This window comes from Citrus clementina, unplaced genomic scaffold (assembly GCF_000493195.1).
Source record: "Citrus clementina cultivar Clemenules unplaced genomic scaffold, Citrus_clementina_v1.0 scaffold_4, whole genome shotgun sequence".
Taxonomy (NCBI): domain Eukaryota; kingdom Viridiplantae; phylum Streptophyta; class Magnoliopsida; order Sapindales; family Rutaceae; genus Citrus; species Citrus x clementina.
Window position 1 is genome coordinate 6,652,063 of NW_006262274.1, and position 53,609 is coordinate 6,705,671.

The 53,609-nt window shown below is 33.7% G+C and overlaps 2 protein-coding genes and 2 pseudogenes across 2 annotated transcripts; all 4 read left to right on the forward strand.

Moving 5' to 3' along the window:
- Nucleotides 1–3,127: 3,127 nt before the first annotated feature.
- On the forward strand, nucleotides 3,128–6,517 carry LOC18044977 (annotated as a pseudogene).
- Nucleotides 6,518–13,682: 7,165 nt separating this feature from the next.
- LOC18044978 lies at nucleotides 13,683–34,981 on the forward strand (annotated as a pseudogene).
- Nucleotides 34,982–37,348: 2,367 nt separating this feature from the next.
- LOC112099018 lies at nucleotides 37,349–38,737 on the forward strand. The gene is made up of 2 exons (XM_024186114.1): nucleotides 37,349–38,079; nucleotides 38,149–38,737. The coding sequence occupies exons 1-2, from the start codon at nucleotides 37,349–37,351 to the stop codon at nucleotides 38,735–38,737; spliced, it is 1,320 nt and encodes a 439-aa protein (XP_024041882.1).
- A 3,940-nt stretch (nucleotides 38,738–42,677) lies between these two features.
- On the forward strand, nucleotides 42,678–45,987 carry LOC18044296 (probable LRR receptor-like serine/threonine-protein kinase At3g47570). Its single transcript, XM_024186115.1, has 2 exons — nucleotides 42,678–45,378; nucleotides 45,557–45,987. Exons 1-2 carry the CDS (start codon nucleotides 42,678–42,680, stop codon nucleotides 45,985–45,987), a joined length of 3,132 nt encoding a protein of 1,043 aa, XP_024041883.1.
- The last annotated feature ends 7,622 nt before the right edge of the window (nucleotides 45,988–53,609 follow it).

The window sequence follows — 53,609 nt, forward strand, 5'->3', positions numbered from 1 at the left end:
CCTTTATTTGAGGTAGATGTCGAAACAGAGATTAGTCGTTGTCTCTCTTCTTGCAATAATAATGAATAAATTTTATTCATTTTTTGTAATGGCTCATTTAACAAAATTTGACTCCGAATGGCTAAGTAGCTATAATTGAGATCTTACAAAAATTGCATTCCACGATCTTGTTGTAATAAATGTTTCACTGTCTTAGCAGCTCTACATGAACAACTTGGAATGGTTATATATGATGCCAATTCATCCCATAAAATCTTTAAATGAGTATAATAAGTAGTGATGGAAAGATCTCTTTGTTTACAACATGAAATTGTCTTTTTTTACCTCATATATATTTGTGCTATTGGGTTGGGAAAAATGTTCCTCCAAGTCCATCCAAATTGCTTGTGTTGTGTCTAAATAGATGATGCTTGATGCAAGTTCTAGAACCATTGAACGAATATGCCATGAAGTAACCATGTCATTGGCTCAAACCGACTGTTCATGATTTGAAAAAGTGGAAGGAGGAGCTGGAATTGTCCTAACAACAAAACCCAATTTATTTTTTGCCCTCAATGCCATACATAGTGCCCTATACCAAGTGTTATAATTATCTCCATTGAGTGGAGGTGACATTGAGAAAGGATTAGGAATTGAAGTATCCATATTTGATGTATTACTAGTGGAATCAACCATGAAGAATAAAAAATGAAAGAAGTGAGGAAATACAATTTAGAGCATCTACTTTGATACCATATTAAAAAGCTAAAGGCAAGAAAAATAAGTTTTATTCATCAATTATCGTCTATTTTACAATAATATAAATATACAAGCTATCGTAACAATTATAAGAGAAAGTCAAAGGAAAATAAATGAAGGAATGTAATAGTTGTCTGCTGGGAGGAAAATAAATGAAGGAGGATAGTAGTTGTCTGTTAGGAGGAAAATAAATTAAGGAGGATAGCAGTTGTCTGGTGGGAGAAAAATAAATGAAGTAGGATAGTAGTTGTTTGGTGGGGTTGGTGGTAGTTATCATTATGTCTATTGCATTTCAAAAGTCATCATTGCATGTCATCATTGCATTTTTACATGTACTCCGTAATTATTATGCTTGCATGTCAATACTTGTTACACATACTTTTGAAAGGGTTTTTGGTAAGGTTGGGATTCTTTCATTTTATGATCTTGTACTACAAGTGTGATGATTAATAGTTAATAAATAAAATAGTTAAAAATGGTTATATCTTATCTATTTATTGCTGCCAAAAGACACATGATAAATAATTTTGAAAGTTCAAGAGAGCTCAAATTAGGAGAGAATCTTAATCCTTTTGGTAATACTTGATGATTGTTAAAAAACATGTACATGTTGACAAATTAGAAAATCAACACCCATATTTATGTACTTGTATATTTTAACACATACATGTAATATAAAAAAGAAGAAAAGAACTATTGTGACCATAGTATCATACAACTCACTGTTTTTAATAGGGATGATAATGGGGCGGGTTCAGGGCGCGGATCATGATCCCCGAACTCAAACCAAACTAAAAGCAATCCCCAAACTTGCCCAAATACCCAAAAATTTTATTTGGGAAAAGTTCGGGTATATCTCCGAAAATCTCCGAAGCGAAAATCTCCAAATGGGACGGGAATTAAAACAGGAATTCGATCCCCATTTATTAAACAATTTACACACACACACACACACACTCTTTTGGTTTATTAATTTATTTTAAATATCATAATTAAATTTATAAAGTAAGATCAAGATTCGATATACAGAACTCAAAAAGACGAGGGACGTTCAACATATGCAGGATCATTAAAAAATGTCCATTCAATGGCTTGATTGTTGGGATTAAGTATAAAATTTTATTGCTAAGGTGGTATCTTGATTTGGCCTAAAACTTTTTTAATAAAATTTTAGTTATCTAATTATACTATCACGTTTTGTCAAATTGTATAAAATAATTTGTATAAAGGCATAAATTCTATTGATTGATTCTTAACTTGGAAATCATGACTAAAAGAAATTAATTAAAAACGATGGAAGCATGTTAAAAAATATTTCTATTCATGTATGCCATTCAAATTACATTCACATGTTCCAAGAATCAAAATAAAAGATGAGCGAAATTAGGAATTTATATTTTAGTAATTTTATAAAATTAAATTAATTTGATTATATATTTAATATTTTCACTTTTGAAATAATGAAAAATCTTAAATTAATAATTTTTAATTTTTAAAATTTATTTAGGGTTGAGTTCAGTGACCCATAAAATTTCCGAACCCAAACCCAAAAATTTTTTGGGCGTCGAGCTCATTCCCCAAATAGACCTGATTTCATTTTCAAGCTTTACAGCTTTGAATTAGCAGGAGTCTCTGGGTCCAAGATCCTGCGGATATTGCTGCCACCCCTAAATTTTAAGATTAATCAACACTGAGATAAAAACAGCTTCACGGCGATAAAATTTTGGACCTTGGTGGGCATATCCTTCAAAGGAAAAGTCTGCTTTAAGGGGAACTCGAATAACATTTCATTCTTGGAATATTGGCTAACTTGCATCTTTTCAGTTTTCACGTGTAACCATAACAATAATTAAAAATTGTCCAGATAATTGGGCGCTCGCACTAACATGATTGTTACATTGTTATTTATTCACAATACGAATAACAAATTAAAGTTATATAGTCCCACTCCCACTTTTTTATAACATAAACGTTGGCTAAGTTGCATCTTTTCACATGTAAAATAAGATTAATTGAAAAGACTTCAGATATTTGGGCGCACTAACGTGATTAATTACATTATTATTTATTCACAATAAGAGTGATAAATCAAAGTCAAATAGTCCCACTCCCACTTTTTCTTTTTACACAAGTGTTGGCTGACTTGTATCTATTCACACGTAACCATAGTATTAATTAAAATAGTTCGGATAATCGGGTGCGCTAACGTGATTATAACATTATTATTTATTTGCAATTAGAATAACAAATTAAAGTTAGTCTCACTCCCACATTTTTTGACTCATGCAATATAATAAAATTCATTAACACGCGTGATTATTAAATTATTATTTTAAATTCCTACCGATTGCACTGTTAGAACTTAGAAGCGTAATCAGTGATAATATATATGGCAGTGGCCGGACTGCCTTCGGAGTACAGACCTCAAAACCAACTCCTATTGAGAGATAAAAGGCTTTTACCTATTCAAAACTTTTTTCCACCCAACATGTGCATAAGAGTGTGTTTTTCTTTTCTTCTTTTGCATTCTGTCCTTCTATTCTGCAATGGATTTCATGTCCCTGAATTCCTTGGGAATGAAACAGACCGAGTAGCCTTGCTTGAATTCAAGTCCAAGATCACTCATGACCCTCTTGATGTTTTAGCCTCGTGGAATGAATCCATCCACTTTTGCAAATGGCATGGTGTGACGTGTAGTCGTAGGCACCAACAGAGAGTCATAATCTTGAACTTGAAGTCCCTTAACCTTGCAGGCTCAATATCACCTCACATTGGAAATTTGAGCTTTCTCAAAGTTCTAAAACTCCAAAACAATGGCTTCACCCATGAAATTCCTTCAGAAATTGGTTGTTTGCGAAGATTACAAGTACTAGCTCTTCACAACAACTCAATTGGTGGGGGAATTCCTTCCAATATGTCCCGTTGCTCAAATCTTGTTGAAATCTACCTATCTCATAATCTTTTGGTGGGGAAAATTCCTTCAGAACTTAGCTCCTTGCCAAAGATTGAAGTTCTCCATTTAGATTCAAACAATCTAACAGGAAGTATACCTTCTTCTTTGGGAAACTTATCATGCATTCAGAAACTGTTCCTGGGTGATAATAAATTGGATGGGAGTATTCCAGATTCTGTTGGCTCGTTGAAGAATCTTGAGGAGCTGTCATTGGCTGAAAATAGGTTGTCTGGTACTCTACCTTCCTCAATCTTCAATATCTCCTCACTCGTAGCTTTCGATGTAGGAGTGAACAGAGTTCAAGGGGGTATTCCCTTGGACTTTGGTTTTACTCTCCCAAATCTCCTATTTTTAAGCCTTGGTTTCAACCAAATTACTGGAGTTATTCCATCTTCTATGTTCAATGCCTCGAAGTTGGAAGTATTTCAAGTCACGAGCAATAACCTAACTGGGGAAGTGCCTTCTTTGGAAAAGCTACAAAGGCTTACTGTGTTCAGAATTGCAACCAACAGTCTTGGAAGTGGGGGACACCATGATTTAAACTTCCTCTGTTCTTTGACTAATGCAACTAGTCTAAAGCATTTGGATATAAATAATAACAATTTTGGAGGGTTACTACCTGGATGCATTTGCAACTTATCAATAACTCTTGAAACGTTGATCCTTAACAGCAATAAAATATTTGGAAGCATTCCAGCTGGGATCGGAAAGTTTATCAACTTGCAGACTCTGCACATGTGGGACAACCAATTATCAGGTACCATCTCCCCTGCTATAGGAGAGCTCCAAAATCTAGTGACATTGGCTTTAAATGCAAACAGATTATCAGGAAACATTCCACCCTCTATCGGAAATTTGAAAAAGTTGTTACAATTATATTTGTTTGAGAATTTTCTTCAGGGTAGCATCCCTTCGAGCTTAGGCCAGTGTCAGAGTTTGACAACAATTAATCTTTCTTATAACAATCTTAGTGGCACCATACCTCCCCAATTGATGGATCTCACATCCTTATCAGTTGGTCTTGATTTGTCCAGAAACCAACTGGTTGGTTCCCTTCCTACTGAAGTTGGAAAACTGATAAATTTAGAAATATTATTTATTTCTAGGAATATGTTGGAAGGTGAGATACCTAGTACTCTTGGTAGTTGTATAAAATTGGAACAATTCAAACTGGGAGGCAACTTATTCCAAGGTCCTATTCCTTTATCTTTGAGTTCTTTACGGGGTCTTAGAGTCTTGGAATTGTCTCAAAACAATATTTCAGGTGAAATTCCTAAATTTTTGGTAGAATTACAATTGGTGCAGAATTTGAATCTGTCTTATAATGACCTTGAGGGTGTGATACCAACTGAAGGAGTTTTTAAGAATGCTAGTGCTATTTCAGTTTTTGGAAATAGTAAACTATGTGGTGGCATACCTGAATTTCAATTGCCAATATGTGGTTCAGAGAAATCTAAACATAAAAGATTGACCATTGCAGTGAAATTAGCAGCAGCTATTATTTCTGTGCTTGTAGGAATTCTTTTGTCTGTATCTTTTCTGTTTCTTTGTTGGGTAAGGAAAAGAAAAGATAAAAAAAAGCCAAATAGTTCGATAAATTCACTACGACATTTATCGTACCAAAACCTTTACAATGCTACTGATGGGTTCTCCTCAGCAAATCAGATTGGCATGGGCAGCTTTGGGTCTGTTTATAAAGGAATTCTTGATGAAGGTAAAACAATTATTGCTGTGAAAGTTCTTAATCTTCTTCATCATGGAGCTTCCAAGAGTTTCATAGCTGAATGTAGCGCATTGAGGAACATTAGGCATAGGAATCTTGTCAAGATACTTACTGTATGCTCAGGAGTAGATTATAAAGGTGATGACTTCCAAGGCCCTTGTGTATGAGTTCATGCATAATGGAAGCCTAGAGGAGTGGTTGCATCCTGTTAGTGGAGCAGATAAAACTGTCGAGGCACCAAAGCGTTTAAATTTTCTTCAAAGAATAAACATCGCCATTGATGTAGCTTGTGCATTAAAATATTTGCACCATGATTGTCAACCTGCAACTGCACATTGTGACCTAAAGCCCAGCAACGTTCTTCTTGATCATGAGATGACTGCACATGTAGCTGATTTTGGTTTAGCAAAACTCCTTCCACCCGCTCATTTGCAAACAAGCTCCATCGGTGTCAAAGGAACTATTGGTTATATTGCACCAGGTATTATCTTTTCTATTTATCATTCTATGACCTCTAAAGTAACACAAAAATTGGTTTCCTCCAATGATGCATGTGCTGTAACTTTACAAACAAACTTTTCTAACATTTTTACATTTGCCTTAATTTATTTTGTAAAACCTTATATTCTTTCATGTAATCTTTTCGAATAGCAGAGTATGGCCTAGGAAGTGAAGTGTCAATAAATGGAGATGTTTATAGTTATGGGATACTACTATTAGAATTGATGACAAGAAAAAGGCCATCAGATATCATGTTTGAGGGAAACATGAATCTACATAACTTTGCGAGAACTGTCTTACCTGATCATGTGATGGATATTGTGGATTCAACACTTCTAGCTGATGATGAAGATTTGACTATTACCAGCAATCAGAGGCAGAGGCAAGCAAGAATCAACAACATCATGGAATGTCTCATTTCTGTGGTAAGAATCGGAGTTGCTTGTTCAATGGAATCGCCGCAAGATCGAATGAACATGACCATTGTTGTCCACGAATTACAATCAATCAAGAGCATCCTTCTTGGACCCAAAACTGTGTCCAACAAGCAAAAAGGTAATCAAATGATACAGACCATCCTTCAGGTTTTACCGGTGAGGTAGATTTTTGTGTTATGCTAGTGCTTTATTTTTATGTTTTTACTTTTTTACTAATCTCTGGGCAAGACAGTTAAAAACTTCATCAAGGAGAAGAAATAAAATTTGATCGATCTTGGAGAAAGAAGATGGTCACGTGATCGGAAGAGAGTATTTTCTAGGCATTGCCGGATTTGAGTTTTACGTATTCAACCTGTCTCAAATAAAAGATTTCGGATTTTTATACTGATGTTTGTTGTATTTGATTTGTTTAAGAATGACTATGATCATCCAGCTTGCATGTGTTATCTTTTATAGTATAAAAAAATGGTAAAGCTCAAGGGTAGAAAAAGGATCATGTCTAGTTGGAGCTGTATTGAAATGAATATGGGCTATTATTTAGGAATATTTTGTTATAAGCACCTGGGATTAATGTTGATATAATGACTCGATCAACTTCACTGTCTTTCTAACTGTACTAGCAATACCCATATTGCTTGAGGTTCGATCATACGGTCCAAAATTAAAAGAAGTACGAGCTTGATGGCACTTAGAGTGGCCGATATATATATGAGCTTCCAAGAAGATAGTTAAAGTTTCCGCTAACTTATCTTGGATTTGTCATAACGTGGGCCAGAATTAAAATTGATATATTTGGTGATGAAGGAAGCTCATTTGTTCATGGGAAGAATCAGCATGTATAAACAATTTTACACAAACGATTCGCTCAATTACGAGAAACAATAAATCAGATGAATCAGCAAAAGAAGCAACAAATCAGAGAGCACACTGTATGAAGACTACAAGTACTAAGGGGCGCCCTTCCATCACCAACTCTGAAATATGTTTTAATAGAAATTGAGAAAAACATTTTAAACAAAGGTGTAATCAAAATAATTGGTGGGATCTCTTTTGTCGTAGATAACACTCTGTTACTTTATTTGTTGGGAAAATATGCTCTTTAAAAATATATGTGTTTATTTAATTGTAATAAATAATTTTTCTGATTAATAAAATAAATGAGGTATTTTATTCAAGTATCTTAATTTCATTAATATTTTGAGTAATTCTCATTTAATAATATTATATGTATTTATGTAATTCATGTGGATTCTCAGAAAACATAAATACAAGTTATCTTATGATTAATTAAATTAAGTTTGCGGTTGATAAATAAAGTTGGGTACTTTATTTAGCTATAGACTGTAATAAATTCATTGAATGATTTGTTTTAATCATGAACGAATTTATTTATGTAGTGCGACTACATTGAACATGATCACATATGATATTTAATTAACTTTGTAATAACTGTCAGACTTATTAAATCTCATAGGCATTGATTTTATTGTAATCTTAATCTTGAGTTAGTTATAATTTCATGATTGTAATTATTATTCCATTTGAGTTACCAATGAGCACGACACACTCTTGTAGTCAAGATTACCCGGTATCTTGGTGGGAGCAATTATGAGTATTAGAGTTATAAATTAACAATATAAAATTTGTACAACACATCTCTTGATGGGTTTTCGGCACTTGATCATAGAATTCTCTGGCCAGAGTGTGTCAACATATTTAGTATGTTGAAAATGATCATTAGAGAAAACCAATAAATATCAAGGAACAAGATGTAATTAAATTGATTGGACAATTGAAATATCAATTTAATTAATGATGTGGTACAAAGGATTGTGCAGTAAATAAATCAATGTGGCATGCAACGAATTATTATTTGAGAACACTATCCTGGATAACATACAATTATGGAGGTCAATTACAATATTTTAGTGGAGTAGATTTGAAATTAAATAATTGGACTATTTTAATTATAGCCCTAATTATTGTAGCCACTATTGTATGTACCCATATGATCCCCGAGTTAGATCATTTAATTAACTGCGCCACCACTGGATTAATAAGCAAGATAACTAGCTAGTTGGATTAAAAGCCCAAATATATTATTTAGTGGGAGACTTCATATAATGTGCTTGTGTTTAAGGGGTCCTATATTATTTTACAAGGTGGGCCTCTATGACAAGAAGAAGTATCGTTACTTTTGGTTTTATTATTTTTTAATTTAAATCAAATTTGATTTAATAGAATTAAAAAATATAAAAATATGGAGCCTAGGGTTTCCACTAGATAGAGATATAAAACGGCTTATTTTCTTCCAAAAGAAGCGAGAAGCCACATTATACAAATCAGAGAAAAAAAAATTTTCTCTCTAATTTTGAAAGAAAAAATTTTCTCGTGCTAGTTGCTTTTAGTGGTGATAAAGGTGCCCACACGTCAAGTGCAGATCAAACCTGAGTCATAACCTGAAAGATTATTGGTGACGGATTGTGATCTAACAGGCATGGTGGTGACAGATCATGATTTGGGAGTCTAGATTAACTCAGCGAAAAAGCCATATCGGATTGTCTAAGTATGATTTTTTAGATTACGAATTCCTATATATTATATGAGATCGGTCCTAAAAATTTTTATAAAAATTTAAAAAACTGATTTTTCTCCAACATTCTTCTCCATTTAGTACCAAGCAGAACTATCGAAAGTGCTTAAGGTTTGCTGTGCGTCATTGACAGAGCTGGAAGCTTGTGAGTTTGTGCTTTAATTTGATTTCTGAGTGATGCTATGTTTCTTGCTTGAATATTAGCATAATCATTTCCAGGCGTCTTTTCGGCAGGTTCCATTGTTTTGGAAAGCTGAAAAGTGAAAACTTGCTCAAGTTAAAAACAGAGAGCCATGAAGAATACTAACTAAAGAAGTATGAAACGCTTTTTCACAGCATAATATTTCATTCTTCACTATTAATGTTTATATACAAGGTGTGTCCAATTTTTTCATCAAATAATCTCAGTAAAACTTAAGAGCTGTAACTTTTTCATCAAATAAACTTGCTAAGTCACCTTCACAGGTGGAATGTTGAATGCCGGTGCTGCTGTTGAACTGGTTCTTTGAGTCAATTCATCGAACACTAATTCTAACGTTATCCTTGCGCGAGTTCATTTACATCAATTTTGTACATAAAGCTGTTTCGCAGCTTTGATGTTACTTCAACTGGAAATCAACAATAATCCAACTTTCAGTTTTTGGAATTCTTTTGGTGGAAAAAAATAGCACTAAATAATCTAAATAAATTTCACGAATCTGACAAGAAATTTGTGTATTCTAGTGTTAAAAAGTGTGAAAGGGTTAGCAAAAGGGAGGTGCCTGTGTAGCCAATTAGAATTTATGTCACTGATGTGTTAGATAACTCTTTCCTTGAGGCCCTTCTGAAAGGGATTTTTATTGTTTTTATTTTATTGATGACCGAGGAACTAATTTACGCAATTACCTCTCAAATTGTGTAAACTCTCCCCCACTTCAAAAAAACTAATTATGAAAACCACATATAATTTTTTACTATTTTAAGTAAAGAAGAAATTTGATAATTAACCACTTAAAATCTTCATTAATTGTTTAAATTTATGGCACAGAAGTATATGATTAGACAAATCATTTTATATTATAAGAATAAAGTTGTCAGTTAAATTATATTAAGAATAAAGTTATTTGAAGTCATTAAACTATAACCTCATTCTTATGTTAAAAATGGCCAAAAAAAAAAAATCATGTAAAGAAAAGGATATAATTATTAATTGTTAATTTTTTTTTACTTTAAAAATTAATGTGCAGTTTTTTAAAAATTATTATTATTTTTTGAAGTAGGGAGCATATACACAAATTGTATGGTAGAATTATCCCATCCTTCACACAAAAATGTCACTCATATCTCTCGTTTTGTATTAAAAGACTTATGGAGTTGTTTTTCTATTTATTTTATTTTTTGCTCAATATTTGACTGTTTACATATCATCCAAGCGGAATCGACTTGGCTGTTTTCTATTTAAAAGAAGAAAAAGAAACATAGAAATTTCATAAAGACCCAACTGTGAATAAAATTATTCACGGCCGGCACTTTATTTAAAAATGAAAAAAAAAATAAGTCAATGATCACATGAAAATACCAAATTACTTGGAAAATTTACAACAATAACCACAAAATTTAGGCTTTTTTCAACTTTAACCCCCCAACATTTTTTCTATCAACATTAGCCAAATCCTAAAATTGAGGATGAAATTACCCTCATCATTCTCACGTTTCTCTCAAGCCTAACTCCTCCCCCTCTCACCAAAATCTCATCACCGAAATTCCGTATACATCGTCGGCGGCGTAGATTGGCAGTGGAGGAAGTTGTCGGTGGTTGAAACAAGCTAAATCACCTTGAAAATCTTCGAAAATCTCCTAAATCAAAGACAAAAATTGGAAACCCTAGGTGAGTTATTGAAAACCCAACATTATTGTGTTTTGTTGTTGTTGTTGTTGTTGTTGTTGTGTTGTGTTGGTTGCATTGGTGATGGATTGAGTATTTGGGCTGTTGTTGGTGTTTAATGGTGGGTGAGATGCATGTGGGAAAGGGAAAGGAAGAGAAATGGAAGGGAAGTGAAAGAGAAGGGAAAGGGAAAGGGAAGGGAAGGCTGTGGTGTACGCGAAACGCTCACACGAGGCCTGGCCTGTCGCACGTGAAACGCGTGCGTGAGGCCTCGCCTGTCGCACGCGAAACGCGCGCATCTCACATGCGACAAGCGCGGCCTAGCGAGCGTGGGATGCGCCTGCCGCGCTCGTTTCGCGTGCGACAAGCCCATCCGCACGCATCTGGCTGAACTACCCCTATTCCCTGAAAAGAAAAACTCTACATGTACTGAAAACAGAACTCCTTCCACTCAATCACACTTATCCTGGCCTCCATCTCCTAAGAATAATAGCTTGAGTGCTACTCAACCTGGAATCCATATTACTCATTCATATTCATCTTCATTGGCATCAATGTCTGCACATAGTAAAACCTCTTCTGTAGTTAGTGAAACTGATGCCGAAAACCAAATATCAGATTTGGAAATGGAGTGCAAGAATAGGCGTAGAAAGGATGGAACAAGTACTTTGAAAGATGAGCAGTCTCTAGGCCAAAAGCTAAATTTTCGGAGAGGAAAGGTGGTTGAGCTTCACCCTGTGGATAGTACGCCAACAAGACTGAAATTTAAGAAAAGGGTGCTTGGTGACAAGTAAAGTCACAGCCTTTGGTCCGCTGAAGAGTGATTTTTTTTTCTCTTTTGCTGTTTTTTTTCTTTTTTCTCTTTCCATTTTCTATCTATCGATAATCTATGCCCTTTAGAAGAGGCAAATTTGTATCTGTCTGTACAAAAGAATCTGCAGAACGAGTTCAAATGTTGCAAAGTGATCAAGATTGATCGCTTCTTTACTAATAATATTTGAATAAACTTAATATTGTAGCTTTGTTCATTGAGAAAACTTGTATTATGAGTGTTCCTAAGTTGATTATAAGCCGACTGTATATCAACATCTCAAACTGTGAATTACATGGGGATATTTTAAATAAAGAATGAAGTTTGCTTACTAGAAGAGATTTTGAATAAAGAATGAAATTTACAATCGTGCTTGAAGCCAGTTTCGTTTCATTTCAGCCTGACCTTTGCTTAAGTTTCAATTTTATGTCATGCTGACTCCTCTGTCTCTCAAAGCCAAATTTAAGGCCTAATCCGTAGTCATGTTGATTCCTCTATTTTTTTTTTCAAGCAAATTTTCAAGCTAAATCTGCAGTCAATTTCACGTCAAGTTGATTCGACTATTTTTTTAAGCCTAATTTTCAGCTTAATCCATAGAGCCATGAATTTATAGATATTTCTATTTCTTTGGTCTTTGAATCTGCGTAACAAACACACAGAACTGTTTTATACATGCAATAAGATATGGCAATACTTGATGAATTAATTTATATTGACTTTTTTTCAATTAATTTATATTGACTTTTTTTTTCAAATCTCTAGGGGGTGGAATAACTATATTCATTAGGATTTATCTGTAAAACGTCATACACCCTTGCCAGAAATTGCTCAAATGTACAATCTTTCTATACTAAAAATGCTGTATTTTTTGCATTCACGTACTCCGTATGGCCATCTGCTAACGTCTCCCACCAACCGTCGTAACATAATTGAAGTACAACAGAATCCATTAAACCTAAAAATTACAAAAAAAACAAAAGATATAAGATTACACGCTATAAAACATAGTAAAGTGAATATGTAGTACATTTATATGTATGAAATGAAGTATATGATTTTGGATTTGATTCGTCTCATCGTAAGCTTCGAAACGATATATTATACGCCTAAAACGAACACATGTAGCGCAAGTTATGACTTTCGGAAAATAGCTGAAATTTAGTAAGACATGCAGTGGGACAGATGCCTATCTCATATAAAACCAGTGGGAACAAGTGAGACAGGCAGTGGGATAGGCGCCTGTCTCACATAAAACCAGTGGGTTTATGTGCGACATGCGCCTGTCCCACTGCCTGTCGCACATATTTTGGTGAGACAGGCAAATGGGACAGATGCCTGTCTCACATAAACCCGCTGGTTTTAAGTGAGACAGACGCCTGTCTCACTTGTTCTGGGCTTCTATTTTACTTGATTTTTTAGGAGTTTCAATGATTTATCTTCATTTCTTAACTCAAACTAACTACTTTAATAAGTCACATTGTTTTATTAATGAAAAATAACAACGTTTGCAACAAAAACCCACTTTAATTTCGAATTCAAATGATAAAATCAATAGATTAAAAGTTTAGGTTATGGTAAGAGTATAAACTAACCTTAAGAAGCTCTCCAATTGATAATCATATCTTCAATTATGCAATGCTTGTTTGATGGAATTTATTAATTTATTGAGAGTGATGGAGTTTGTTAAGTTATTGAGCTAAGGTTTAGTAGTGCTGGAATTGAAAAGGGAAAAGTGGCATGCCTTTGTAAATTTGATGAAAGTGATGAGGGTAATGTAGTCCAAAAATAGGGTTTTTGGCTAGTTATGATAGAAAAAATTTTAGGGAGTTAAAATTAAAAAAAAGGCTAAAATTTTATGACCATTTTTGTAAATTTCCCAAATTACCTAAGGATGTGCGAAGGGTCTAATGGCCGGCACTTCATGATAGGAGAGGTACGTGATAATATAAGATGGCAGTCCCTGCTAAGCAAATATATATATATTCTCGATTCTTGAACATCAAATTCTGACAAACACATTCCAGCAAACCAGCTACTGAAAGAGAAAAATTTGCCGTTCAATATGGGCATAAGATGGCCTTGCCTCTGCTCTTTTTCTGCTCTGTATGCTGCTGTCCTCGTATTTAGCTTGCCCATCGTTTCCGATGAATTCCTTTGGGTAAGGGCTTCTCTTGTTGCCGGGACTGGGAATGAGACAGACCGAGTAGCCTTACTTGAATTCAAATCCAAGAGCACTTATGACCCTGTTGGTGTTTTAGGCACATGGAATGAATCCATCCACTTTTGCAAATGGTATGGTGTTACATGTAGTCGTAGGCACCAGAGAGTCACACTCTTGGACTTACGGTCCCTGAAACTTGCAGGCTCCGTATCACATTTCATTGGGAATTTGAGCTTTCTCAAACAACTATATCTCCAGGTGAACAGCTTCACCCATGAAATCCCTTCAGAAATTGGTGGTTTGCGAAGATTGAAAGTACTTGCTCTTAACAATAACTCAATTTGTGGGGAAATTCCTACCAATATATCCCGATGCTCAACTCTTATTCCCATCCATCCACAAAATAATCAGTTGGTGGGGAAAATTCTATCACGATTTAGCTCCTTGTCGAAGACGGAAATTCTCAACTTAGGTTCAAACCATCTGACAGGAAGTATACCTTCTTCGTTGGGAAACTTATCGTCCATTCATACAATTTCTTTGGCCTATAATAATTTGGATGGGACTATTCCTAATTCTTTTGGGTGGTTCGAGAATCTTGTGTTCCTGTCATTGGCAGCCAATAACTTGTCCGGTATTATTCCTTCCTCAATCTTTAATATCTCTTCCATCGTAACTTTTGATGTGGGATTGAACCAAATTCAAGGCATTATTCCCCTAGACTTTGGTTCTACTCTCCCAAATATCTAAAATTTTGGCATTGCTTTTAACCAAATTACTGGAGTTATTCCACCATCAATATCTAATGCCTCGAAATTGGAATCATTTCAAGTCGTCGAAAATAAACTAACTGGGGAAGTTCCTTCTTTGGAAAAGCTACAAAGGCTTCAGCATTTCACAATTACATCCAACAGTCTTGGGAGTGGGGGAAACGATGATTTAAGCTTCCTTTGCTCATTGACCAATGCAACGAGGCTAACATGGATGCATATAAACAGTAACAATTTCGGAGGGTTACTACCTGGATGCATTAGTAACTTGTCAAAAACTATTAAAACGTTGTTCCTCAACAACAACAAAATATATGGAAGCATTCCAGCTGGGATTGGAAATTTTGTCAACTTGCAGAGACTGGATATGTGGAACAACCAATTATCAGGTACCATTCCCCCTGCTATAGGAGAGCTCCAAAATTTAAAGATATTGGGTTTAAATAGAAACAAATTATCAGGAAATATTCCACCTTCCATTGGAAATTTGAAAATGTTACTGAACCTATTTTTGAATGATAATTTTCTTGAGGTTAGCATCCCTTCAAGCCTAGGGCAATGTGAGAGCTTGATAGAAATTAACCTTTCTAATAACAATCTTAGTGGCACCATACCTCCCCAATTCTTCAGTCTCTCATCCTTATCAATTTCTCTTGATTGGTCCAGAAACAAACTCACTGGTTCCCTACCCATTGAAGTTGGAAAATTGAAAATTTTGGAATTTTTATATGTTTATGAGAATAGGTTAGAAGGTGAGATTCCTAGTACTTTTGGTAACTGCATAAGACTGGAACAATTAGGGATGGGAGGCAACTTATTCCAAGGTCCTATTTCTTCATCTTTAGGATCTTTAAGAGGTCTTAGAGTTTTGGATTTGTCTCAAAACAATCTTTCAGGTGAAATTCCTAAATTTTTGGCTGGATTATCCTTGAATAATTTAAATCTATCTTACAATGACCTTGAGGGGATGGTAACAACAGAAGGAGTCTTTAAGAATGCAAGTGCTACTCGGATTTTAGGGAACAGTAAGCTCTGTGGTGGCATATCTGAATTTAAACTGCCGACTTGTGTTTCAAAGAAATCTAAAAGAAGGAGATTGACCTTTGTCCCGACATTAGTCATTGCCATTGTTTTTAGGCTTTTAGGACTTGCATTAGCTCTATTTGGTTTGGTTCTTTGTTTGGTAAGGAAGATAAAAGAGAAAGAAAATCCTAGCAGTTCGATCTATTCACTTCTATACTTGTCGTACCAAGATCTTTACAATGCTACCAGTGGATTCTCCTCAGCAAACCTTGTTGGTGTAGGTAGCTTTGGGTCTGTTTATAAAGGAATTATTGATGAGGGTAGAACAACTATTGCAGTGAAGGTCTTCAATCTTCAACATCATGGAGCTTCCAGGAGTTTCATAGCTGAGTGCAAGGCGTTGAAGAGCATTAGACATCGAAATCTTGTAAAGGTTCTCACTGCATGTTTAGGAGCAGATTATAGAGGCAATGACTTCAAGGCTTCCGTGTATGAGTTCATGCATTATGGAAGTTTAGAGGAGTGGTTGCATCCCTTCACTGGAGAAGATGAAATAGACGAGGCACCGAGGAATTTAAATTTGCTTCAGAGACTGAACATCGCCATTGATATAGCATATGCATTGAACTATTTACACCACGATTGTCAACCTGTGACTGCTCATTGTGACCTCAAACCCAGCAATGTTCTTCTTGATGATTACATGACTGCACGTGTAGGTGACTTTGGATTAGCAAGAATCCTTTCACCTGATCATACGCAAACAAGCTCCTTCAGTGTCAAAGGATCTCTTGGCTATATTGCTCCAGGTATTATCTTTTACATTTAACATAGCATCTGGCCTCTAAATAATAATAATTATAAAAAAAGTGCTCTCATCCAGTGAAGATTTTACTGTAACTTTCAAAAAAAAATTTCAATATTTTTGCATTTGCAAATACTCTTAATTTCTACTATAAAATCTTGTACTATTTCTTGTAACCCTTTTTTAATTGCAGAATATGGCGTAGGATGTGAGGTGTCAACAAATGGAGATGTTTATAGTTATGGGATATTGCTATTAGAATTGGTGATAGGGAAAAAACCTATAGACATAATGTTTGAAGGTGATATTAATCTACATAACTTTGGGAGAAAAGCATTGCCTGATGATGTAATGGATATTGTGGATTCGTCACTTCTACCTGATGATGAAGATTTGATTCTTACCGGTAATCAAAGGCAGAAGCAAGCAAGAATCAACAGCATCATAGAATGTCTCATTTCCATGGTAAGAATCGGAGTTGCTTGTTCAATGGAGTTGCCTCAAGATCGAACGAACATGACCAATGTTGTCCACGAATTACAATCAATCAAGAACATTCTTCTCGGCGTAGAACTATGTCCACCGTGCAAAGTGGTAATTGAATGATACCAGTTATCCTTTATTTCTTTTACCAAGTGATGTAAAATTATCTTGTATATTATTACTTTCCTTTTTTATGATTAAACACTTTTATTTATCACAGGGAAAGAGAGTTAAAACGTGATAGGAAGACTATGTTTTCTAGGGGCTGCCGGAGGCAACGACATTTTACCAATTAGTGTTTAATTTTGTATATTCGAGCTGTTTGTATTGAATCCATTTCAAAGAAAAAAATTTAGAATTTTTGTAATGTAGTTTGCGGTATTTGAGTTGTAAGAATGACAACGATTATCTAGCTTCCTTAAGTTATCTTTTGAAGTGCTAATGGTTAAAGCCAAATGGGTGGAAAAAGGATCATGTTGCAAACTCCAACTAGTTTGGAGTCAAATTGAAATGAATACGGCCTATTATTTAGGGGTAAATTTTAAATTATCCTTTTAGAAAATGGCAATCTTCAAAATATCTCCTGAATTATTGTAAATTTCAACTTACTCTATTTTTATTCAAACTATAAGGTAAAAATAGGACTAGGTTAATGAAAACTTTTTCCTTTCTATATAAAAATGGGGGATAAGTTGGTTTTTACAGTAGTTTGGAGAATATTTTGAAGATTTTCATTTCAAGAGAGGTAAACAAAATTAAACTTATTTAAAAATATTCTGTTCTTTGTGCCAAGATATGGTTAAATTTTCTTCACTGTATTAATTTCTAGCAGTATCCAAATTGCTTGAGGTACGATATTGGTCAAAATACAAAAGACATATTGCTAATGCCAAAAATCTAGCTTAAGTATTAGCAGCACGGCACTTAAAAGGTGGCCGATACAAATCAAATGCTCTACATTCCTACTTTCCTATAAACAAGAACAAATAACATAGTTTAAGTAGGATCCCAGACTTTTTACTAAAATGAAAATGGTTTACTTGTGTATAGAGGTTGACAGCCCCTGCGACATGTCAAATGATGGACAGCTGGGAACCAATCTTGTTGAAATGAGACAAGATATTAGTACTAGCAGAGTATCCATATAACTTAAAATGCATGTTTTGAGCTGGTGGGTCTTCCTAATGATGTAAAGTTCGATAGGAACCGAGAAGTTTAAAATGTTTAAGGTATGATGTGTTTTGGAAAGCTAAAAAACTTGCTCTGGTACTATTCGAATTTGTTATGAGAGTGTTTGGCAAACAAGAAAGTAATAGAAAGCAAGAGAGAAAATTAAAGAGAATATTCTGGAAATTCTTTAGCTGAATATTCTTTGTATGTTAATTGTGAATGGGTACAAATTTTTTTATATAGTAGTCTTTGATTTACAATAGACTGATCATGGAGGCTCCTAGAATCAATTTGCTAATAACAAACTAATCATTGAAGCTGCTGGAATCAGCTAACTAACTTAATAGTAGCTAATGCAAACTAACTTAAGAGTAGCAAATGCAGATAATAACCGAAATCTCCAAGTCACCAGCTGAGAGTGTATCTGCTACTTGAGTGCACAGCAAGTACACCATGGTCTGCTATCTACTTTTTTGTTTCTTTACATATGCTGACAGGTACCAAGTTGAAAACAGAGAGATATAAAGTTGCTAACTAAAGAAATATGAAATGCTTCTTCACAGCATGCTATTTCATTCATCATTATTAATGTTTAAATACAAGTTATCTAACTTTTTGGCCAAGAAATCTCATTACAACTACACAGCTGTAACAAATTAAGATCTGATGTCTATGCTTGAATTTATCAAATGGCCCTAAATGATTGTATTATATAAGTGACAGAAATACATTTGACTTGTTGTTCCTTTGAGGTCATCATGTAAATCTGAACCATGTGCCAAGTAAGGTCTTCTTCACATGAGGGCTGTTGGATTCTGGTGTTACTGTTGAACTTGTTGTTTTACACAATTAATCAAACACTGATTTTAACGTTCTCCCTGATCGATTTCATCTGCATTAAATTTGCGCTTAGAGCTCCTTCAAAGGCTTTCCAAGCTTTAGTTCCTGGAATTCTTTTGGCGCTGCATTGGAAAAAATCGCACTAATGAATGTATCTAAATTTCAGGAAACTGTTAAGAAATTTGTGTATTCTAGTGTTATATACTTCACTGTCTCAAATGGACTTGTCTAATCTATATATGTACAGAAAAAAATTATGCAAGATGATGAGATTAATAGGAGAATTTCAGATATTAAAAATGTGGAAGGGTCAGTAGAAAGTAGGTATTTTATGTAGCCAATTACCAGTGTCATGTTTATGTTGTGCCGTAACATCAACCAGCGTCAGATAATTCTTATTCTATAACTAAAAGAAATCAATAGTATCTGTTCATCAATCTCGTTACAAAATCAACATTCTCTAATAAGAAATGCACGGTGGTTACAAGATCGAGTTAATTATAAAACTCAAGTCTCCAGTTTCATCCTCCAGTCTAATACTGTGCAAACATATATGGAAGAAAATTTTACATGTAATAATCCTGCCTAATCAATATAATAATTTAATCCTAATAATTAGTGCAATTCAAAATTATGAACCTAATGTAGCCTGGAACTTATTTAAGGCTGAGGCTATTTACACTCCAAATAATATTTTTGCACGTTCATTTACTCAGTACACTCTTAAATTTGAAGAATAAACTTTTTACTCAGCATACTCATCAAAATTCCAGATTACACTGAAATTAGCTTCTTTGGTTAAAGCTCTCTTTCTTCAGAAGTCAACACCGTACAGCACCGATAAATAATAACATTTGTGATTACATTCATAGTCATGGCTTAAACTTTGTTTGCGCTAAATTATTCAAAAGTGTTTAAGTCGCTGAATTTGCTTTAGGACATGGAGTCCCAATTCTTGTTATTTGTTTTTTAAGACAAACAGCCACCTAATTATTTATTTATTTGTCTCTTTTTTTTAAAGAATAACAGCCACCACGTTTATTAGAATAAATATTCACCTTTGAAATCGAGGATGAGAAGAGGTTAGAAAAGAAAAAAAAAAAAAAAAAAGAGAGATAGAATCAGGTTTTCTTCTTTGAGCAAATTAAAAGTCCAATTGCCTGCAATGATAAATTACATAAAGAGTAATTTAATAATATAAAATAGATGAGGCTATTTGAACCCATGAAGCATGTTCAAGTGCTCGACTTCGCGCCTGGCAAGCTCTCATTGGGGAGCTCAGTTGTGGTGCCTATAGCCCCCAATGGGAGCTCACCAGGTGTGAAGTAAGGTGCATGACCTTGCGCACTAGAATAGCTCCTTTGAACCCATAATTTTACTTGTTAAACTCATTTTTCTTAATAAACCAAATTCACATATTAGTTTTTCACTATGCACCCTATAAAATCTCCCAAAAAAAACTACTAAAATATTGTTCTTTTTTATATTTTTTTATTACACCCATTATCAGCTTTTGCTTCTCTATTCTACTCTCTAAAACGTCAATCTGTTCCAAAAGTAATTCCTTGTCTAACTTATTACAAATAGGGGTGGCAAAATGAATAAACGAATTGAATTCAAATTGAATCGTAAACGAATGGGTTAAGATTAAACGAATTGAAATCTCAGCATTAGGATTTGATTCGTTTATTAAACGAATATTCAATTTGATTCGTTTATTAAACGAATATTCAATTTGATTCGTTTAGTAAAATTAATAAACGAATCAAAACGAATATGAATTCGTTTATTATTCGTTTAACCTATAACGAGTCCATAACGAATTTAGATTCGTTTACATTCATTTATTATTACAAAAATATAATTAATAAATAAAAATGAAGTAAAATAAAATATAAAAATACCACATATTTAACATCTTACAAAACACAAATAATCAAACCATATGCTAACCCTAAAATACACGGTCGTCCAAATACTAAATTACAAATTCTTAATAATACAAATAACAATAATTAGAATTGCAATTACAAAAGCAAAGTGATTTCTTTAATTCTCTTCATTTTGTTCAACAAGAATCCTGCACATAAAAAGCAAATAAAATTAATACAATGTCAAGTTGGTTTATTCATATTAATTAGTTGTATGCAAAGATTAAAGGTTTCATTAGTGCTTTCATCTTTATTTAATTTTTAGTTATTATTTTTATCTTAATTTTTAATCTAAATCCGTCTATTCAATTGTTCAAATAAATTAAGGTTAGAATAATTTCGGCAGCTAATAAGACATATAATCTTTACGGCACGATACTCTAATCTTTATTATACTACTTGTGTCGACTAATACACTTACTAATTTACGCAACAACATCCTTATCAAGCCACTAAAGCAAAAAGATTTCTTTAGATTGAGAACTTTATTGGGTGTTATGAAACAAGTTTAAGGGGGGTGTAGGATTGTAAACTTGTTTTCGATCCATGTCCTAAAAAAACACATAACCTAGCCCATCTCATAGAACTTTCTAATTTAAGAGAAATTAGGTGTTAGGTAAGGTTGGTGTGGTTAGTGAAAGAGGTGAAGTGAAATGAGTTTGGTTGATAATTATTGTGGTGATTGAGAATAAAAAAGTGATTGTCATTAAATTTTTTTAGTTTATGTGTCTGGTTATAATTAAGTTTTAGGTATTATAAAAGTACCTTTATCATTTGTGTTGTATGCATCAAGTCTAAGAAGAAGAACACATAAGAAGCAAAACAAAACTTCTAAGAGTCATTCGTGAGAGCGTGTGAATTGATCTTGTAATGCTCTTGAGCTTTCTTTAATAAAATTTGTATTTTATCCTTTAAATTCTCCAATAATAGTATTAATTGATTTTTTTAATTGTATGTATAAACTCAATTAATAAATGACAGATAAAATATTATATCAATTGAAATATAAATTAAATATTCCAACTAAGTAAACATATATTACTCAAGTTAAAAAATGCAAGAACCATGATAATTACAATATACAAATATGGAAATGATTCAATTTATAGTAGTTGATGTTTTTCTTTAATTAATTATTTGTTGTCTTGTATAAATAGAGCTGTCTAGCTATTGTCAAAGGTATAAAAGTTTTCAGAATATTGTTATTTATTTTCCACATAAAGTACTTAACTTATTGGTTAAGTTGTGGGTCCCACAAAAACTTCGAATGAAGTCACTCCTGTCAATATCAAAGTTCAAACCAAGACAACATAATCAAAAATTATAGCTGTATGCATGTTTACATTTTTTTAGTCACGTCATGAAACATTTGTATGTGGAAATGATTTAAGTCAGTACGTGCTCTTTACGCCCATTTCGTATAACGTTAATTTGAATAATCTTCACTCTGTCTATTATTGTGGAATTTGGTGATGCCGGCCAAAGGGAAACTCACTTTCTTCACTGTAACTTATAGGGAAAATGATGATCCAATTCAATTATTGTTTCAGTAAATTAATCATTTTTCCACTTATGTTTCAAAACCCTCTACAATTAAAATGATTCTGCTAATTAACCTTGACTTTGTTTTGTGTCGACCACTGTTTTCCGCACATGATATGATAAAACTGAGCATTGACTAACAAAATATCTAGAGGTAAAATAGTAGAAGATATAAAAGATCACAGATTAACAATTTTTTTTTCAACAGCACGGGATTTTGACTTTGATAATTTTATTACAAATTTCAAGATATACTACAAGTGTTTAACCATATTGATATTTAATTTTAATTAATAGTATGGGTTATGACTTATAAGATGAGGGTTACAAGAGAGTCAAATAATTATACTATTCATTTCTAACATTTTATGAGTTCCATTAATTTATTGACAACTTTATTCTCTAATTTAGTTATGTTTACTAATATTAAATAAAACTTATGCCATATATATAAAACTAATTAAACACATGATTAGTTATTATTTAAAAAGCTGTAAAATTATGCAATTAGGGGACCCCTTTTCTTTTAAATACACCCAAGTCTCTTATGAAAGGATTAAATAAAAATATTTTGGACACATTTTTATGTAATAAAATATTTGTAATTTAATGGTAAGAGTGTTTTTTCAAGTAGTTTTGGAGATTTTGGCTCAAATTCTAATGGCCATATAATTTTGTTTCTTTAGATATTTGGTTCTCAAAAACTCAAATTCTATTATTTTCTCTTAAATTTTAAAAAATAATAATAACAAATTTTTTATTTTAAATGTTGGACCTCATTGTGAATATTAAAAAAATAAACACTCCTAATTAAATTAAATTTTTTTGAACTAAACTTCTCCTAATTTGATTGTATGGGTCTGCCACTATTACATGCTTATTGATTGAAAATGTTAAGCGATGAAAATCTAACACTTTTACATAAATAACAATGAAGTGGTGCGCACAATTGGTATGTGTAAGTGATAGTAGATCTGTGGCTAAATCAGATGAGATGATATGCGATCATTATGTGATTGGCATGATCACATTAGGAGAAGTTTAGTAAAGTCACAAGGTGGATCAAGAGAACATTAAATGAGTGGCTTTAGCCCCTTCTGAACCATTATTATTATTTTTAAATACAGCTCAAATCCTTTCTTAAAAAGACAATAAAAAGAATTTGATTATTTTTAAATTCAACAGGATGTTTATAGTTTAGTGGTAGGAGTTTTATTTTATGATTTTTGAGACCATGATTTAAATCTCGACAACCACATAATTTTTTAAATATATTTATGCATATTTTCTTGATTCGTTATTATAATTTTTAATATTAAAAAAATCTAAATATTTATGTAGATTTATTTTAATTTATTACTACTACTTTTTAATTAAAAAAGAAGAGAGAGAATAAACTTGAGTTAAGTGAACCCAAAAAAAAAAAATCAAGTTTCCCGAAAGAGTAATGATATAGCCACAAACTCTTGTACAAACTTATTTTGTACAAACTGATGTGGCATGATAAGATTGGTTGAATTAAATATCACTTGGCCCACATAATTTTTATTTATTTTATATTTTCATTCGATCAATAAATTAATGCCACGTCAGTTTGTACAAAATAAATTTGTATAAGAATTTGTGGCTGTATCATTACTCTTCCCGAAATTGAATTAATTTTTTTCAACTAAGCACCACTAATTGAATTGACTAGGTCCACCACTGTAAATGGCCATACTATTTTACGAGAGATATGGAATATTTTAAATAATTATTTTAATTAATAAAATATTAGGATTCTCCCTGTAGATTGTAACATTATAATAAATAACGCATGCGCATAGAAAACTGATTTAGAACAAGCCCTTCCATTCCTGAAAATTTTTTGAACATGAATTTTTATCCATGTTAATTTTAATTTGCTTAGATTTTCTTGCTATAATAAATTAACTGGTAATAATTGGATCTCCGTTAAGCAGCCTGTGTAATATTTTTTACTCACTCTTGATCTGTCACAATTCCAAAAACAAAACAGAAGAAAAAAGGGGACGTCGGTATTTTAGGCGCTGATTAACATTTTAATGGAACAAAGGTATATATGATTGCAACATGGAATATGCTCTGAGTATATTATGAAAAGAAAAAAAATAAAGAAAGCATGTGATATTTATTTATGTTACGCAAGAATCAAAATTATTATGTAACAGACATATATTTAGTAAGAACTAAGAATCGTGAGCAATACATATTTACATACATACAAATATATAAAAAAAATAACCTCAAGTTATGATAGTTGATATTTTCCCATAAGTAATTATTTGTTCTCTCAGCATTATTGTAGCTGTTTTGAAAGATATAAAAGATTTCACAGTAATGTTTATTTTTCACAGACCGTGACCCACTCGTTAAGCTAGTAGGAAACATTTGGTCAGGCTGAGGGTTTTGTGGAATAGACTTGCACGTTGCTTACATATAAAGTAGAAGAAGAAACAACATGGAAGGTTCACAAATGCAAGTACTTTAAATAAAGTCGCTACTTAATTATCAGCCAAGAGTCAATCAAATACCAAACTTATAAGTCGGTGTTCACATTTCTTTAGTCACGTCATGACTTGTATATATGTGGAAATGGGTTTAGTCTTCCACTACCACCAGTACATTTTCTCATCGCCCATTTTGTTTGGTCATGAGACATTATATGAGAACGTTTGCTTTCTTCACTATAATTTTTAGGGAAATTGATCAAATGCCATTAATGTTCGGTAAAATTATCATTTTTTTACTTTTCTGTTATAATTTTTTTTTTTAAAGATATAGGAGTAGGTAAAGTTTAAACTAATTCTTGATCTTTTCTTATTTTTCCAATTCAGATGACCAACTAAATAAAACTACTTATAAGCCACTTGGTTCATAATAAGAGACACCAAAACTTTTTTTTGACCATAATGTCTTTTGACTCTATAAATCTCGAAAAAATAATTCCAAAATTTTAAAATAAATGGAAATATGGCATTAAAATATAATAATATATACATTTCAAAATAATTTTAATATTTAAAAATATTTTAATATTTTTAAATCTATTAGACCTATTTTATTATATTAAAATAATTTTTAATAATAGATAGAAACATAATATTAAAATAAATAAATAAAAATAAAAATTATTTTGAATATTATGTAAAAGTTAATTTTAATATTGTTGATAGGGAGATTTTTTTAATGGTAAAATCTATTTAACCCAAAGATTTATTTAAAATCTTTATAATATTACAAATATATTATTAAAATAAATATAATAATTTAAAATTTAATATTATTTAAAATGTCAAAAATAATTTAATATTATTAGTCTACTATGTGGATTATATTATTTATATTAAATTTGTGTTAATTAAAAATCTTTAACGTCAATTTTTTAATTATTATAGTCAAAGTGTATTATGAGAAAAAAACCCCTTTTTTTAAAGTTGGGGCTTTTTGTAACCATTTCCCCAAACCTTAGGGTATAGTTGTCCTTTTCTCAAAAAATAATAACGAATTTTAGTGGAGTCCACCAAAATATTATTATAATATCAATATATTCTTAGAATTAAAAAACTGAATTAATATTTTAATGGTTATGGCATGTAAGTCAATAAAATCAAGTGATATTTTCTGATTTTCAATTTGAATATTTTAATTTAAAACATATCAACTTATTTAAGATAATTTCAAATTGTTGAAATCCAGGGCTCAAAATAAGTGTTAAAAGTAAAGTTAAAATGACTCCACCCATCTATTTATAATAATAACTATGTATGATGAGATCAATTTTTTTTTAGAGTAAGATTATTTGCACTCTAAGAATTATTTTAAACACTCAATTACTTTAGACCCTTTATTATTAAATTAAAAAAATTTAATATTTACTCTATACACTCTTTCAAATACCAAAAAAATTAAACCATGTAAATCAATTGTCTCCGCTTACCCTGCAAGACCGACAAAATACTCAACTCACCTAAAATGATAAAAAAAACAAAAGAACATGAAAAAGTAGACGTTTTCAATTGTTCATTGAATTTCGGAAGCTTCAATGACTTTGCATTGATTCACATTACTTATTTGTAGATTGTAAATAATTTTCAATACAATCAAATTAATACATAACAAGAGCACACTTAGATGCCCCCAATCCACTTGTAAACGCATTCTTGGAAAAACAAAGCAAATAAATCACCATTGATAAAACTCTTGGCTCAATAAAAGTTGGAGATTTCTAGGAGAACTTTGATTGATGAATCAACAAACACCGCTACTGCATGATAAAGAATCTCTCTTCAACATCAATTATATTTTAACAGGACTGCTACTTTATTCTCTGATTTCTTAGAAAAGAAAGTAAATAAATTTGTAAAGAATCTATCTGTTATTGAAACTTTGAGGTATATATTCATGACATGAGTGAATGAGCTGCTTGAAATATTAATAATAAAATTAGAAGTGTTGTAGTCAAAATCTATCACAATATTCATTTGATCCTATGTAAATGTTTGCCCAACCTATTTCATTGGTAAGATGTTAAAAATAAAAGTTTTAGGATTTAACAAAGGAGAATTGCATACTGAAGGAGTACTCAAAGTAATTATGTTATATTTACTTATAGTAGTTAATAATACATGGGTATTTTTATGATAAATAATTTTATTAAAATAAAAATTCTCCGAGTAATTTTTAGAGTACAAATTGACCCACCTTTTTTTTTAATTATTATTAACACATTATCTTTTATTCATAAAAATTTTTGGGAAATTTACGAAAATAACCATAAATATTTTGTTATTTTCACAACTAACCCTCTCAACTTTTTTGTATCAATATTAGCCAAACACAAGCCTTTCTCCCCAAATTACCCTTCTTTACAGACCAAAAGCAACAATCTTTCTCCCATATCGTCAAACCAAACGCAGCTTAATCATCAACCAACGGCGACGGCAAAAGACAACGGTAAAAGTGAAATCCGATCATAATCTATCCGAATCCAACACTAATCAGCATCACTTAGTGGTATGAGTTATTTTCTGAATTTGCTGAACTTAGTCGTGGGTGAATTTGGCGACAGGCTGCCTGTCGCACCAAGCTTCGGGTGACAGGCAGCCTTGTTAACATGAATATGTTAATAATATTGATTTTGATGATAACAAATTTTATATGGTTTTTGACAAAAATATTGGAGCTATTTCTTAATAAACGAAAGCCTTTATAATCATTGCCTTCTCTCTTCATAAAAGATGGATTTTCAAATTAGAAAGAGATTCTCTGCAAAAACTTGTTTAAAATTACAATTCTGGTTATAAACGGTGAACCGTTTATTTAAAACGGTTAACCGATTAAAGGCAGAGAGCAACACATTTCCTAAACCTCTAACTGTTTATGAAAAACGGAAAACACAAAAGATGGAAAGGTTACTGGAAATTAACGGTAAACCGTTTTCTTTTAAACGGTTAACCGATTAGCACCAGAGAGCAACATATTGCCTAAGCTCTAGCCGTTTATATTTAACGGAAAACACCCAAGATGGGAAGGCTACTGGAACCTAACGGTGAACCGTTTATTTTAAACGGTTAACCGATAACGTCCAGAATCACTGATTAACAAAACCGGTTAAGGCTTAATTGTTTTGCAGGTCACTGAAGACAAACGGCAAACCGTTTATTGTAAACGGTTAACCGATAACATCCAGAGAAGTCACTACTTACAAATCCCTAACCGTTTAGTGTAAACGGATAGCTGATATTCATCTTGCAAGTCTCTGGACATTAACGGCGAAAGGGCAATCCTAAACGGCAAACCGTTTATTTGAAATCTGGCCCAACGGTAACTTTGACCAACCTAAACGGTTAACCGTTTAGAGTTAACGGCGAACCGTTTTCTGTCCGACAGTTTGTAACGGCTAGATTTTCAGCTCCAGATATAAATAAGCTCATTCAAATTCAAAGAAGATTGATCACAACACGACCATTTGAGCTAATATTCGAGAATACAATCTTCATAGAGCTTAGAACACATTCTTGCTTCATCTATTCACATATTAAGCATCATTGTGTAATCTTATATATTGTGAGAGGCAAAACAGTTTGTAATCTTTTATTTTGAGTGATTGTAAGTGTTGGGATACACTTGGGTTAAGAGATTGGGGATAATCTCTTGTTGTAAAGGTCCATTGACACCTTGGAAGTCAAGTGTAAGCATTTGAAGCCTTGGAGGCTTGCTTAGTGGAATCCTCAAGCCCAGAAAGCTTGGAGGCGTGGACGTAGGCGAGGTTGGCCGAACCACGTAAAAATCTCAGTGTTTGAATCCCTCTTCCCTTATCTTTTTATATTGTGATCATCTTAATTGTTATTGCTTTGAATTTGATTTATAATTGCATTAAGATTTTCTTTAATAAATTGAATAATTTTTTAGAATCCCAATTCACCCCCCCTCTTGGGTTGCATACTTGTTTTCAATTGGTATCAGAGCCTCGTTCTCTTGTTAAGACTTAATCGTCTAGAGTAAAAGATCCATGGCAACCCTAAATGACTCAACCTTTAGAGAAGGGCAATCCACAACTAGACCACCATTTTTCGATGGTAATGACTATGCTTATTCGAAAACTAGAATGAGAAGCTATTTGCAAGCCTTAGATTATGAAATTTGGGAAGTTGTTTGTGATGGTCCATTCATGCCTACGTTCAAAGATGAAGTAGGAGATGATATTCCTAAACCATCGAGTCAGTGGAGTGAGTTAGAAAAGAGAAAGATGTCTCTAAACTCCAAGGCTATGAATGCTTTGTTTTGTGCCCTTGATAAGAAAGAATTCCATAGAGTATCTAGTTGTGAAAGTGCACAAGAGATATGGAACAAACTTGAAGTTGTCTATGAAGGGACAAATCAAGTGAAAGAGTCTAAAATCAGTAGATACACTCGTCAATATGAGTTGTTCTAAATGGAACAAAATGAAAATGTGTATTCTATGTACACTAGATTCACGGACATAGTGAACACCCTAGGTGCCTTAGGGAAAACCTTCTCAAATAGTGAGAAAGTTAAGAAAATCATTAGGCCACTTCCAAAAGAATGGAGACCTAAAAGAACCGCTATTGAAGAAGCCAAAGATTTAAATACTTTACCTCTTGATGATTTAATTGGTTCTCTTATTTCGTATGAAGAGGATTTAGCTGCAGAAAAAGGACATGAGGAGAAGAAGAAAAGCATTGCTCTCAAAGCTTCAAAATATGAGAGTGATGGGGAGAGTGAACCAGATGATGAAGAGCTAGCCATGCTAGCAAGGAGGTTCAGAAAATTCTTCAAGAAAACTAGAGAGCGAAGAAATTTCAGAAACTTCAAGAACTATAGGGAGAATAAGGAGGCAATCACTTGCTATGAATGCAAGAAGCCTGGACATATAAGATCGGAGTGCCCACTTATCAACAAACTCAAGAAGAAAGCAATTGTTGCAACTTGGGATGATAGTGAGGAAGAATCAAATGATGAAGAAGGATCGCAAGAAGTATCAAACCTAGCACTCATGGCAATAGGAGGGGATGATGATCTCAATAAGGTAAGTGATCCTACCTATGATGAATTATATGATGCTTTTCAAGATTTGCATAATGAGTTGATGAAAATTGGTAAAAAGAATGTATGTCTTAAAAAGGAAATGGCAAAGCTTAAAAATAAAATGAATCTCTAAATGCAAGAATTGTATGCCTAGAAGTAGGAAACAAAACATTGCATTATGAAATTGCATTATCAAATGAGAAACCTAGCATCTTACATGAGCATTTGAAATCACACATAGATGAGTTGAAAAATGAGAACGAATTGCTCAAGAAAAAGAATAATGAATTGAATGAAATTGTTTTGAAATTTACAAATGGGCAAAAGATGTTGGATAATATGCTTAACTCACAAAAATGTGTTTTGATAAAGGAGGACTTGGATATAAGCCTAACTTGAAGCAAAAGTATTATAAAAATTATTTTGTTAAAGCTACCTCCACAAATGATCATAAGATTGCATGTCATTATTGTAATCAAAATGGTCACATGAAATTTAGATGTCCCGTGAAAAGGAATGCATATTATGGTGTCAAATGCATTTGGGTTCCAAAAGGAACCGTTGCTAACTCTCAAGGACCCAAAAAGCTTTGGGTACCTAAAACTTGAGACTTTTTCTTGTAGGGCTTGAAGAAGAAGAAAAATAAATAGTACTTGGACAACGGTTGTTCAAGGCACATGACCGGAAACTATGCATGGTTCTCAAGCTTCACCAAAATTGAAAATGGTGGAGACGTATCTTTTGGAGACAACTCAAAAGGAAAAATTCTTGGAATTGGAAATGTTGGTAAAGTCTCTTCAACTCTAATTGAGAATGTATGTTTGGTTAAAAACTTGAAACACAACTTAATTAGCATTAGTCAATTATGTGACAAAGGTTATAAAGTTATCTTTGATAAACTTAGTTGTGTTATTGAAAACTCATGTGATGGCAAAACCTTATTTGTTGGAAATAGATGTGGTAATGTTTATATCATTGACATAGAATGTGTATCTACTCTTGATAAATGTTTTTCGGCATTACATGATGATTGTTGGTTATGGCATAGAAGGTTAGGACATGCAAGTATGGATTTGATTTCAAAAATTTCGAAAGATGATTTAGTTAAAGGTCTTCCAAAAATTGGTTTTCAAAAGGATAAGATTTGTGAAGCTTGTCAATTTGGAAAACAAATTAAAACTTCTTTCAAGAATAAAAACCATATTTCTACTTCAAAACCACTTGAACTTCTTCACATAGATCTTTTTAGGCCATCTAGATATGCAAGTCTAAATGGCAAATATTATGCATTTGTGATAGTGGATGATTATTCTAGATATACATGGGTATTATTCTTAGCCAATAAGGATGATGCTCTTGATGCTTTTAAAGTGCTTTGTAAGAAATTACAAAATGAAAAAGGGCATGGTATTGTATGCATTAGGAGTGATCATGGAGGAGAATTTGAAAATCATGCATTTGAGAGTTTTTGTAATAATCTAGGCATTGAGCATCAATTTTCATCACCTAGAACCCCACAACAAAATGGAGTTGTTGAGAGAAACAATAGATCTATTCAAGAAATGGCTAGGACCATGTTAAACGAAAATGCATTACCAAAATATTTTTGGGCCGAAGCCGTCAACACCGCTTGTTATGTTTTAAATCGGGTGTTGATTAGACCTAATTTTAATAAAACTCCATATGAGTTTTGGAAAGATAGAAAACCCAATATTGGCTATTTTAAAGTTTTTGGATGCAAATGTTTTGTTTTGAACACAAAAGATAATCTTGGTAAATTTGATCCAAAATCTGATGTTGGTATTTTTCTTGGTTATTCAAATTCAAGCAAAGCTTATAGAGTCTATAACAAAAGAACTTTAGTTGTGGAGGAATCTATGCATGTCACATTTGATGAGTCTAACCCCTCCTCTACGGAGAAAGTCGTTGTTGATGATGATGCAGGAGAAGAAGAACAAGAAGAAGAAGCATCAAATGACAATCAAGAAGATGCACCACATGGAATTCAAGAGGAACATCATGAAGAACCAAATGTGGAGCAAAATGAAGGTACTTCTCAAACACTCCCCAAGGAGTGGAGGTATGTCTTTTCTCACCCTAAAGACGTAATTTTAGGAGATCCCTCACGAGGTATTACAACTAGATCATCACTTAGAAATACTTGTGAGCATAATGCATTCATCTCTCAAATTGAACCAAAATCCTTTGAGGATGCAGAAAATGATGAATCTTAGATTATGGCAATACAAGAGGAGTTAAATCAATTTGAAAGAAACAATGTGTGGGAATTAGTTCCTAAACCTGAGCATCAATCTATAATAGGTACTAAATGGGTGTTTAGAAATAAGATGGATGAATCTGGTGTGGTTGTAAGAAACAAAGCTAGATTAGTGGCTCAAGGTTACAACCAAGAGGAAGGAATTGATTTTGATGAAACCTTTGCACTTGTAGCAAGGTTAGAATCCATTAGGATGTTGTTAGCATATGCATGTCATAAGGATTTTATTTTATATCAAATGGATGTCAAGAGTGCTTTCTTAAATGGATATATTTTGGAGGAAGTTTATGTGAAACAACCTCCTGGTTTTGAAAATAAAAAATTTCTAAATCATGTGTATAAGTTGCTCAAAGCCTTGTATGGATTAAAACAAGCACCTAGGGCATGGTATGATAGACTTAAAAATTTCTTGCTAGAAAATGACTTCTCTATGGGTAAAGCGGATACTACTCTATTTGTTAAGCATAAGAACCAAGACATACTTATTGTTCAAATTTATGTTGATGATATTATTTTTGGTTCTACTAATGAGTTGTTGTGTAAAGAATTTTCATTGTGTATGAGCAAAGAATTTGAGATGAGTATGATGAGAGAGTTGAAATACTTCCTTGGACTTCAAATCAAACAAAACGAGGAAGGAATTTTCATAAATCAAGCCAAGTACGTAAAGGATCTACTCAAACGATTCGGCATTGATGATTCAAAGACCAAGAATACACCAATGAGCACAACAACCAAGCTGGACAAAGATGAAAAAGGTAAAGAAGTGGATATCAAAATGTATCGAGGTATGATCGGATCCCTACTTTATTTGACTGCAAGTAGACCCGATATCATGTTTAGTGTATGTTTGTGTGCAAGATTTCAGTCTTGTCCCAAGGAATCTCATTTGCTCGCTGTTAAAAGAATTTTCCGTTATTTAAGTGGAACCATAGATATTAGCCTTTGGTATCCTAGGGGAACTCATATAGATTTAACATGTTTTTCGGATGCGGATTTTGCTGGTTATAAAGTGGATAGGAAGAGCACTAGTGGAACTTGCTATATTCTAGGACACTCTCTTGTTTTATGGTTTAGCAAGAAACAAAATTCTGTCGCACTTTCAACTACCGAGGCTAAATATATAGCTGCCGGAAGTTGTTGTGCACAAGCACTTTTGGATGAAACAAATACTTAGAGATTATGGCATTAATCTTGAACAAATTCTTATTAAGTGTGATAATACTAGTGCTATAAACCTTTCAAAGAATCCCATTCAACATTCTCGAACCAAGCATATAGAAATAAGACATCATTTCTTGAGAGATCATGTTCAAAAGGGAGATATTGCATTAGAGTTTATTTCCACGGAAAAACAACTTGCCGATATTTTCACAAAACCGCTTTGCGAAGAACATTTTTCAAAAATTCGGCATGAACTTGGGATGATGAAATTTTTGCATTAACATCTCTATTCATGCTATTGAGTGTACTGGATTGATTGATTACTATTTATGAAATGCTTGAGCTTGGTAGACAAATGATGAATTTGCATTGATAACTCTTGATTATATGAATTGATTGGTTGAAAACATGTCCATGAATCATGCATTAAATTGGCTCATAAAATATTTTCAGATCAATTAAATGATCTTGGAATATATTATTTGCTGGCCAAAAATTAAATCAAATGTGCGAAATTACAGATAAAATAAACGGTTAGCCGTTTCCTATAAACGGATCACTGTTTAATTCCAGAAACGTGATTATGTGTCTGTCCGTTTACCCTTTCACCGTTTGCCACAATCGGTGAACCGTTTTTCAACAGAGAGTCTTCTAACAGTTACTCCTTAGCCGTTAAGCGCTTAGGCTTTCACCGTTTCTCTTTCTTCAGCCCCTGAGAGTTACCCTTTAACCGTTTAAATAAACGGTTAACCGTTTTCGCGAAGTATAAAAACTGTTCAAAGGTTTTCTTCTCCTTTATATGTCGTCGTAGAGACTTATCGGATGAGATTTGTATGCTTCCGTTTCGGTCTCAACTTTTACCTCTCCAAGTTCGTATTCTTCACTCTATTTTACAGCACATAGTGACTCCTAGGAAGGGTCACTCGGATGAGGTTACGAGGTTGGACGTTGCCCTATTGGATAGCCTTCTTACAGACCGTCCCATTAACCTTGGGTATATTATTGTGCGACATATGCTGAGTACTCCAGCGGTCAACCACCGCTTGCTTCCTTATGGCAGTATCATCACTAAAATACTGCGACGCTTTGAGGTGCCACTTCTTGATACTGGACATATGGAGACTCGACGGATTGGTCCCGAGGCCATGACCAGTATCGGATTCTCTAGGAAGAATGGAGTGTGGATAAAGACAAGCAACTCCAAAAACCGGGATACCTTGATTGCTGCAGAGGACGATCGGATGCTCAATGATATCTATCCTCCCGATCAGCTTCCTGACTTTAGATTATGAGCTCTTCCTCATCCTCCGTGTCGCCATTTTGTACCTCGGCTTCCTGCTGATTCTGACCCTGAGGCGCATGCAATAGATACTGGCATTCCCTCCTCTTCCGAGCTGCCTCCTGCTCCTGAGCCTTCTGCTGTTCCCGACCAGCCATCTGCCTCTATGCCGCCTTCAGCTCCAGTTCAGCCCCCTGCTTTAGACGCAGTGCAGCAGCTGATCACTGGTGTTCAGCGGATTTCGGAGCGCCAGCAGCTGATTCTTGATCGGTTGGACACTATTTCCCGTGACCACCAGCAGCTGCGTTCTGACTTTCAGATCTTCCAGCGGCAGAGCCTTGATTAGCAGCTTGAGCTTATCGCTGGACAGCGCACTATTCTCAACTATTTCGGCTATGATCCGGGGAGCACATCTTCTCCACCTCCATAGTTTCTGAGTTCTGTTTTCGCACATACATTTTTCCATTTTGGTTGTTAGCATTTTCATACTTCGTATATGGATTTTGATGCATATGTGTGTGATGTTCTTGATGATTAGATGATTGATGCTTTGTGATTGACTAATTGTTGGATATTGTAAAATTGGTTTATTTGTGGATATTGGAGTGTTGGTATGTTTGTGGATATTGAAGTGTTATTTTGTTTTGATCATGGAGTTGTTGGCTTGTTGAAAAAAGAAGTTGGTGTCAATCTATTTTTTGGAAGTGTTCTATCTCATTTTGTATAAGTGGTTTTGATCATTTTTAAGGGGAAACTCTGCCAAAATTTTCGCTCGCCAAAGCCGGGCAACTTCTTTACTGGATTTGCGTATTTCTTATTTCCTCTTTTCTTTTTGATGATGAAGGGGGAGATAACTATGGTTTTTAAGATGGATTTAAAATGGGATGATTTAAAATTTTTTTTTAGCAAAAATCTTTTTATTGAACTTTTCTCAATTTGGCCATACATTGAGGGGGAGCACATATTAAGGGGGAGCTAAACATTGAATGAAATTTGTCATCATCAAAAAGGGGGAGATTGTTAACATGAATATGTTAATAATATTGATTTTGATGATAACAAATTTTATATGGTTTTTGACAAAAATATTGGAGCTATTTCTTAATAAACGAAAGCCTTTATAATCATTGCCTTCTCTCTTCATAAAAGATGGATTTTCAAATTAGAAAGAGATTCTCTGCAAAAACTTGTTTAAAATTGCAATTCTGGTTATAAACGGTGAACCGTTTATTTAAAACGGTTAACCGATTAAAGGCAGAGAGCAACACATTTCCTAAACCTCTAACCGTTTATGAAAAACGGAAAACACAAAAGATGGGAAGGTTACTGGAAATTAACGGTAAACCGTTTTCTTTTAAACGGTTAACCGATTAGCACCAGAGAGCAACATATTGCCTAAGCTCTAGTCGTTTATATTTAACGGAAAACACCCAAGATGGGAAGGCTACTGGAACCTAACGGTGAACCGTTTATTTTAAACAGTTAACCGATAACGTCCAGAATCACTGATTAACAAAATCGGTTAAGGCTTAATTGTTTTGCAGGTCACTGAAGACAAACGGCAAACCGTTTATTGTAAACGGTTAACCGATAACATCCAGAGAAGTCACTACTTACAAATCCCTAACCGTTTAGTGTAAACGGATAGCTGATATTCATCTTGCAAGTCTCTGGACATTAACGGCGAAAGGGCAATCCTAAACGGCAAACCGTTTATTTGAAATCTGGCCCAACGGTAACTTTGACCAACCTAAACGGTTAACCGTTTAGAGTTAACGGCGAACCATTTTCTGTCCGACAGTTTGTAACGGCTAGATTTTCAGCTCCAGATATAAATAAGCTCATTCAAATTCAAAGAAGATTGATCACAACACGACCATTTGAGCTAATATTCGAGAATACAATCTTCATAGAGCTTAGAACACATTCTTGCTTCATCTATTCACATATTAAGCATCATTGTGTAATCTTATATATTGTGAGAGGCAAAACAATTTGTAATCTTTTATTTTGAGTGATTGTAAGTGTTGGGATACACTTGGGTTAAGAGATTGGGGATAATCTCTTGTTGTAAAGGTCCATTGACACCTTGGAAGTCAAGTGTAAGCATTTGAAGCCTTGGAGGCTTGCTTAGTGGAATCCTCAAGCCCGGAAAGCTTGGAGGAGTGGACGTAGGCGAGGTTGGCCGAACCACGTAAAAATCTCAAAGTTTGAATCCCTCTTCCTTTATCTTTTTATATTGTGATCATCTTAATTGTTATTGCTTTGAATTTGATTTATAATTGCATTAAGATTTTCTTTAATAAATTGAATAATTTTTTAGAATCCCAATTCACCCCCCCTCTTGGGTTGCATACTTGTTTTCAAGCCTGTCGCACCAAGGCTTGGAGATTCATTAAAACTGTATTAATTTGATCCGGATCTAAATAATTTTTTTTTTATAATTTCAGGCTTAATGGATTCAGTTGTACTTGAATTGTGTTACGATGGTTGGTGGGAGACATTAGAGGATGGCCGTATGGAGTGTGTGAATGGTAAAAATCGAGCTTTTTTAGTTGGAAAAAATTGTCTGTTTGATCAGTTATTGGCAAGAGTATACGATGTGTTACAAATAAACCCTAATGAATATAGTATCACAATGAAGACAACTTTGAGGTCTAGTAACACATTATATCGTATATGTGCACTGCCCATGGATATATTTGATGATGAAATGGTGAGGGTTGTGTTGCATATGGCATCCGACGTAGCCAATTTTGGATGCATTCCTATATTCGTGACCACATCACCTCGAGTTCCGAGCGAAGGTATTGAGCCACATGTCGATACAGAAATTTCGTTTAGAGCAAATATGTCTGGCCCCGATAATGATGAAGAGGTGTTGCCAAGGACAATATCGCTGCAGCAATATTACTCTCCAATCCACGAAAATTATGACAACATTGATGATAACGACGTTACGTTAGAGGATGTTGGAGCAACGGTATTTCCAATAACGACGTCGTTGGAGCAACGGTATTCTCTGTACCACAACAATGATTTTTGGGACAATGATGATTTTCATCATGAGACAGAGGGGGATAATGTTTGTGCAGAACCTTCAAATAATACGAGGGGCACTCATTTCAATAATGATGGTGATGATGAAGGAGCCGATCCTTCGAATGTTCTGTCGTTTCAGCACGACGATGAGTGTGAAGACAATACTCCTGTGAATAACAGAGGCAATAGACCTAGTCCTTCTATGGTTCGATCGAGAAGGCGAATTGACCCCCTTACAAGTCTTGCTCCAACTTTGCCTTCGAACATGGTTGCTCCAAGCTTTGTTAGCAGTTGTGATTCAGATGATATCAGTGTGGGTAAGCTATTTGCTGAGAAAAATGAGTTTATATTACAACTACGCAAGGTTGCCTTTAGAGATAAGTTTGATTTCAAGATTGCACGGTCTACTACGACGCGTTTCGAGGCTCACTGTTGTTCAGAATCATGTAAATGACATATTCGAGCAACTAGATGTTCGAACGAGCAAAATGTTCCTTGGGTGGTGAAGAGAATTGACAATGTACACACTTGTCATAATGAGGTATTGGTTGATGGACGTCAGCAAGTAAGGAGCCGGGTTGTCGGTCATATTATCGCAGAAAAATATATTCAAGACAAGAGGATTTATACTCCGAATGACATAAGAGCATATATGCAACAGGAATACGGTGTTCAGTTAACATACCGGCAGGCATATCGGGTGAGAGAAGTTGGTTTTGAAATAGTTCGAGGCAACCCTGCAGAGTCATACAACTTGCTCCCTAAATACTCTCACGTACTAACTACAGGGAATGAGGGTACAGTCACTCACCTTGAGCAGGATGGAGATGGTAATTTCTTATACTATTTTGTAGCACTCGGATCTTCCATCAAGGGTTTTATGCAGTACATTCGGCCTGTCATTGCTGTAGATGGTACTCATCTGAAGGGACTATATCGTGGAAGCATGTTCGTGGCAACATGTCTTGATGGTAATAATCAATTGTATCCGTTAGCCATTGGGATCATGGATTCAGAAAACAATGATGCTTGGGAATGGTTTATGATGAAGTTACACTGAGTGATTGGCGATAGACCTGAGTTGGTAATTATCTCTGATCGATGCACTGCCATAAGGAGAGCCGTTCTTACAGTATTTCATAATGCAACTGATGGCGTTTGTTTTTACCACGTCAAAGGTAACATTAAGTCTCAGTTTAGAATGTCCAAAGCTCTTTGGGATCAATTTGAGCCTGCCTTTATTAATGCAGCAAAAGCATATGGCCACGAGGAATTTAAGAGACAACTTGAAGGGTTGTGGATGATTCACTCGGGTGCGGCTGATTACCTAGAAAATAATGTGGGTACGTGTAATTGGGCAAGGTCTCAGTTTGAAGGTAGGAGGTACAACATACTTACCACCAACATCACGAAGAGTGTTAATTCTTTCATGCGGGAACCTCGAAAATTTCCTGTTACTCATCTTGTTGATCATTTTAGGAAAATAATGCAGCAATGGTTTTATGATAGAAAAATTGTGGCTGAATCAATGACAACTCGGCTAACAACATGGGCGGATGAAATAGTCACTGAGAGGAGAAAACATAGTACATAGATAACCAAGAAATGCATAAATGAACAAAACTTAAAGGCAATAATTAAAAATCAAATTAAATAGTATTTATAAGTTTTGTCGGCACGTTACCCAAAAAAATGTGTCAGTATGTGTGACACGTTGGAGTAAGGCATTTGGATACTGCCGTTGTTTCTCGCTAATCAAGTGGAGATACTCGTGAATATGCTGTAAAGAAACAGATATATTACGATTTAAAAGAAAAATTTTGGTGAAACAAATCCACAACAGTATACATAACTTCAAAAATACCGAATACCTCATCGCCTAGCCATCCCATCGAAGCTGTACCTAAAATTATTTGAAAGAATGACCGCGGGTGCTGGACTCTCCGGCGGACTCTGTTATCACCAGTGAACCATCGATCAAACTCAGCAAACAGACTAGAGTCCTCCAATCCTCTCAGTGGATTTATATCCACACTCGTACTCATGTCAATCGCATGGTCCATGATTTGGGGTCGAGGTAAAGGCCGGACGTTCTGTCCTCGCTTGACCGGAGGAATCATTTAAGGACTGTTATAAACATACGACGGTATGTACGCGCGGCCGAACTTACTAACGCCCGGAGGCACCTCAGTGAACACCTGCACGCTCTCCCCACTAACATCCCCGTAGAAACTATACAATGACGTGGGCGTAGACAAATTTTCATTGCCCACGTCAGTATACACTTCATAGTCATCTGGGGCCTGTCCATTCGCCAAGACGAACATATTAAACAACTATCAAATTAAAAGTTAAACGAACATAATTATTAAATTTAAATTTGCTCACCGCATACGAGCGTGCAGTGGGAGAATCCTTATTTGGACGTTTAGAAAATGTGTCGATGAAGCCAACTACGGTTTCTTTAAAATCTTTTAATTATGACTTTATTTCATACACGTTACGATCAATCTTATCCAGCCGTCGTTGTATGTAATCATTAAACTGCTTTGTCCTCGACTATTACAAAAGAAAAACATAAAACTTTAGAATAACAAAAAAAAAATTAATAATTTACAAAGAAAAAATATCGTATATTATTTATAACCTCAGAATCCCGTGCGTCATCAGAGTTGTCTGTTTGCTGCTGGTGGTCATTAACAGCCACCTCATCCTCAGAAGTGTCATGACGCTGCTCTGGTATTGGGTTTGGTATGTCGTCATGATCGTCATGCTCGTCTGATTGCCTTGTAACCGACGGCATCGCGTTGATTGAGGGTTGGTACTGTATAAAGTATCATTTAAAATTAATAAATGAAAAGTCAAAAATTTCGATTAAAAAATTTTTTAGTACTTAGAGTATACCGACCTTATGAACCCAGTCAGGAATACTTGGCAAGTAATCCTTCACAGAGAGACAATATTTTCTGCTACTCTCCTTTGAATTTGGCTCAAGAGTTTGTAAAACGTCCCCCTGCCATAAATTCAATTGAAAATTTTAAGTAAGTATACATAACTTAAATTTAGTAAAGTTAAAAAAATAAGTAATACATATTACTTACAAGACGAGATTCGTCGTTGAAGAACGAATAAACCTCCGCAAAGTTGATTCTCGAAGACGCCATGGGCTTCCATTGCAGAATGCTGGGAATCTTATTCTTCGTTTTGACGACCCATGTTGATGGCAACCCTCCGATTGCTTCGTAAATCCAAGCCTACAACAACCAAAGTGAAAAATCAAATAAAACGACTATCAAATATTTAATACTATAAAACTTATTAATAAACAAAAAAAAACGCACCTGAACCCCAGACGTAAAGCCGTAAAGATTGTATTTTCCAATATTATGATCTGGATTTTTCAACCGAGTCTTCTTAAATTTCTCATCTTTCTCGAACAGTGCATTGTCAAGACTCTCGTAAATCATTTCCCACGACAATAGACCCTATGGACGCTTTCGGAAGTACTGTATATCATCAACTTGGTCAAGCCAATCGAAATTGATTTGACAGTGATTTTTTCTTGCATTTAGTACTCTGTCCGCAAAATAAAACAGCGCAATCTTTAATGCGTCCATATCGTCCATTTCCTAGAATTTCAACTCCTTAAATACTGCATCGAATTGCTTCACATTAATCTTATGATGCACACCACCAAAATACGTATTCCGTAGCCTCTACTCCATTTCATCATTTTTTTGATTGGTATCAACACCAAATGAAAGTCCAGTAACCAAGCACCATTCGACAATTGACAAGCGAATCAAATGCTTACCAATTTGAAACCATAACTGATCCTCACGACTATCTTCTTCATGGGCCACTTGAACATACTAAATGGAAAACTTCGACACTCCAAGAAATGCCCAAATATATCCTTTTTGAACATACTAAACTGCCGCTTTGTTAATTTTTCCTCGATGGCTTTTACGACCGAAGATAACATACACATGCTCGAAATTCGACCAGGAAAGTGATCGGCATAACAAAAATACATCTTGCCTACTTCGATATCCGGTGATTCTGATTTCGCCATGTATCTGTAATATTTATAAAATTATTACATTACATTTACAGAAAAAAAAATTGACTTGTTAAAAAAAAATACACTCTAATTTTTTGTGCGACACGCCCTGTCGCACCAAATCTGGTGCGACAGCGGGCCGCACATGGCCGCGCGCGCGCGCCCTACCCCCCTCCCTCCCCACCCCCAAAATTAAGCGCAATCACTCCAAAATCGAAAACAATACTCCCAAACACCACCAACCACCACAAACATCATCACCACCAACCACCACAAACATCACCACCACCACTATTATTCTCAAGCTATAACTATTATTATTCTAAAATCTCATTTTAAATTAATGAAAATAAGAAAAATGACTAACCTAGGTTTTGTTGAAGGTTGTAGATCGTAGATCGGATGCCGGTGAGAGATGGAGCCGCCGCCGACGAGGGTTGATGTCGCCGCCGATGATGGGAGTTGGATCGGTTTGGGAGAGATGAGTGAAAGGGAGTGTTGGGGGAGAGATGAGGGAGGGGTATTTTGGTCTCAAAGGTTGTTTTATGGCTAATGTTGATAGAAATATTTTTGGGGGGTTAAGATGAAAAAAAGCAAAACATTTTTTGTTATTACTGTAAATTTCCCAAAATTTTTCTCACTGATGACAGACGATTTATTTATTTATCTATTTTTTGTGTAGATTAAATTTCATAAAATCACTCCTATCACTATCAAAGATCCACCAAGAATAAATGGAAAATAATTTCAAGTCTATGACCACTAATTAAATGCTGGTAGGGTCGTGACCCGAACTTCACGATAGGAGACTAAAGAGATAATATAAATGTCAGAGGCATGCTAAGTGAATATACATATAATCTTGAACCTCAAATTAACTTTGATCAAACCCATACTTCACCAAAATACCAGCTATACTGAGAGAGAAAAATTTGCCATGGGCATGAGAATGTCTAATCGCTCGTTTTTTGCTCTGTATGCCGTCCTTGTATTCTACTTTACCTTACACCTCGTTCCTCATCGATTCCTCGGTGTACGGGCTTCTACAGTTTCCCGGAATGAGACAGACCGGCTAGCCTTGCTGGACTTCAAGTCCAAGGTCATTCAAGACCCTCTTGGTGCTTTAGGCTCATGGAATGCATCCATCCACTTTTGCAGTTGGCATGGTGTTACATGTAGTCGTAGGCACCAGCAGAGAGTCACAATCTTGGACTTACGGTCGCTTAAACTTTCAGGCTCTATATCACCCCACATTGGAAATTTGAGCTTTCTAAAAAAGCTATATCTCGAAAACAATAGCTTCACCAATCAAATCCCTTCGGAAGTTGGTCGTTTGCAAAGACTGGAAGTATTGTTTCTTCATAACAACTCCATTGGTGGGGAAATTCCTGCCAATATATCCAGTTGCTCAAACCTTATTCAAATCGATCTATCTGGTAACCAGTTGATGGGAAAAATTCCATTAGAAATTAGCTCCTTGTCAAAGCTTGAAATTCTTGCTTTAAATTCTAACTATCTGTCTGGAAGTATACCTTCTACTTTGGGAAACTTATCATCCATTCTTATAATTTCTTTAATCTATAACAATTTCTCTGGGAGTATTCCTCATTCTTTAAGCGAACTGAATAATCTTGCGTCTCTTTATCTTGGTGCAAATAAGTTGTCTGGTGCTATTCCTTCCTCAATCTTCAATATCTCTTCGATCACAGATATTGATGTGGGAATGAACCAAATTCAAGGGGGTCTTTCCCCGAACTTTGGTTTTACTCTCCCAAATCTCCGATATTTCAGCGTTGCTATAAACCAAATTACTGGATCCATTCCACACTCTCTATCCAATGCCACGAAGCTAGAAGCATTTTATGTCACGGAAAATAAACTAACAGGGGAAGTGCCTTCTTTGGGAAATCTACAAAGGCTTCAGTATTTCGTAATTACAAACAACAGTCTTGGGAGTGGGGGACAGCGTGATTTAAACTTCCTCTGCTCTTTGATTAATGCAACAAGGTTAATGCGGATGACTATAAACGCCAACAATTTTGGAGGAATACTACCTACATGCATTTGCAACTTCTCAACAACTCTTGAAATGTTGCTCCTTGATGGCAACAAAATTGTTGGAAGCATTCCAGCTGGGATTGGAAATTACGTCAACTTGCAAAGACTAGAGATGTGGGACAACCAATTATCAGGTACCATCCCCCCTGCCATAGGAGAACTCCAAAATTTGAAGTCATTCGGCTTAAGCAATAACAGATTATCAGGAAATATTCCACCTTCCATTGGAAAATTGAAAAAGCTATTACAGTTATTTTTAAGTGGTAATTTTCTTCAGGGTACCATCCCTTCTAGCTTAGGCCAGTGCAAGAATTTACTAGTAATTGATCTTTCTTATAATAATCTTAGTGGTACCATACCCCCTCAATTGATGAGACTCACATCCTTATCGATTGGGCTTTACTTGTTTGGAAACCAACTTACTGGTTCCCTCCCTATTGAAGTGGGAAAACTTATAAATCTTGAAATCTTAGATGTCACTTGGAACATGTTAGAAGGTGAGATTCCTAGTACTCTTGGTAGTTGTATAAGATTGGAACAGTTAGAAATGGGAGGCAATTTATTCCAAAGTTTTATTCCTTCGTCTTTGAGTTCTTTGAGAGGTCTTAGAGTCTTGGATTTGTCCCAAAACAACCTTACAGGTGAAATTCCTAAATTTTTGGCAGGACTTAAATTGTTACAGTTTTTAAATCTATCTTACAATAACCTTGAGGGCATGGTACCAACAGAAGGCATTTTTAAGAATGCAAGTGCTGCTGTGGTTTTAGGAAATAGTAAGCTCTGTGGTGGCATACCAAAATTTCAGCTGTCAACATGTGGTTCAAAGAGATCTAAAGAAAGAAGATTGACCCTTGCACAGAAATTAGTCATTGCCATTGTTTCTGGGCTAGTAGGACTAGCTTTAGCTCTATCTGCTTTGCTTCTTTTTTGGGTAAGGAAGAGAAAAGAGAAGCCAAATCCAAGCAGTTTGATAAATTCACTCCAAAACTTGTCATACAAAAATCTTTACAACGCTACGAATGGGTTTTCTTCAGCAAATCTTATAGGAGCAGGTAGCTTTGGGTCTGTTTATAAAGGAATTTTTGATGAGGGTAAAACAACTATTGCAGTGAAGGTTTTTAATCTTCATCAATGTGGAGCTTCCAGGAGTTTCATAGGTGAGTGCAAGGCATTGAGGAATATCAGACATCGAAATCTTGTCAAGGTTCTCACTGTATGTTCGGGAGTAGATTATCAAGGCAATGACTTCAAGGCTCTTGTATATGAGTTAATGCACAATGGAAGCCTACAGGAGTGGTTGCATCCCGTCACTAGTCAAGATGAAGCAGATGAGCCACCAAGGAACTTAAATTTGCTTCAGAGACTGAACATTGCCATTGATGTAGCATCTGCACTGAACTATTTGCACCATGATTGTCAACCTATACTTGCTCATTGTGACCTTAAACCCAGCAATGTTCTTCTTGATGATGACATGACTGCGCGTTTAGGTGACTTTGGATTAGCAAGATTCCTTCCCCACACTCAGACCCAAACGAGTTCCATCGGCATCAAGGGATCTATTGGCTATATTGCTCCAGGTATTATATTTTATATTTGTTACAGTTTTAAATCTAATTTAATAGAAAAATGGTCTCCTTCGATAAAGGTTTTATAGCGCCTTTTTGAATAAAATATTGAACATTGGTACATTTGTAAGTACTCTTAATTTCTTCCATAAAATCTTATTCTATTTCTTATAAACTTTTTGATTGGTAGAGTATGGCCTAGGAAGTGAGGTGTCAACAAATGGAGATATTTATAGTTATGGGATATTGCTACTAGAGTTGGTGATAAGGAAAAAACCATCAGACATTACGTTTGAGGGTGATATGAATCTACATAACTTTGCGAGAACGGCCTTGCCTAATCACGTGATTGATATTGTGGATTCAACACTTCTAAATGATGATCAAGATTTGATTATTACTAGTAACCAAAGGCAGAGGGAGGCAAAAATCAACAACATTATACAATGTCTCATTTCTATGGTAAGAATTGGAGTTGCTTGTTCAATGGACTTGCCGCAAGATCGAATGAACTTGACCAATGTTGTCCATGAATTAAAATCCGTCAAGAACAGTCTTCTTGGACATAGAACTGTGTCCACCACGCAAAGAGGTAATCAAATGATACAGCTTCTCCTCTAGCTTTTACCAACTTGATGTAAATTTTTTTTTTCTCTTTTTGCTTTTTTCTTTCATGATTTTACATTTTTATTAATCGCAGGGTAACAGTACAGTTAAATAAATATTTCATCAGCAGAAGAAAGCAGAATTGGATCTTAAATTCATCAGCAGAAGAAAGCAGAATTTGATCTTACATTCATCAGCAGAAGAAAGCAGAATTTGATCTTAAATAAAGGAAGACGGTCGAGTGATCAGAAGAATATTTTCTAGGGGCTGCATGCCTGAGGTACATTTAATCAAATTGTGTGTGGTCAATCAATTAGCTTAAGAATGAATATTGTCAGTTAGTTTCCTTGTTCATCTCCAACTAGTTTGGAATTATATTCAAATGAATTATTTTCCGAATATTCTGTTATAATTAGCTCATCTTTCGGAATGTTTATCTGATATGACTGATCGATTTTTCTTCACTGTCTTTCGATTCGGTCTAAATATAAAATAAGTACGCTAATGTCAAATGTAAAATTGATATTTGGTACTTAAAAGGTACTTAAAGGTGGCCGATATGAGCTTCCCAGATGATCGTTAAAGTTTCGGGCAAACATATCTTGCGCATTTTTTATATTTGGGGATGAATGAAGGTGATTTGTTCAAGCGAAGAATCAGTACAATATATAAACAATTGAAACAACGATGTGTTTAGAACAATGAACAAAAAGAAACAACAAAATCAGAGAGAATACACAGGGTAGTATCAGTTTAAAACTCTCGAAGAGCTGAAGTCAAGTTGACAAACGACAATTCCTCCAAAAAATAAAAATTGACAAATGACAAGGCTCACTTTCCCACCTCATATAACTGCCTTAATGGCCTTTTAGCTCTAGTTGATCACGTGTTTGACATGTGAGTATCCTAGGTGATTAAAACGGCGTTTGTCCCATGTCGTTCCAAGCTTCTGATTTAAGCGATAGCACGTACCAATCACGTGTATCAATAACTTTATTAAACTGACTATGTAGCTGTGCTATGTATATTTAGGTAGTGTATGTTCTTTTATTTGAAATCTGTATGAGCTGTGTGCTATGAGTCTGAATTTTTCTTTTTCAGAAAAATGAATAGGTTTAAATATAAATACCTGAATATATTTATTTTTCTTATATTAATATTTGAATATAAGCGGCATCTTATTTGTTTTTATAAATAAGAAACATCTTAAATATAGTTATTTGATATTTATATTTTTATAAATTAAAACATAAAAGATTAGGTTTTATACTTCAAAAAATCAATATTTTTTTATAGAAATCTGTATGAGCTATGCTATGAGTTTGAATTTTTCAGAAAAATGAATAGGTCTAAATATAAATACCTGAATGTATTTATTTTTCTTATATTAATATTTGAATATAAGCAGCATCTTGTTTGTTTTACAAATAAAAAACATCTTAAACATAGTTATTTGATATTTATGTTTTTGTAAATCAAAACATAAAAGATTATGTTTTATACTTCAAAAAATCAATATATTTTATAGAGATATTTCTGAAATATAACATTTATTTCTCATTTAGACCTTTTCTCATTCAGATAAAAGTCGCAAAAGTTTATTTTTTCTATTCAGATGTAAATGTCTAAAAATCAAACATAAGTTATAAAAAAAGAAACAAACAAATTTTAAAAAAAGATATGAAATTTAAAAAAAATTTAGACTTTAGATATTTAACAAATAAGCTTTTAGTCTTATCTCGCTCAGCTGATATGTCATCTGATAATAACCAACTATAAATCAAGCTCTTTACTAAGCACTTATCTGATATAGTTTATCGAGTAGCCAGAAGCACTTTTTTATTTTTTTTCCTTTTTTTAATGTTTAGTTATTTTTTAAGTGGGGTTCTTTAGGATTAAATAAGCTAATTTACCTCTACTAGCAAAAGCTCAAAATTTGAGTTTTTAGGAGTAAATGTTAGAGAGCTTTTTTAAAAAATATGTAATATAAAAAATACCCTTAAAATATTTCATTAATTGCATAATACCTTATTATATACAAAACCTACATAATAAAAATTATTGCTATCATATAAATGTATTGCCACCACTTCACTTTTTTTCTTTCTTTTTTTAATAAAATAGTTGGCACTTTAATTATGCAACACCCTACATATACCCAACACTTGAGAGAAAACTCATTGTCATAGCCAACGCTTTTGGTGAGGAGCGTACCAAGTAATGCTTCCTACTACTTTTTCATCTTTGTCTTTATTATATTATTCAATATGTTTATTGTCTCCACTTGGTACTGTTTCATGTTTCTTTTTAATGTGGTCTTTGTTTCCAAATGAACTCCTAAACAATAATTGGTTAATACTTCAATCAGTTCATGTGTCGGTGTAGTTTTGCAATGGATTTTATAATTAGTTGACCATTACCTTCTATAAACGTTCTCCATGTGAGTCGTTGCATGAAAACAAATCATAGAACAATGTCATATTTTTGGTCACCACATGCCTATATATCACCTCACCTGTAATATGATTTTAGTTAGGGAAAAGGACATTCACACCCCCAAAGTTTAAGGAAATGGTCATCAATACCCCAAGTTTTCAAAAAATGAAATTAAGACCCCTTTGTAACTATAATAGCCTTGACCTCTATTATCCAAAAAAATCAACTCTAACGTTTTATAATAAATAGAAATATAATATTAAAATAAATGTAATAATCTATACATTGTAAAATAATTGCAATACTTAAAAAATATTTTAATATTTTATAATCTGTTGGATATATTTTATTATATAAAATTAAATTTTATAATAAATAGAATCATAATATTAAAAAAAGTGTATTAAAATTTAAATTATTTTGAATATTATGTAAAATAATAATAACATTAGTATGTGAGATTTTTTTATTGTAAAATATTTAATGCAAATATTTATTTAAAATATCTAAATAAATATATATATATTATTAAATAAATATAACAATTTTCATATTTACATTTATTTAAATTATTAAATTATTTTAATATTCTTAGTCTATTGCATAGATTACAGTATTTATATAATATTTCTATTTATTAAAAATTTAAATTCAATTTTTAAAGGGTATAATGGTCTAAAGTTCCCTTTTTAAAAAGTTGGTGGTGTTGGTGACCATTTCGCTGATGTCCTTTTTCCTTTTAGTTATGATTTCTTTGTACACAATTAATTGATCATGCACTTCAAATGTATTTAAAACCCATGATCAATCTTTTTGTTATAATATTAAATATGTTTATTGCCGCCACTCATCTTTCTTTTATTATATTATTCAATATAAATTATTGCAACACTTGCTGTTGTTTTATCTTTCTTTTTATTATATTATTCATTAAAAATTATCAGCACCACTTGCTATTGTTTCATCTTTCTTTTTATTTTATTATTCAACAATACATGTCAATTATTATTTTATATTTGAAATTCATTTAATCTTTGTTTTATTTGTGCATTATTTTTTTTAATAATATTAGATATCCTTTGTCTATAATGGCAACTGCTATAAAAGAAAAGAAAAAAAAATCAAAGGCTGATTGGGATGATGGTACCACTGATGCTTTTATTAAGATTTGCGTGAATGAAACATTAGCTGCGAATTGACCAAATGGTCAGTTTAATAAGACTGGGTGGAAAAATCTTATTTCTAAGTTTTATTCAATGACCAATAGAGAATATGAACAAAAACAATTGAAAAACAAGTGGGACATCCTAAAAAAAGATTGGCAACTTTGCACAAACTTGATGAGAAATGAAATTGTCTTAGGATGGGATCTTGTTAAACAGACAATTACTACTAGCGATGAATGGTGAGAGAGAAAATTGAAGATGCAAATTTCTAACCTTTTTATTTTACAGTGTAATAGGAAATGATTTTAGGAGCAACTTAGACATATTTTTTACATATAATCCTTTTGCATTATTGTAGGAGATTCCTGAAGCAATTAAATTTCATTCTAAAGACTTGAGAAATATTGACCAACTAGAAATAGGTTATTGTACAAATATATTTTTTATTTATTTTTTAATAAAAATCTATAAATTCTTTACATAAGGATAAAACTGTAATTTGAAAAAATTTACTCTCAATTCAAGACAAAGTAAAACTGTAATATGTCTTCAAATATGGGCGCAATGCCAGAGTCCATTTCAGCCATGGTACCCAAGCTTGATGGGTTGATTAGCGTACTTTCTACTGCTGACAAAGAATTATATGATTTACAAGCTAAGTTGTATGGTGAAATATGTAAGATTGAAGGCTTAGGTGAGTAACAAATATTAGATGCAATTGATATTTTGGCAACCAAACATGATATGCTACGTGTGTTCTTCAACTTGCCCAATAAGCTGAAAATTGGGTATATCCTTTGAAAGATTGGTCCTGGTTCGTGAGATGCAGTCCTTCTATTACTTTGGAAATTTGGATTGTGTTTTGTCAAATGAACACACTATTTTGAAACTTTAGAGATGTGTTCTTATATAATATTATTTTGAAACCTTGGACTTGAGGTGCTATGTAATATATTTTGGCCTTAGAAATTATATTGAACTAATGAACTATATTTAATTTTGTTTTCATTGCTATATTGATTTACTTTATGTTGCAGTCTAATGATATTTTTGGACCACAGTGGTGGGGACTTGATTCCACCAAGTATTGCCTATTGGCAAAATGGCCTATAGCTCCAGGCATCAAAATTGATGGTTGCCCTATGCCTTGATATGTTAATATTTAGAACAAGCTGTGTATGCACATAAAATTTGAAAAAAAAAAAATTAACAGGATGGAGAAATCAAAGTTGTGAAAAATAATTTCCTTGACGATGGCACAATGTAATAATATAATCCAACATTTTAAATTGTCTTTTGTTTATACAGATAAATATTACCAATAATTTTTAGTTTTAAAAAATTAAAATAAAATTCATAAAAATTTTTATTTTACATCATTAAAAATATTAATAATTATTATTTTATATAATTAAAATTAATAATAAAATAAATAGGTTATTTTACAAATATATTATTTATTTATTTTTTAATAAAAACTATAAATTCTTTACATAAGGATAAAACTGTAATTTAAAATAATTTACTCCTAATCCAGGACAAAGTAAACAAATAATTGGGATTTTGCCAACCCTAGCTGAGGGTTTTGTGGAATAAACTTGCCTGTTGCTAACCAATAAAGTAGAAGATGAAACATGCAAAGTTCACAAATGCAAATACTTTAAATATAGTCACTACTTATTGAAGAAACAAGTTTTTTTTTTTAATTTCTTAAGTAAAACGTTATACATTGAGCGTATTTATAGATGCAGAGGTTACATTTTTTCAAAGATTAGATATGCGTATTATGGAAGGAAATGTGTCGTTACTGTTCGGTGCGGATCGTGTCTTTAAAAACTTCTGTTCAATGCCATTTTATTTGACATTCTCAACACTCCCCCTCAAGTTGGTGCATAAATGTCATGCATACCCAGCTTGTTTAGGAATTTTCTAAATGGTCTGCTAGAAATGGCCTTCGATAAAATATCTGCAAGTTGATCTTCTGACCGAACTTTCAGCAATTTTAAGACTTTTTCATCTAATTTTTCCTTGATAAAAAATCTATCTACCTCAACGTGTTTTGTTCGATTGTGCTTAACTGGGTTATGAGCAATATCTCGTGCAACTTTGTTGTCGCAGTATAGTTGTATTAATTGTTGTGATGGATAGCCTAAATCATTTAAGATAAAGCTTATCCATAGCCCTTCACATACCCTAAGGGTCATGCCTCGATACCTGGAGATGACATTAACAGACACTGAAAAGTTAAGCCCTGCATTAGTAGCAGACAGTTCCATTAAAAAAAGAAAATCAGAAATTTGGTTATGGCATAGACGTTTAGGGCATATGTCATTTGGTTACTTAAAAAAAATATTTCCTAGTTTGTTTTTGAAATATGATGTTTGTAACTTTAAATGTGATGTTTGTGAACTTTCAAAAAGCCATCGAATTACTTTTCCAATGTCCTTAAATAAGAATCCAGTTGCTTTCATGGTACTATATTCTGATGTATGGGGACTATATAAAATTTCTACAATTAGAGGAGCTCATTGGTTTGTTACATTTATTGATGATTGTAGTAGAATGACATGGGGTTTTTTTTCTTATGAAATCAAAAGACGAAGTAAACTCTTTATTTCAAAGATTCGATAAGATGGTGACGACTCAATTTCAGATACAAATTCGAGTTCTACAAACTGATAGTGGAGGCGAGTATATGAGCACAAAAATTCAACAATTTCTAAAATCACAAAGAACTGTCCACCAAACTACTTGTGTGGGGACACCCCAACAAAATGGCGTTGTTGAACAAAAAAAAAGACATTTATTAGAAGTTGTTCAAGCATCACTAATCCAGGTTTGCATGTCATTATCTTATTAGGGAGAAGCACTGGCATTTGCAGCATACTTGATCAATTGAATAATTTCAAGCTCCCTTACATTCCAAACTCCTTTCCAGGTTCTGAATGAAGCAATTATATCATCAAATGTGCCGAATTTATCCCCACATGTGTTTGGCTGTGTTGCCTTCATTCATTTACCATGACAAGACAAATTATCTCCTCGAGCACTACGTTGTGTGTTTGTAGGGTATGCCTTATATTAAAAGGGGTATCGATGCTATCATCCTCCATCAAGAAAAATATACATCACCATGAACGTCGTCTTTCATGAAGATATCATGTACTGCCTATCGGAGCCTGAATTTCAGAGGGATTATAATGAAGAGGAAATTCATACTTTTACATATCTTCCACTTGAAGAAGATCAATCCTTCATTAAGGTAGTAAATCTTCAAGATACTAGAAAAGAAAATGGCGATGATTCTCGGGCTGAGACAAGTGAAGACATATTTAGGGAAGACACATTTAGGGAGCAAAAAAACTCAGACACAACTACAATCGAGAACAAGTCCCATGAAGAACCACATGAAGAAATATCTAACCAATCATCTGTAGAGAATGTTCCTACCACAAATCCCAGTCTAATTAGAAGAATACTTCCCCGGTGTCAAAATAGAGGTATCTATATACCTACAGTTAATCCTGATCTCTCTAGTAGAGTCAAATATCATATGAGTCATTTTATGTTTAATCATCGCTTGTCAGAATCAAATTAGTCATTTTTGAATCAATTATCTACTGCATTTATTCCTAACAATGTGCAGGAAGCCTTAAAAGATTCAAAGTGGAAAGTGGCTATGAATGTTGAAATGGGATCTCTTCAAAAAAATCAAACATGGGAACTAGTTGATCTTCCACCAGGAAAGAAACCAGTGAGTTGCCGATGGATCTACACTATAAAGTACAAGGCAGATGGCTCCATTGAACGATACAAAGCAAGGCTTGTAGCTAAGGATTACACCCAAACCTACGGAATAGATTACACCGATAGCAAAAATTAATACTATTCGTATCTTATTATCATTAGCAGCAAACTTGGATTGGCTAGTGCAACAGTTCAATGTAAAGAATGCTTTCCTCTATGGAGACCTATTTGAAGAAATTTATATGGATCTACCACTAGGATGTAGTGGACCAGAACGACTCAATCAGA

Bases quoted from the DNA above. Each gene is read 5' to 3' on its own strand.
- LOC112099018 (XM_024186114.1), top strand. From the start codon at position 37,349: ATGGTGAGGGTTGTGTTGCATATGGCATCCGACGTAGCCAATTTTGGA. The intron at 38,080-38,148 runs GTCTACTACGAC...TCGAGCAACTAG, and splicing joins TTTGATTTCAAGATTGCACG to ATGTTCGAACGAGCAAAATG.
- LOC18044296 (XM_024186115.1), top strand. From the start codon at position 42,678: ATGGGCATGAGAATGTCTAATCGCTCGTTTTTTGCTCTGTATGCCGTC. The intron at 45,379-45,556 runs GTATTATATTTT...TTTGATTGGTAG, and splicing joins TATTGGCTATATTGCTCCAG to AGTATGGCCTAGGAAGTGAG.